The sequence below is a fragment of the Ptychodera flava genome (genome assembly GCF_041260155.1).
Source record: "Ptychodera flava strain L36383 chromosome 23 unlocalized genomic scaffold, AS_Pfla_20210202 Scaffold_24__1_contigs__length_23054250_pilon, whole genome shotgun sequence".
NCBI lineage: Eukaryota > Metazoa > Hemichordata > Enteropneusta > Ptychoderidae > Ptychodera > Ptychodera flava.
The window spans coordinates 12445530-12516960 of record NW_027248278.1 but is presented as its reverse complement, the minus strand read 5'-3'; the positions used below and the strand labels follow the sequence as shown (position 1 = coordinate 12516960).

The 71431-nt window shown below is 37.7% G+C and overlaps 5 protein-coding genes across 6 annotated transcripts in view; 4 read left to right on the top strand and 1 right to left on the bottom strand.

The window, feature by feature from the left end:
- Nucleotides 1-10198: 10198 nt before the first annotated feature.
- On the top strand, nucleotides 10199-10693 carry LOC139124435 (uncharacterized). The gene has a single exon (XM_070690566.1). It carries the CDS (start codon nucleotides 10199-10201, stop codon nucleotides 10691-10693), a length of 495 nt encoding a protein of 164 aa, XP_070546667.1.
- Nucleotides 10694-12320: 1627 nt separating this feature from the next.
- On the top strand, nucleotides 12321-12710 carry LOC139124434 (indolethylamine N-methyltransferase-like). The gene has a single exon (XM_070690565.1). It carries the CDS (start codon nucleotides 12321-12323, stop codon nucleotides 12708-12710), a length of 390 nt encoding a protein of 129 aa, XP_070546666.1.
- Nucleotides 12711-21608: 8898 nt separating this feature from the next.
- Nucleotides 21609-51866, top strand: LOC139124573 (myc box-dependent-interacting protein 1-like). 2 transcript variants are annotated; one of them, XM_070690706.1, is made up of 11 exons: nucleotides 21609-21734; nucleotides 33846-33981; nucleotides 34789-34883; nucleotides 35620-35715; nucleotides 36815-36925; nucleotides 37458-37543; nucleotides 38422-38580; nucleotides 45638-45920; nucleotides 48568-48714; nucleotides 50985-51086; nucleotides 51605-51866. In XM_070690706.1, the coding sequence occupies exons 1-11, from the start codon at nucleotides 21615-21617 to the stop codon at nucleotides 51683-51685; spliced, it is 1416 nt and encodes a 471-aa protein (XP_070546807.1). In that variant the 5' UTR covers nucleotides 21609-21614; the 3' UTR covers nucleotides 51686-51866. The 2 variants fall into 2 exon arrangements, with proteins under 2 accessions (XP_070546807.1, XP_070546806.1); XM_070690705.1 differs by having other exon boundaries at nucleotides 45620-45920.
- Nucleotides 51867-61040: 9174 nt separating this feature from the next.
- Nucleotides 61041-68668, bottom strand: LOC139124892 (bridging integrator 2-like). Its single transcript, XM_070690995.1, has 11 exons — nucleotides 68103-68668; nucleotides 67714-67846; nucleotides 66875-66969; nucleotides 66180-66272; nucleotides 65763-65825; nucleotides 65153-65197; nucleotides 63827-63912; nucleotides 62840-62915; nucleotides 62212-62482; nucleotides 61639-61717; nucleotides 61041-61139 (listed from the first exon to the last, which is right to left on the bottom strand). Exons 1-10 carry the CDS (start codon nucleotides 68172-68174, stop codon nucleotides 61662-61664), a joined length of 990 nt encoding a protein of 329 aa, XP_070547096.1. The 5' UTR covers nucleotides 68175-68668; the 3' UTR covers nucleotides 61041-61139; nucleotides 61639-61661.
- Nucleotides 68669-71431, top strand: part of LOC139124891 (xylosyl- and glucuronyltransferase LARGE2s-like) — a 16119-nt gene continuing 13356 nt past the window's right edge. Inside the window, exons 1-3 of the mRNA XM_070690994.1 lie at nucleotides 68669-68826; nucleotides 70167-70350; nucleotides 71233-71289. Of these exons, the coding sequence (XP_070547095.1) occupies nucleotides 68669-68826; nucleotides 70167-70350; nucleotides 71233-71289 (399 nt within the window). The remainder of the gene's footprint in view (nucleotides 68827-70166; nucleotides 70351-71232; nucleotides 71290-71431) is intronic.

Genomic DNA, 71431 nt, shown 5'->3' with positions numbered 1-71431 from the left:
TACTGTCATATCTTTATAGATATCAGGACTTTGTTATCAGATGGAATGGGTGCCTTTCTGAACCATTCCATTCAATGAACGGGGTTAAACAGGGAGCATTACATCGCCGATACTCTTCACTGTTTATTTAGATAATCTTAGAAAATCACTTGCTTCTCTACCGTATGGTTGCCTTATTGGTGATGACTTTAAGGTCAATCATCTGATATTCGCAGATGACCTTGTTATTTTTTCCACCGGTTCTTACGGGCAGCAAATGTTAGTAAACGCTTGTGGTCATTATGGCAACGAATGCTCAATACTCTTTAATAAGAAAAAAAACTGTATGTGTGTTACTACAACCGAATGTAAGGAAGCTGCGACAATCTCCGATATATTTGAAAAATAGAGTGTCTATGTGTATAAGTACCTTGGACACGTTATAACTTCTGACCTAAAAGATGACGATGACATTAAAGCTCAGACTCGCCTGTTTTATGCGAGAGGCAATGCTCTTATTCGAGATTTTAAATTTGCATCGCTTTCAGTTAAAAACCGCCTGTTAACTGTTTTCTGAGATGTCCCTTATTGTACGTATCTTTGGTCTAATTTTTCTGTGAATGTTTTTAAGACGACGAGAAAAGCTTTTTATCAGGTTTATCGTAAATTGACTCATACAATCACATACAATCATGTGCAAAGTAACAGCCTTTTGTGTGTAAACATCGACTTTGAGATTTGACGAACTGTTTAGAAAAGTCAGTGGGTTTTCTCTGTAGACTGCATATCTCTGATACCCCCTTATTTCAACAGTTCTGAATTTTTGCATTTTCACATATAGTAAATTAAAGAAAAACTTGTGTAATTGGACTTTTTAACTCCTTTTCTGTCATTTACTTTTTATTTGTTTGTTTTTTGTATATGGATAATTATATCTGAAATAAACAATTATAATAATGATAATTACAATGTGGGGAGGCAAGGTTGATATTGATGACGATCGATGTTATGTGATACAACCTTGTTTATCTGCCCATTTGACCAGTCTCTTGTTAGGATAAAAGTAAAAATTTTGCTTAAAAAGTTTAATAATGTGATACCTCTAAGGTTGTTAGTAGTAGATCTTGTAAACTAACCCTTTTTATGGAGTGGTACAATTATCCTTTGTATGTCAAAATTATCCGCCTCATAATTATCTGTACTTAGTGGTATACGTGCTGTTGAATGGTTCTAAATAAAGTCATAGTCTTGTGCATTTCTGGCATTAAAATCACGCATAAGTAACAAATTACAATCCGGGTATTAAGCTTTGAAATCTACAATCTGTCAATCTAGCAGCTCAATCCCGTTTTTTCTCGGATACATATCGTTTTGAACCCTCTGGTGGACTGTAAACACCCCCTACAGTCACACTGGTCTGAAAACCAAATGTATAACTATATAACCTAAGAAACACAGAATCAGGTATATCAAAATACAATCTTGTTATGCCTGCAAAGCACCAATTTTCGACAGACATAGGAATGTCGCCAATCGCGGCGGCACCCTTCCAAATAAAAATTGAACTAAAACATATTTTGTAGTTCATATTAAATACTTGTAGTGCTATCTACCGTCACAAATAGAGACGTAAAACAAAACTCACTGAGTAATCGTAACATTAACCCTTTGAAGGCTGTAATTTTTCCAACCTTAATTTTAGCGCAACATTTCACCAATTTTTATGAATTTTTCTGTATTTTTTTTAAAAATAATTTTGGAGCAAATGGACATCACATTTAATTAGCTACAGTTTTTATCAAAATTTTAGCAAAAATCTGAAAAAAAAAATCAGACTGGGGTATGTTTTGTAAAGGCATAAATTGTCTTTGGCCCTTACAGGATTCTTATTCCAGTCTTTGGCGACAATTTGGCCGTCATGTAATCTGATACATTTGCAAGAACCGAAGTATATAATATGTTGTTTTTTGAAATTGTGCGTTAAGAGTTTCAGTGTTCCTGGGGAAAGATATGCTATCGTTAGATGTTTGGGTTTTTGGGGTATAAAATCATGATATTTATTTTATATCGTTTATTTTATTCCAGATCTCAAACTCCCATCATCTTTGTCCCAGTTAAGACATCAAATATGAACGTATCACCGACGTCTTTTATATACTCGAGGGATGCTTGTTGTATGCAGGTGCATGAAAACTAACACCAGTCGTTGAAAAATCACTCTTTGGAAGTCGTTTTTTAAAAAGAGTTGATCTATTGAGGTTTTCCCTATGAATAAAGCATTGTTTCTGTATTTAATATTAACAAAATCATTGCTTGTAGAATATTTGTCTTCCTTCAATTAAAAAAAACAACTAGATTTATTTTCAAAGGTTGCAAATTCATTTGGGCCTCTTTGAAGTTTTTCGTCAACAGCATTTGTTCCATAAGAAATAGACACTATCTTTACGTAAAATTTAGTCTAAAGTTATGACGTCATTTTCTCTTCATTATCAGATGATTAATACTAAATCTAACATCGGACTTTCTGTACTTTGAAAACCATAGACAACACAAATAAAAACATTCTGTTTTTTTGCAAAGTTGGAGCGCGTTAATATTTGTCTGTTGGGACCCGTCACCTGTAAGATATTTGGAGGTATGATATTAAGAGCACGAATGCTGCGTGACAAGCATGATGATCTTGTCTTAGCATTGTCAACTTAAAACAACGTTAATAAAAGCAATTGGGCTACGAAGGCCATGTTATCGCAGTTAACGATCTGTAAAGGCTTTAGTATTTGGAAGCGTCTCCTTTCGTTTCAATAGAGGTCAGAATGTGGGGCAACAATTGTCATTCATATCACTCTGTTTATTCTGTGCCCCTCAGATCGCAGCCTGGCACAACAGCTTTCCAGTAGATACACTGTTTCGTACACACCTGGCGTTCAAACTCTTCTCGCAATTTCTAATGACGTCACCGTTTGTGGCGAGTTTGGTTTCTCATTATTCAATAAATAACATGGTGAGATTATCTGTACTAAGGGACATGTTGCCATTAGAAGTGAATGCAGTTTTTTTCTGCAAGAATGTCCCTCGTGTCGACCCTTTGCCTTCGGCAAGGATTCAATATATGTTTTCCAATCTCATTCAAAGTCAATTTATAATACTTCCCTACTACGATGAAAATTCCACTTTCCATGTTACTGAACCAGTAATCGCCTCGCTTATCAGTCTGCCCTGCCCTGTCAGTCTGTGCCTGTCTATTAGCATAAAGGTGTGAATATTCACTGAGGCGCGCACCTTTTGATGACACCGGAGGCATGGGTCGTTGGCGATTGATGCCGACTGATCACCCTGGATCAAGGCTCGACATCGCGATGTCTACCGAGACAATGTATCACTTCTCTGCTATCTTTCCGAGTTCGAAATCTATGCAACTGCCAAAATCTTTTTTCATTTCAGGGTTGTTTCGATGAACTAACCGGGAAATGACGGTCTATAAGAAGACTAATTAGGCTAAACGATTCGTTTTTGCGCATGGTACATAAGTAGGTCGTGCCACAAAGATGGGATAGCTCCTCTGGCAGACTAGTACTAATTAGACAAGGTAGATTTCTAGCTACAACCCAAAAGTCCCGTGTGCATACTAAAGCAGTGCCTCTTAATATAGATATTCACAATAAAAGTGATCTGCTAAGGGAGCGTTCAGTTACGGCCGGGGTTGGGCCGGCAAAATCCTGGGGGGGGGGGTTCACCTTCAATTTGAAAACTGCAAAGGGGTGGGGGTCATGTATTTTTCAAACAGCTCAGAGGGAGGCTCACTTAATTTTCATAAGTATCCGTCCCGTCAAAAATTAGTTTCAGTGTTCATGAACATCTTGACTTGGCAACTCTGAGGCTTGTCTTATTGTAAGTCGAGCTCACTGAGGGCAATGAATAATTCATATTACTTTCATATTAGAGATATAGCAAATTTTGTCAGGGAAATTATTTAACAGTTACCTGTAGACTACTAATACCACGAAAAGTTAAATAACACTAATGTCTTTTAGGTGAAATTCCAATATCATAATTGTTGTCAACATCTGAACTTTCAAATACCCTATTTGAATCAAGTAAATTTGTATGAATTATCAAACACCTGTAAAAGCACAAATTAATTTAGTTTAACATTGTGAAAAAATTATTCATAGTTTACTCATAGACTCCAATGTATAGTGAATCAACATTTCGGTGAAATTCAAAAATCCAATTTCTTGCACACATATCAACCTTTAACCATCCTGGTCTAACTAAGTTCTTTGTGATGAATTATCAAACGCCTATAAATAAACAGATTTAGATAGTTTTTTATTGGAAAAAAATATTCATAGTTTCCTCATAGACTACGATGTATAGTGAACTTACATTTCGGTGAAATTCTAAAATCCAATTTCTTGCACACATTGCCATTTGTAACCACCCTAGTCTGATCAAGTACATTAATCTTAATAATGGAGAGTACATATTGGAAGAAAAATATTCATAGTTTCCTCAAAGACTCCCATGTACAGTGAATCTATATTTCAGTGAAATTCAAAAATCCAACTTCTGGAGGACACATCCATTTGTTACCACCCTAGTCTAATCAAGTGCATTAATATTAATAATCGAGAGTACATAAATACACAGGTTTACCTATTTTTGTATAAGAAAAAAATTATTCATAGTTTCCTTATAGACTCCCATGTATAGTGGATGGACATTTTCAGTGCAATTCCAAAATCAGATTTCTTGTACACATACTATGCACCTTTGACCATCATATTATAACTCAAGTACGATTATGTTATTCAACGTCTGTTTATGCACACAAGTGTAGCAAGTTTTTCATTGGACAAAAACAATATTTTTACAATTTTATCATAGACTGCCATGTATAGTGGATGAAAATTTTTTTGTGAAATTCTAAAGTCAAATTTTTGTCCACATACCAGTTGTAACAACCCTATTCCAATTAAGTACATTTATGTCAATTATCAAATATCTTAATGCATAGATACAGTTTTTTATAGTGAATCAACATTATAAACAGCTGACTATCAATTAAATCCAAATATCAAAATTTTGTACACACACGCTTGCGCAAAAATATTGTGATCCACCTGTAATTTCTGTCCAATCCCTTTGAGGGGTAATTTCAAAAATATAGTAAGTCATAATTTGAACATTAATACCTTGTGAGTTTGTAAGGAGGGTCATATGAAGAAATCTGAGAATCTTTTTTTTTTTTGGATTCTATCGCTCCCCAGAGGTGTGTGCAGCTTTACTCAATCAATGTAGGGGGGGTGATGAAATTTTTGTCATCTTAAAAGGGAGGTCATCAATTTTTTGGTGCAAAGGGTTAGGGGTTCACTTATTTTGACTGATGCGCAGGACGAATTTGCCGGCCCACCTTCGGTCATTGATAATAACTGAACACTCCCTAAAACAGAATTAACACAAAGTGAAAGACTAGCTAAGAAAATAATCCTGGCCTGTCATGTCCCAGTATGTCGTCCACAGAAGATTGTGTTCAATCGTAACAATAAAGTTGTCCCACACTCGTCTGAATTTACGCTGCAAGCCCTTGGAGGATATTCTAAGTTAGTCAAATTAACCAATCGGCCAACTGTTGTCTAAATTTTAAGACCAAAGGCCCCTACCACTACACTGTGTCAGAAATTACGCTCACTTTTTTCTCTACCTTTCTGTTTCACCAATCTAATTCTGTCTATTTCTGTCTATTATATACTCGAGATATGCTTGTGGTGCAGGTGCATGAAGACTAACTCCAGTCGTTGAAAACCACTCGTTGGGAGACGTTTTTTAAAAAGAGTTGATCTATTGAGGTTTTCCCTACCAATTAAGCATTCTTTCTGTATATATTAACGAAATTATTGCTTCTTGAACATTTGTCTTCCTTCAAAAAAAACCAAATAGATTTATTTTCAAAGGTGGCAAATTCATTCGGGCCTTTTCGAAGTTTTTGTCTACTTTATTTGTTCCACAACAAATAGAAATTTGCTTTAAGTTGTGAAGTCATTTTCTCTTCATTATCAGATGATTCCTACTAAATCTAACATCAGACTTTCTGTACTTTGAAAACCATAGACAACACAAATAAGAACATTCCGTTTGTTTCAAAAGTTGGAGCGCGTTAATATTTGTCTGTTGGGACCCGTCACCTGTAAGATATTTGGAGGTATGATATAAAAGCACGAATGCTGTGTGACAAGCATGATGATCTTGTCTTAGCATTGTCAACTTAAAACAACGTTAATAAATGCAATGCGGCTGCGAAGGCCATGTTACCGCAGTTCATGATCTGTAAAGGCTTTAGCTATTTGGGAACGTCTCCTTTCGTTTCAATGGGGGTCAAAATGTGGGGGCAACAAGTGTCATTCATTTCACTCTGCTTATTTTGTGCCCCTTAGGGCTAAACAATTCGTTTTTGCGCACGGTACACAAGTAGGTCGTGTCATAAGGACATGATAGCTCCTCGTGCAGATTAGTACTAATTATAAGTCCCGTGTGCATACTATTGCAATGCCTCTTAATATAGAAATTCACGATAAAAGTGATCTGCTAAAATAGAACTAACAGAAAGTAAAAGATTAGCTAAGAAAATAGTCCTGGCCTGTCATGTCCCAGTATGTCGTCCACAGAAGATTGTGTTCAATCGTAACAATAAAGTTGTCCCACACTCGTCTGAATGTTCGCTGCAAGCCCTTGGAGGATCTCCTAAAGTTAGTCAAACTAACAAAGCGGCCAACTGTTGTCTAAATTTTAAGGCCAAAGACCCCTACCACTATACTGAGTCAGAAATTACGCTCACTTTTTTCTCTATCTTTCTGTTTCACTAACCTAACTCTATTTCAGTGGCTGTCTGTGTGTCACTCCGTCTGATCGTCTGCGTCTGTCTGTTTGTCCGAACCACCAGTCGGACTCTCTTTCTCTCCCATCCTGCTGAAGTTCCTTGGACTGACATCGTGAAATCGTACGGTACACACAGGTGTAATAAGCAAGGGAAATATCATTGCATATAGGGAGATGGGACCATGTGTGATGTTTTCATCTAATTAATATATTTATAGTTAAAGGAAAAAAATGTTTGAATAAAAATCGTACGAACAGACACATTTATGGGAAACGTTAATCTGTAATAAAATATGTCAAGTTGCCTTACCGATGCGATACTTCACCTCATGCGATATATCGGTCTGTTTTGGGCACACTAAAATTTCCTCTCGATGAATTTTTGTTATCAGGCGTTCACCAATGAAAATCACATTGGATGTTAGATGACTTTACGTAGTGACGTAGGTTTTTTTTCCAGGAAAATTTGTGATATTTACCCGAATGCAGTGGCTGGTTACAGCAGTACGTCGAACTTTTAACCCAGTCAGGTCGCAAAAAATATTCATTGATCGAAAACAAAATCATTTGCTAGCTTACATTAGGTAGTGACCTATTTTGCCTGGTAAATTTGAGATATTTACCAACGTGCACTGTGACAGGTTTCAGCAGTACCTTAGACGTTTAACCCTGTCTTCACCAAGGTAACCGACTATTTGGTGTAAACAAGACAACTCAAAAAGTTTCTCACGACTTCAAAACACTAAAATGTGTCATCACTTTGATTCATGCGCATCTGTTTCATATATATGCCCATACCATGGCCATTGTAAAAGTTAAAGAATTTAATGCTTTGTGAACACTGGTCACGCAGGCATGACTGCATTGTGAATGTTTCAATAGGGGGTCTAATGTCATTTTATTCTCTCTTTCTTTCGTTTGGAGTCAACAGGTCATAGCAGTGCCTTGAACTTTAATCAAGTGGTCGTCAAGGTAACCGATTATTTGGTGTAAATAAGACAACTCCAAAAGTTTCTCTCGACTTCAAAACACTAAAATGCGTGACCTTTCGACAGTACCTCTGTTGATGAGTGTCTTCTTCACAATGTATATACCATGCCCATTGTTATTTAACCTGAAGAATACAATGCTTTCTGGACAGAGGTAAGGCCAGAATCGGAGTGCTACTGCTCAACGTTGAAATTACAACAAAATATGGTATTGACAGGTAATAAACACAGTGCCCGTCAGTAATGTTTTTCACATGCACTGAAAGCCATGCCTAAATTTACATGCTAATATCTCGATCGCCAATGCAAGCTTTGCAAATTTTTCACTGTTATTAACACCTGGATTAGGATTAGGGTCCAGCATACAATACCTCCAGCATACAATGGACAAAATTTTCCGGCAGTTTCTCTGATTTGCAGCATCGAAGAAGGGACGCTTTTGAGAAATTTTTGACAAACGACACCAAAGAAATCGAGTAGTGTTATCGACAATTGCAGACTTTCGGATGACATCAGAGCAAAAAAATTCAAAACAGCAAAAGATCATTGCTAATTTACGTTGATGTATTTTGATGATGGAAGTGTAAATTGATGTGTTAATACTTTGGGTAGAGGAATTCTCACTGAAGGTGGTGTCGGAATTTGACCACTGAATTTCTTGTATAGGTTCAAATTGGACCTAACCGAAAAAAATCTGCATATCAACTAATTGATGTATTTAACGCTTTGCTGCCTTGCGAAAAAATAATAGGCTGACAGTGAAACATAAACACTGGAATTCTTTAAAACACAGAACAAAAAAATTAAATTAAGCCCACTCTGAAAAAATGTCAATTCCCTGAACGCTGCAAACATACCCACCGCCACTCTAATTTCATCCTGTCTGGTCACATGTACGGGCGGGGTGTTCGGTTAGTTACGTATTCATTTTGGAATTGTCTGTATACTTACGCTTGATGACATCCTATTTAAATATTATAAAGAACAAATCGTCAATATTAGTAGCGTATGTATTCAGCATGAGTCAGTCAAAGCGACAACATTGGATGATGAACATACTAGGGTTGTGCTAAGCGTGGTGGAGGGTAAAAGTCGTAAAACACCAAAGCTATTGACCCATAGCTACACTCCCTCCGCCAGTTCTCGGCCAACACGCGAGAAAGCGTTCCGTAATCTTCAATCGCCGTAGTTTGACGTCAGTTCTGAGTTGCGAGGGATTGTGGGTATAAAAAGCAACCTGCCCGCCAAATTCAAAAACTGTCACTTGAATCATCACGACGCTGATTGAAAAAAATCAGGAGGTGCGTATTCTGTTTATACTTTTGCTTTTTATGGTCGCTACGATCTTGGCCACTTTTTTCGAGTAGCACATTCAAAGTCAAAGGGACTAAAAATAACCAAATTACCAGTAAAATGTTTTCTGATTTTCTCTCTTCGTTACCATATATGTCATGGCACTTTAGCATGAAGATTTTGGCGCACATTCGCGCGAATCCCCAAAATTGTAATTTCCCAGAAATCGGCCATATTTAGGCGCTAAAATTTCGCCGTACAATATCACTCATTGCATTCACTTTACTGCTCGTAGTTTGATGCTTATGATTGGATATTGTTTTTCAAAGTACGAATATGTTTTAAACTTTGACCATGATGGTTATGACAACAACAACAACAACAACAACAACAACAACAAAATGATAATGGATGTTGACGTCGATGACGACAACAATGATGATTGTGAGTAACAACATGGACAATGATAGTATAATAATAATATATAGGCACAATATTGGTTTTTGCTGTTGTACATAAATTTGTCGGTCTTGTGTGATCAGGTCACTTTAAAATACATGTAGGTGTTTAGGTCTTCCTCCATAAAGTAAGGGTACATATATTACCTGACTTTTATAAAATATTTCTGCCGATAAAGAATAATTGTGTTTCTGGTAACCAAGCCTACCCTAGTTAAAATTCACATCCCCAACTATAAACCTTGGAGGTAAATTCATCAAACTTGGGAAAACCAGTTCAATCCCATGAAAAATTTTGACCTGCCCTATTTCTAAATGACAAGTTACAGGAAACACAAACATTGTTTGAGGCTATATATGTTACACAGCATGTTATGATGAAAGTGATAGCTATGTTTGTGTGTGTGTTGTTTGATTTTTATGAAGGACAGTTTTCATGTGTCAATCCTAAAGTAGGTTATGAGACAACAATAGACTTATAGTTTATTTTGTTTTCTTGTAACAGAAAATAGTGTTGTTTAACATGGAAAAACAGAAAGCACTTGAAGGTGCTGTTCACGATGTTGTTGTGGCCAAAATGTCATGGCGTAAGGCTGTGGCAAAATGGAACGTAAAAAATCAACCTTAGGAGACAGAGTAACCAGAAGAGTCGAAATGTGTCGACGAAGTGGGCCATCACACATATTAATAGCAGCCGAAGAGGAAAGCATTGCCAACTGGTTGATTAACATTGCAACTAGAGGTTTTGGTGTCACAAAACCTAAGCTCCTTCACACAGTGAAAAGAATACTTGATAAGAATGGAAGAGAAACTCCTCTAAAACGAAAAGATCCTCCAAACTTACCAGGGGACAAGTGGTGTCAGAGGTTTCTACAGCGAAATCCTAAAGTCAAACTTGTTAGCACTCGGAAGCTTGATGTTAAGAGGGCAAAGGTGAGCAAAGCAGAAGTGGACAAGTGGTTTCAGCATTTTGAAGTATTCTTGTCGGATCACCAACTCTTAGACAAACCAACAAACATCTGGAATTGTGATGAATCAGGATTTTCAACGCAAGTAAAGACAGGCAAGGTACTTGGCCCATGGCAGTTCCACAGATAACGGCAAACAGCAAAGTCTCAAAACTTGTACTGGCTTGTATAAATGCAGCTGGAGGTGCCATTCTCCCGTATATTTTATTTCCTTTGAAAACAGCACCCAGTGCATGGAATCCACTTGCAGGATATGTACCAGGTTCAAGCTGCTACTTTACGGAATCTGGGTGGATTGAGTCAGCTGCTTTCTATTCATGGTTAGGGGATCACTTCATTCCAAATATTCCTCCAGCAAGACAAGTGGTCCTTCTGTATGACAGTCATGAGTCACACCTTGACCTTGAACCATTCAAGTTGGCTGAAGACAATAACTATTATATTTATCTTCTTTACATGTCAGGTAACAATGCCAAAGATAAAAATCCTAAATGCAGTAATCAAGGGGTAAGGAACACTTCGACATTATTTTGTGATGGCTTTCTTTTCACATCCCATTGCAGAGTATTTCAACAGTTTATTATATCATGTTTGTATTGTTTTACTTAGCACAGACCAAAAGTCACTCTCCACCTGGATAGGCCTGGATAACCCGCATAAGACCATTTAGCATTACAATTGTCAAGTGTTACTCTACGTACATGTAACTATACTGTAACAATAGAAATTAGTCTAGGGTAATGAGACAATTCTGACAATATTAGTGTATGTAGAACTTGTATGGGCTTAAATTAGCGTTGATTTTGCTCATTTTTGATCAATACTGTGTATGAGGGCACAGATAAAGGTAATATAAGTGATGTAGGATACTGGTGAAACGCTATGCCACATTATTGTTCTTTCCTGTTGGCCATTTGTTTATGCCGTTGTGATCTGTTATTTAAAACAAAGCAATGTCGAATGACAGTATCGTAATAGACATAATTACTGAAAGGTAACAAACACATTAAAACCAGTTTAAATTGTCCAAGTTCATGCAGTATCTTTTCATGTCTTGGATCTCTAATAGGTATACCAAAGTAAAGCAGAAGATTAAATGTTTTCAACTTTCAGATGTGCTGATATCATTTTTAGTTATACACACTTGCACAATATTTTCTGAAATCATTTTCTCCAATTATTCTGACAACTGCAGACAAGCCGTTTAGAAATGGGTCAAAAATACCCCAGACGCAATTGACTGGAGTCATTTCATCAAGTACGTGTGTGAGAAGGAAGGCAACGGGTAGGTTTCCAAAGAAACAACCAATCGCTAGCAATACCATGGGTAGAAAATATGTATTAATTCGAGTTTGGCGTGTTAAAAACAACATGGTGCTCCTTTAGCATGATGGATATTGAATTATCTGGCACATTATAAAAGAAATTCATGGCGCTTAGGGGTTCTTAGTACTTCGGTCATGATGCACAAATCTAGATCTTTGGCTCGATTGTTGCATAATTCAGAAGATGAATATGGCAATTTTCATAAAATAATTTACACCAAAATTTACCTGTGGTTATAATAATAGTATGAATAGTTAGCCTCGATGGTTTGGCTAAAACGGTGTCGTAGTTAGTGTTAACAGGTTGCGTATAATTTCAAAATAGTTCATTCACCCCGTCCCAAATCCATGTGTTCGCTACCCTGAGGCAGTAGATAATACAACCCGAGATTTTATTGACCAGCGGAAAATACATGGGAGGACAGACAGGCCATGGTACGCCAATCCATCCGAGAGATAATTCACTGCGATGTCCTTAAGTCAAATCCACTGGAACCAAAGGTGTACGAGCCATTCGATGCCATCATGACCTCATTTTGTGTGGAAGCTGCCTGTTCCTACAAGAACTCATTCGAAGAGGCCATGAAGAACATCGTCAACCTTCTCAAACCTGATGGCGTCCTCATGATTTCCACTGGGCTCAACCAGACTTTCTACCCCGTAGGAGAAAGACAGTTCTGCTGTCTGAATGTCGACCAAACGTTCGTGAAAACAGCCATCGTCGAGGCGGGTTGTCATATCTTGTCAGCAGAAGTAAAGATCTGCGACACAGTGTTGGCAGATTATGGTAGCCTATTATTTTTGTCTGCCATAAAACAGTAAACAACTCATACAATTAAGTGGAACATGTAAAAATAACTTGTCATTCAAGTCATATAATTTCCTTATTGAAGAAAGCTGTGCATCTAGGGTTTAGATTTGAAAGTTACTCTATTCTCTGAACGTGTCAGCATTCCAGCCAATATTGCATGTAATTTAAAGTGTTCTGATTCAGTATAAATACCATTTATGAACTTTAAAAAAAATAAAAATGAAGAAAAAATAAAAAAGAATCACCAACGAGGGCGCTACAGCGTGAACAACAGTGATTCCCTGCTCTGTATATAAACACGAAATGTTCCATTTACCTGATTTGATTTTGTCCAAAAATCACTTATTCGTCAACATGAACACCTGCGTAACACAATACGATCGACTTTATGATCAAGCTCCACTTCCTGACAGGAAAAATTGAAGTAGAAGATTCGTCTGTGTTGAAGACCTCGTAAATATTCAAATTTGAATATGGCGGCAAGTTCAGCCCATAAGGAAGACTGTGACGTCGACTAGTATGATTCATCGGGACTCGAAAGGGAGTTGAAAGTAAAGTTCACGATGAAATCGCCAACCTTAACTTAAAAAGTTATTAAGTGGTCATATTTGAAGAGAATTAATGGGTGATATGCAAACTCTGTTGCCTCTTTTTCGTTCCGACTAAATCAAGACTACTTTCCACTATTGGTAATGCGCTGATCAACTACGCCAAGGAAAGACTGACTGATCTTGAGAAACTTTCTACATCTCGACTTCGTTTGCGATCTTCATATATCAAATATTAAGTTGGTTTGATTATAGCTTCTAATCTAAGTTTAACAGGATGCTCCATAGTTAAAAACATGTATCCGATTCTTAGTCGATCTAATTATTGTTTCTACACTTTATAAAGTAGTTCATAATTTAGCTTCGCTGACATGTTCAAAACCTTCAACATTTGGGAATAAATTTTACTGTAATTGTATGTCACTGAATGTGCAAATTTTTTATTGTGAATACTGAACTCTGTAAAATATCTGAGGTTTATGTTTCAATCTTGACTTGGGTGTCACTCTATGTATAGGAAGGAATACATCACATTTGGACAGATAATTGGCCAGCCAACACGCTCTTGCTTAGATCTTGGGTGTATGTGTCAAGGGGATAACAGGAAGATAATTGGCAAATGTTTTGAATTGTCGTTTAATCTTGTTGTTTAAGCCTATGTAAACACCATGTAAAGGAATAAAATGCTCTTCGTCAGCTGACTAGCCCTGTAAAAGCAAGCACTGGTCTGGGAGTGCCAAGAACGGTCATGACTGACCAAAGTGTAAGATTGTGTTTGAGCTTTGCTTTCCCTACCTCTCATGTTTGACAAAACGAAAGAAAATGAAGTAATACAATTTAATGACTATTATACCACGTTTGTGCATTTGAATAACAAGTTATATAAAATCAAGAAATTAGTAACAAATTATACGATGTTCAAAAATAGTATGGGCATAAATCCATATTTATGTAAATTGATTTTGAAATAACTAAGAGCAATTTCTAAATCAAGAAATTAATATCATATTACACAAGATCAGCTTTATGTTAAATGAATTGTAAAAAGTAATGTATAGAACATACGGCATATAGCCAAAAATAATGTAAAAAACATGATCGTGTTCTCCACATGGTTAAATTTTAAATGGTGCCATTGATGTACTAATGGTAATTTACATGATAATCTCAGAGTCTATCATTGACAATTATGGGGATATTTACTAGTAAGAGTTTTTTCCAAGAAAATGTTATCGTTTTTAGCGTTAAAACTTCAAGATTTTTTATACAGTAAGTATCATTGTGCTATTTTGTATGTAGGCCTACGTTTGAATGTAGATGAACGAGAGCGTGGGATTGGGTTAAATTCCCCGAACAGTTTTGCATGTTAGGCCTTATGATCAAGAACGCCCTGCAAAACTTGTCAATGCGCTAATTTGTAAAGCGTAGAAACTATAATTAGGATGTCAAAATATTTGTACTTACTTTATTTCCAGTGGTACATTTTTGCAGAGACAAAAAACAATATTACAAAGGACATTATTGTATGCATAATAATATCGGAATTATATGTCAAAATATTGCACATATTCAACATTTCTACTCAAGAACACGCATCCATTGGCAGAACATGGGACAGGCTGTTCTTACACTCGGACGCTTCATACCCTCTCCACCACCGCCATGGGCGAGCTAGGACTATAGTTTGCAAACATTCTGAGTGTGTCGCACGTTTGCAGCTACAGCAGCTACAAATCCAAAGATGCTTAAAACTGGTGCATCGATGATTACAAATAAGAATAAAATAAAAAACTCTGAACAGTACATTCTGATAGTCTACACAGAACAGTTGACAGCTGCTTATGGTAAAAAACATTCGATTTGGCAATTTTGAATCTTCCAATTTTGCCTTGAGGCAGCCCTATTGTCAATAATATTCTGGTAAAATAAAATCATAAAACAATAAAAACTGCAAATAGTAATTGTAATAGGCATTTATGATGGTAATGCATTCACTATTCACCACAGAATCATCCGTAGAGCAGCATCTATGGGATTTTACAGTAATTGATGGTCGCTATGTTTAAAAGTGGCCAACACACCAGAACGAGGCTTTACATGTGAGGGCTCTGTATCCAAATTGAATTAAAACAATAAGCAGCAACTGTTGGATTTTACAGTGACTGATGGTCGCCATTTTTAAAATGTCCGCCACATCAGAAGGCGAGTCGCAAAACCCGGACCGAGACGAGACGAGACCAAAAGACCTCCTATCTTACTGATAGAAAATTTACGGTTTTTTGCACATAGGCAGCATCTGTATCAATGCCACGGGAAAAAATAAACCTTCATTTTATTCAATAAATAAGGTTCTCGTTCATTTTCATTTTCAGAAATTCTAATATTCTAAAGAGTTGAGGTCAAAGAAATATGCGCATCGTATATTGTTTGCTACCCTTTTTTGTTCAAAGTGGTGGTATAAGTGCACGCAGGGTTGTGTAAAGCGGACACTTTGACCTTTCAGCGCTCATGATTTTTAGAGCTCAGGTTCACTATCAAAGTTCTACGCTGACTTTCTTCATTACGTTCATTATGTTACAGTGGACGTTGTTCCACTTCTGTCTCAGTTAGTCAAAGAAGTGATATCCCACTCCTACCATCGACTTATGCTTGTTCATTTTCGTACATTCTCTTTGCATGTAGTTACAAGTCAGTGGTTACATAGCTCTCCGAATCTGAATCTTAATCTTAGGCTGCCTCAGATTCCACACACATAAATGAATGTACTATCGGCAATTTAGAAAAATGGTGCAGAGCTACTGTAATAAAAGTAATTATATGAGCTCTCAGTTTACTTGCCTATAATGTGTTTATAAATGTTGAATTTAATTTCTAAAAAATGATTACTTAAATCTCCTGTATGTATGTTTCTAATGCAAGGTTACCTATTTTGAATTCACAGTACATATCAGAGTAGAATCTTAATCTGGCGCTTATCGCTTTGGCCAATTGCAAAATGCCGATGTCGTAGTTCGCATGTTTCGAGCTCGCCTTGAACTCAAGTTGAAAAACCTCAACAAATCTTTTTTCAGTTGTTCCAATCGTTGATTGTGCTATCTCTTGATTTGTGCATCGATCTTTGACACTCTCAACAAACTGCAAGCTTTCTGTAGTGTTGTATATATGATGTATTTACAACGCCTGGCCTGAGGGGTCATTTTGGTCTCGTCTCGTCTCGTCTCGGTCCGGGTTTTGCGACTCGCCACATCAGAACGAGGCTCAGCCTGAGGTGGCTTGGTATTCAAATTGATTTATATTATGATAATCTACATTCATACCAAATTTCATGCTTTTGTCATAAAAATGCACAATTCTTATGAAAATTTTCGTTATGCCGCGCCACTACTACGTGTGAAACGGCTGTGGTGTTGACTCAATCAATTAATCCGCTGATGTGGACAGCTGATTAGCCAGTCGGCAATGTTTGCGGGAATTTCAGTAGTGTATACACAAGTTGGATTGGAGATACTTAGGACTTGTAGGTAATATAGAAAACAGTCAGACGGTTTGAAGTTGAAATCTTTATTTGAAATATCACAGTCAAAATAAATAAAATCAAATAAAGTAAACCGTTGCACAAAAACCCATCCCTCCCCACCCGTCCCCCACCCCAGGGGACTTACTGCTGTACCCTGTGTTTATACGGTATCGGATATTTTTCGTCTAGTATTGATATCAGAAAGTATCGATATTAGATTCTAGTATAGTTTAATATGATCGTTTAGAACTCTTTACATTGTATCATATCAATCATTAATATCGAATACTATCGATGTTACCATCTCGTATCGGTTTCAAAGTAGACGATATTTTACGATGACTTTGCAAAGCCTAACACCTCAAAAATATCCGACAGTATCAGGTACTATCAATGCTATCGCCTAGTATCGTCTAAGGCTTCAAACTTGAGATATTTTATGATGACTTTTCCAAGGTTCAGACCATATCGCACCTCAAAAATATCCGATAGTATTGGATAATATCGATACTATCGCCTAGTATTGTCCAAGCCTTAAAATTAGACGATATTGTATGCCGATTTTGCCTTTGTTCTGACCGTGTCGCACCTCAAAAATATCCGATAGTCTCGTCTAGTATCGTCGTAGACTTCAAACTAGACGATATTTTTGACGACTTTGCAGGGATTCCGATCATGTCGTTGGCGACATGGGCCTCAAATCAAATCAAATAAATGATACTAGACGATGCTATCGATTGTATCGGATATTTTTCTTTTTGAAATTTCTCCGGGTTCCGACCATGTCGCACCTCAGAGATATCCGATTCGATATACTACCGATACTATCGATACGATTGTCTTGTATCGTCTAAGACTTCAAACTAGACGATATTATACGATGACTTAGCCTGGGTTCCGACCTTGTCGCACCTCAAAAATATCCGATAATATAGGATACTATCGATAGTATCGTCCAGTATCGTCTAAGGCTTCAAACTAGAACGTATTTTCACGGTTACTCTGTGGGGTAGAGTAAACGTGGTGTGGCGACTTTGCCTTGGTTCCGACTATATCGTTGGCGACATGGTCCTCTTGGCCTCGAGACTTAGACGATACTATACTATAGTATCTAGGTTTCGGTTTATACATGGCAGTACTGTTTCCAAACCCAACTCCCAAGATCTGTAAAACCTTGTTTTGAAAAATCGATCCCTTCCACTGAATCAGTGAGGTTTTTAAAACTCCCCGCAAATCACTATTTTGATTTCTTCTTGTTCAGCTTTGCACCTGTTGCTTTTTCATATTTGGTAAACATTTTCAACGACTGTGTAATGCTTTCTACATTTCTCTGCATAACTCTTATTGTTTTCCTCTTGTTTGTCTGGCAGTATGAAACATGTTATGCTGTCATCTTTACGAATATTTTCGGGCAGGACTTCTGCTGCCATAATATACAGTAATAGTGATAAGGGGCACCCTTGCCTCACACCCTTATGAAGTTGATACTGCGGAAAAGAAAGCATTAACACGATTGGAACTAATTTGGGATAATTGGATTTTCATATTTTTTTAAATTTCTCAAAAAAATGGTAGGTGCTAGATAGTTGAATGTTGCAATAATACAAATTACCCATGAAAACAAGTGTGTAATGTAAAAAAGAAAAGCAGATAAGATTACATTTGTAGATTAAATCGGCATTATTTCACCATCCGATTATCCAAAATTAGTTCCAATAATGTTGTTATAAAGAATTTTTATCCATTTGATGAAGTCAGTGCCAACATTGAATCAACGACTTGAAAAGGGAAATCTCTGTTTGTCCTGTCAAAAGCTTTTGTTTGGTTAAGACTTATGACTATAAGAGGTTTATCAGTAGTGTGGGCTGTTAGAGTGCCATCTACGACGAATTCGAAATCTCTGATTAAGATGATCTCCCCTTAGTGGAGGCAAGTTGGAAATTGACAAAATACTCTTCCCTCGGATCTGTCTCCGAACGTTTACAAACCTTCTGAGAAGCAAACGAACGTTCAGAAACAAAGGTTTGGGTAATATTTTCATTTAATCTGAATAAAATTCAAACAAAATAATCAAACAAGGTAAACATATACACAACTGACGTTTATCGGAAAGGTGCCTGCACAGCATACAGATACATTTGGTATTGAACACGAACTTGAAGTACGAGTCTCATGCAACCGAGTGGGTTTTTAACTTGAAATTGTTTTGCCACCTTCTGCCGATAGAATGTCCGCTCGGTGTTTCGTGCTCAACATTTACTTCGAGTTTCTGATAACAACATATTGGGTGATGGGGCAGCGCCGTTGTGTATCCTTCCGCATGCCAAAATCTCTCTGTCACAATAAAAAAGGATGAATGAAATTTGCGAGCTATGCCCCTGGCCTGTCGAAGGTGAAAATAACTCGGCAAACTTAGGAATCTGTGCAAAGAACATGTACTTTTTAACATATACTTTCTGCAAAGAAGAAATAGCTTGTATCCGTTCAGTTGAATCATATGCGAGCAATCCGTGACATCATTCGGCCATCCTCACCCTGAAATCACAGAATGGCAGTCGAGATACGGACAAATATTAAAATTCATTATTTCATCGGTTCACATAACCATTGGACCACATTTCGATTTTGAGTGTGCTTTCTTAGCACTGTGTTTCTGAATTAAGTCACACGTTCAGTACAATAACTTTATCGGCCAAATATTTTTAACCGATAAATAAAAGTAGAAATTCTGAATCGGGTAAAATGCCGACCCACATACCCGTAAGGTGTTGTAGTCCCCAGTACGCAAAACGACTTTATTGTGGACAAGTCATCAACTCTAGTCGCGCTATGTTAAAAGCAATGGGAACTAAAAATTGGCACCATGTGATTCCAAATTTGGGAGCCTTCCCAGTTGAAAGTAAATCAGAGAGATTAGTTTTACAGCACGGCTCGGGGTCAACGTCATACATCACGATAGACTGTTCTGGGGAGTTTTATTTTACATAAGCTTTTTGTGTCACTATGGCAATAACTATACAATTGACCGAAAGGAATACACAACCGTAATTCAGTGTAGTTTGAAAATACAGTCTATTAGTACGACCCTAGCAGTATACAATATCTGTATAGTAACAACTTTCGCGGGTTTCCGTATGAATATATACTGCATCGGTTGTCTATATCAATGCAGTTGTGGAAATTTACTAACTTTCTCTAAATAGAACAAGTTTTGAAACCAACAGTAGAATGTCATATACGTTTTGAGGTTATGACACTTTTTGCCTAATCGTTTCATTTTTACGGGTTACTTTGCATTGAGTGTCAAGTTCGTTGGTGTGAGCGCCCTCTACGGGGATTGGCGAACTTGACACTAAAAGTGACCCTAATCAGAATCAAAACACAGCTGAGTCCTATTACTAGAAATGTACATAAAAGCAACGTTTTCGGTAGAATCCAGTTTGTATTATACTTCGACTTTTCCCGGAGGCACTGAGTACTCCCATAGAAAAGGTGTACGGGTATGGACCGGCCGAATTGGTCACTTTTTCACGGAAAAACTCACTATAAGCCCTAAAACATGGGTTGATTTTTCATCCGAAAAAAACTACACATGTTTCGATAGCAAAGCAAATGTCTCACGCTTTAGACAAACCTTCATATACAACAGAATAAAGGTGAAAATTCCCCAAATTTGTCAAGCAAATCCCTAACAATGGTTCATATTTTGGGAATACACATGCATTGGGTAGATGTTTTCAATGTTGGCGGCACACACCCATATGAAAATGATCAAGAGCCTGCCTCCCCCGCGACTTTTATGCTGTCAGAATAAAGTCATGTTCTGATGTTCTACTTCTGTGATGTCATATACATTTTGTTCAATATTATTGAAATACAAATCTCACTCCGCCTCAAACCGTCTTGTGTAAAATTTTATAACCCCTCCAAACCAGTGTAGAACTGAGAACTCAACTCCCCCTTATTTCAGCCCCGTGAAAAACTGGAGGCTTCGCAAGTTGTTCCGTCTGACTGCAATGTCTTCGCTCGGCGCCCGTGAGTTCAAATCTGATCGAAAATTTAAATCAGGAGGGGCCAAATTTTTAATGTCTGATTTCACTTTGCTGTTGAATTGCGCAACTAGAGTTTTTGTTATAAACGTCACTGTTCGTACCGTCAGGAAAACCAACACCAATAGCATTGATCGCGATTTCGGGTTTGTTACTAAATATAGCTGCACGCGTGCGACTTTCGGACAAATATGCTGAAATTCCGACAAATTTTGTTGTTGCATGCGCGGCTGCTGTTGCACCTTGTAGTCTCAGTCATCAATTCATACGAATAAGTGTGACGCTAAATAATCCATTCTAACACTCGCAGGTTTTATTTTCGTCGTTTATGCGGAAAATGCGGAGAAATGTTTACTTATGCATATTAATGAGATAGAACAGTGACGTCATTTGCGATCAGCGCTATTTAGCAATCTACCCATTTCGTAACTCATATTCGCATCTCCTGCCTAGAAATAAGGTTTGCCGATAAATATACAGCGTTTAATATCTTGTTATTGATGTATGGTGCTAAGAAAGCACATTCAATATCGAAATTGGGTCAAGTTTTCAATGTGAAATGGTCATTTGTTTCGCTGAAATAATAAAATTTACCCATATTTCGACTGCCATTCTTTGAATTCATGGTAAAAAAATGCTTTGCTGAAAAATATCACGGATTGCAAGCGATTAAAGTTTTGATAGTCACAAAATGGCAGTAAGAGGTATGTTCTTAGTACCTATTTTATTTTGTTTCATGAGCACTCATCCGCCTGTACGTTGTTCTGTCCCATGTGTCCGGTGCAAGTTCTGTTACCCACAATGCCCAATCAATATGCGCATGCGCCGTCAGTGAAATCGTTCAAGATGGCGGAGGGAGGCAAGCGACAAAGTTTCTTGAGCAAGAATTTTACAAAACAAGCGTCAAGGGCGAAGGAACGGGTGAGTAGGAATCTTGCAACTTTACAGTTGTGTGAAATTTACCTTATCTGTTCATTTTGGCCTGGTTATTTTGTCTGCATTTAAATACAGACGCTACTCCGCCCCGCTAGTGTAGGAAGGTAGCAACATATTATTGGGACCATGTTCGCTGGCAACTCGCAATCTGGCTCAGGTGGGTTTACCCCCGAAAAATCCGTGCACAGATGAGAAAGGCAGTGTTTGACGAAAGCCAGGTGTTTTCAGATAGGCCCATTGTGCGTCAGAAGTGCAACAATCCAGGCTTCCAAGGTTTTAGAAATCGCTATCAACACATCTTCAGAGCTAATCTAATCGTAGTTGCTGATTGTGTCCAAAGTGTAACTCAATGGCATCTGTTAGACTTCGCGTAATACGGTGTCGTTCACATGCACACGACGAAAACAGCGTGTCCCTGAAGCGATGAACTTCGATAGACTGTTTTTAAAACCAAATTTACAAATATATCTGTCGGGGTTGCACCAAGTAGAAATTGAACGCGTTGTCCATCCCCGGTGCTGACTCGAAACAGTTTGACAGACGTCCGCTTCAAATGACACTGACAGTTTTTGTAAACATACGTGTAGGCTGCCACGTTACTCAGTTCCTGAAGGTAGCCACAGTTGCTTGTAGTTAGGTGAACGGCGAAGGTCCTCGTTACCTAGAAAGAGGGGATGGGTCACAGGGGCCTTCGTCATGTAACTAACAGCAATCGACAGTAAAGCTAGCACACAGATTGTGTGCTACTGTCATTGTTTATGAAATCAAATCGGCTTACCTTGTAGTGCCACCGTGTGGGAGGAGGGGATATGCGTAAACTTAACCCCTAGCCGTTTTCTAGCTATGCCATATCGCCCATGGATTGTCTTGAATGTTGTGGCTCAAACCCTATTTTGACGATTGGTAAAATGATTCGAGATTAAGCTAAATTACCCCATCCCTACTCTTGGTAATAATTTAAAGTGGTACTGATGTTTGCTATGCAGGAATGAATGCCTACAGTTTTAGTTTTATCAGAATATTGTATGGAAAATTGGCATGTTGTACACAAGCAAATATGTCCTTCACTTGTATGGTTGTGTTCTACCTCATAAAACAGTTCTGCAGTGACAGTTCTAAATAATATCTAATAAAGGAAAACAGCTTTTAGTCCTGCCAGTGCCACATCTACTTGCATACAAGTAACTATAACTTTCAGCCACTACAGTATGTTGAAAACAATGGGTTTGTTCCAACATTCGGTTGTGATGGGAGTGAAATGTCAGTAATTAAAGTGTGGTTTTTTCCCGCTTTCATACCATAACAACACCTTTTCATAACCCACCGTTCTCCATTGTTAAAGCCATAGACAGAGAAACAAGGGAATGATTATAACAGCTGAATCTCAGCTCAGTGGGTGTAACACCAATTTCTTACAAAGGGTTGATTCTTTGATTCTATATTCGGATGGACAGTGAGAATCACTGACAATCTCTGTTTAATTTATTTGTTATTTTATTTTCTGTAGATCCTATAATCAATGCATCTTTTTGATAAAAATTCAGATTTTCCTACTTTTTGCAATAACAGCACACCTGAAGAACCCTGGGCACATTCTTGGTATTAACTTAGGGAGTCCCCTCCCCACATTTGATAAAAGGTGGCCCCCTTAAAATTATGTTTCTTGGTAAATTGTTCAGCATGGACCAAGTGTCCTCCAGACTCATCCACAATATTGCAACTTTTGACTAATTATTTAACCCTTTCGCCACCATGGTTTGGCCCAAACCCATTGTTATCAATGGTGATTGTGAACCTGTTTACAGGGCATTAGGGGTGGTCAGGTTCAATTGCCATGATTTGCCATCCAGTAGAGCAAAAGACAGTTGTCTATAGTTGCACAAAACTGAAAAGTAAAATATAAATTACCCAGGGAGGCCAAGTGTTATGTTGAATGAACCTAGATAAAAATTGCAATACAAATGCGTCAGTCGTACCATACAGAGGTACAAACAAATGAGTCAGTCGCACATGTAGGGTACAATGGTAGTGATAAGTATGAAAGAAAATATTTATAGTGACCGTTTGACCGGCATTTAGACCAACTTTACCATAGGAAATATTAGAGTTTGACCAAACCATTGTAATATTGTGATGAAAAGGTCAGTGCATAGTCCACATTGTAATTACTCACCAATCTGCCTTAGTAAATGTATTTTTCTTGTGAAAAAGTGACAATGACATTATTGAAATGGAGAACAAGACTTTCCTGGAAAAAAAAAACAGTGATGAATAACAAAAATTGTGAGTGTGAAGACTAAACCTGTTCCCCCCATTTTCTGAGAACAGGTCTGCACAAACCACTGATAACAATTGATTTGGGTCAAACCATGGTGGCAAAAGGGCTAAAATTTACTGATAAATGAAGATGCAGTGAACTGTGGCTGAACCTTCTGAAAGTGAAATACTACTAATGAATGGTAACAATACTATCAGCGATTGAGGCGGCATTCAAGTATTGGTACAGCACCATAAGTGCCGCCGTTATTTGGCCTACTGTGTTTTGTCTATGGCAGGCACGACGAGATTGTGACCCCATCACTTCTTGAATGTATTGCCACAATGAGGGTTTTACATGACGCGCATTTCTGCGTCCTTTACGCATAAAACCGGACGCAGGACCCCTCAAAAACTAAACCACGCGTCCCTTGGGACGCAGCAATATCTGTTGCTGGTGTACACCTTGCGAAGCTGCTGAACACGTAAAACACATCCCAGTAAACCTTACCGACCCCGTACTTTAACCCTTAAAGTGCCGCGTCGGTTTTAAACCGACACGGCATTCTCGCTCTCAGCGCCACGTCGGTATATAAACCGACAGTGATTGCGTTCTATGCTTATGCCTAACTTAGCTATGCATTGCCGAACTCAGCCAGATGAAGGAGGGTATTCCTGACCCTTTGAACCCAGTTTAGTACCATATAAGGACTAAAATAATGACATCATGCAGCCTAACAATCGAAAATTCCAGTAATTTATGCGAACTTTCTTCAAAAGAGGTCAGCGGTTTTCATGAATATTTAATCAGGTCTGCAGTTTCACCCGTACGCGGATACGGCTACAGTGCATTGAACGAAACACGTACGTACGTTTTGAAAGCTTTACCATGCCGTAGACACGGAAGACAACTATATTATGCCAAGCTACTGCCCTCTGGGTGATAGAAATGATAGATTTTACAGTTTTTTTGAGAATATTTTATGGAAATATGACGCGATTTGGTGACCAAATCGATCGCGATAGTGAACTTCGAACGTATCGGCGGCCAAGATGGCGGCACTGTGTGATGCCTAACTCTCGACATGGAACCCGAGGTTAAGGTTTTCGAAGTCCAAAACATGCAAGATTGAGAAATTTGTAAGGATTCGGTTAAATTGAAGTGTATTTTGTGAATTTTCAAGCGTTTGACTGCCAAAAAGCCCTTTAAACTGTTGATATTTGACCTCCGGCCGTCCTGAAGCGAGACGGCCATAACAGTCGACCCGGTTTGTAAATGAAATGTAGTTGTTCTGAACTGTTGACATTGCGAGACATTTCCTACGTGTTACGCATTTTTTTTAACTGAAATAAACCGGACATGAAACTTTTTTCTCGATACTTAGTGGTTTCTTTCCATTTTGTGGCGGATTTTGTGGCGTGCTTGTCAAAAAATGTGATCAAACTTGGCGAACGGATTGACTAGTATGTATGGTAGTACGAGTCCGTGACTCGATAAGCCATAGATAGTTACACACGCGTACGTGAATTAAACTAATGTAAGTTGGGTCAAACACCAAAATTAATCGATAAAAAGGTTAGTGAAATGTGTTTTTGTCTTCAACTCTTCATTATAGTTATACAGGCGGATCAAACTATACAGAGTCAGTTGAATATGCCCTATAGTTGTGTGCATGTGTTGCACAATAGTTACCCCTCCACGTACAATATGGAACCTTGTTGTCTCTGTGTATGCAAATTAATACTAATTGAACACAGTGAAGACCATGGCATTGATAAACTATAAAACATTTTTGTGAAATAAATTGGGACCCCCATATTTTGATGTAGGACTCCCATTTTCTAACACCAGGAGTCCCAGGGACTCTCAAAAGTTAAAAGTGATGTAAAACCCTGCACAATGGAATAATGTTTACATGGTGTATTGGTTTGATGTGCAATACCAGTGTATATATACAAACTAGGTACACGCACAGTACAAGCAATGAGTTTGTGACAGGACATTCCAATGTTTCCTGGTAATGAAAATAGCATAAGTACTTTGTTCATGATGTCAAGCACAGTTATAAAACCCAAGAAAGCGGCACGACATTGCCCAATTAAGTGACAAGAATAAAAAAAATATGTGCATGGTCATATTGCTTCCACTTAAAGGCACTTTTGGCGATCCCTGGGATCGCCTTTGTCTAGTATGTAAGAGGATTATGGAGGTGTGATAGCCTTTTGTTTTCCATTGAAATTGTAATCTAGTGAGTAAATTTTCTGATGGGACAATCTCGTGCCAACACATGCCTTTAAGAATTCACATTCTGTTTCAAGAGACAGTACTCAGATGTACCACAATGATTTGCCAATTGGTTTAGGAGTAAACAATTTGACAGGTGTAGAAAAAAGCAAAATAATCATGTGGCTAACACACACATATTATAATAGAATAGCGACAGATATCTTCAAGTGTTGTTATTCCTATAATATTGCCATTTCCTCATTGTTGACTCACACATTATTGGTAAACCCTGCATTCTTGAACCTCCTCACCCCCAATTCCCTATAGACTGATCCACACTAACCATTATTAATATCAATAGGTTTGGCTCAAACCATTGTGGTAAAAGGGCTAAGAATAAGTTTACTAACCAGCTTGATTTCAATTGACGTGGATCAACTTTTTTTTCCCAATCCATTTGTTGAGACCACTTATACGAAAATATTTTCTCTTATTTATGACTATTACAAGTCAAATACTACAGTCAAATACTAATGTCAGTAAGAAATTTTGTGACTTTATATAATATCGGTATCTACATGTAAATTCATTTTCAATTATATGAAATAACTTTCATTTTGAAAGCTCAAATTTTGAATTGAAAAATTTGTTTCTTTTTCATCAATTGTGCAATGTTTAAGAGGTGAAACATGTACAAAAAAACTCTCAGTAAGTTAGAAGTATATTATTTTTGTCAGAAATCAGTATAAAAATGTCTTGCTCTTATAGCAGACTGTATTATTAAGTTTCTTTTGCCAAGCATTACCAAAATAATACAGAGTTTAATCTTCCAAATCACAAATCTCACTTCGTCCCTTTTCAGTGAATTCCTGTAGTATAACATAAGAACAAGTCATTTACATGCAAAGAACGTACACCCTAATCCTTCAAAGTCAGTGGAAATTGCCTTGATTTTCATGTTGCCAAGAAGCTGGAATCCTGGTGCCATTAACCCACCAGTGAAGTCAGCGAAATTAATGTGTCCATAAATAACCAAGCAAGTTCAGTGACACACCATGGTGAGATGGTTTTCTTCAGAGAGCTGAAACTGCAACACTCATTATCTCTTTGAAAAGTTGTCATATTTAGTAAAATAGACCAAAACTACTGTCTATGAATATCAAGACATTTCATTACTGTTTTTTTCATACTGAGTGGAATGGTGGGGACACCCCAAGTTAATGAGTATTGTTAGATACACATGCAAATTGAATGGTTATGCCCCTTATCTCATTTCATAATTTACCTAAAGTATTATGTCAAAATATACATTATGTAATTATTTATGTTTGCTCAGGGAGTTATCAATTCAAACAATAATTGGTTTGTACAATAATCAGCTGGCAGCTACCCTTGAGAATTACTGGTAGGGTAGATTAATTTTGTCATAAGATTATTTCTGCAAACTTTTTCCCATGGCAGGATAATGGCTTTAGAAAAGTTTCAAAAGAATTAAAGATGATCATCATCTATCTATTGTGATCTGTAAATCAGAATGTCCAATGAATTGCAGTTATCAGTGAATAGCATCTGTTGTGAAAATTCTATTGCAATCACCTCTGTGTTACATGTACATGTATATTAATGATTAGGGGACTGCATTCATGCATGTGGCTATGAAAACTTCTCTGTGATTTTTGCCACTTGAAGTTGTTGCACATTCAAAAGCCAGCTGCCAGTACATGTATGTCCACTCTATACATCATACTTGTACATGTATGCACAATCAGTAAACAAAATATTGAATGACTGTGATGTATGTATCATGCATGCATTCATCTAGAATATTATTATTACATGCTATAATTGAGATTGTACTGCAGGGTAATACAAAACTCACAGAATATTGAATTTTAATTACATGACGATCCCAATTCACAAGATAGAGGGACTAATTAGATGTGATAGTGGTGGGTTGGGGTGTATATACCACTCTGCATCACGGTCACCCTACCCCACAGCCATGAACTATAACTGTGATGACCTTTGTTGAACTATTTTTGTATTCTTTTTTAAATTGCAAGTTCTTGTTCTACTCCCCGAAACATGTCCAAATATCATCAATTTAGCTTGTGAACACAGCATCTAAACACGGTCCCTCCACAAGGGCCGTGATCTAAAATACATTGTTCTTGTTTACAATAAAAATTTTTAGTCCAGACCAGAATTCACTTGTCAACAATAACAATCCAGTCTACCATACACATTCACATGTTCTTTTTTACATTTAATTTTGAGTCCAGACCAGAATTCACTTGTCAACAATAACAATCCAGTCTACCGTACTATACTGTACACATGCACATATACAGACTGAGTTGACAAGTTGAATACTGGGTATCATGCTGTGGAGAGTAGAACAAGAGAGTATACAGCATAGTAAATATGTAAGGGGAAAAAACCCAGAAATTATGCATGGTAGAATAGTGGTTTCTGTTCATCACACAGGGATACTCAGAGCTAATGCTGCCTGAGAAACGTATTCGATAAGATCATTTTCATTATAGCAAATGACTTAGTATAAATACAAAAATGAGCTGAAATGGTTTAATCATGATGCGATCTAAGAAAGGGTGAACATTTTCCCATTGTGCAAGGCATTCATAATGTGGATTACGGGTATTGTTCCCTTTATTGCTTGGTGTGATTGGCGGAACCCTGGTATGTAACAAGTATTTGAGCCAAAAATTTATCAGGTAACTTCCTGCTTTCGGTAATAAATGCTACCAGGGCGGGCAAATATTGATCCAATAAATATTTTCATGTGATTGTCCTGACGCTCATATATATCAAGCAAGCAGGCATTTGGCATACCAGAATCGTTAAATGAAATAAAATGTGTGTGTGTGTGTGTACATGTACAGCTGTCTTTTGCTGTCATTCAGTGACCGGGTTTTTCATCAATTTACAGACTTGATCACTTCAGCGTTCATTAGCAGACTCATTCATATGCTAATTTCAAGACAAAAGGTTTATATGACCCAAATATAATTTGATGGAGATATGTGGTGGCCTTATAATTATTGCTAAGCCACTTAAATCTAATCCTGCGAAGTTGATGGAAATTGCATTGATTTTTATGTTGCCAAGATTCTAGCGTATGGGGCCATTATCCTGCCAAACCAGTGAAATTCTGTAATATACCGTATATGCAGTAATCAGCCAAGTCCAGTGACACACAATATCTTTAGGTTCAGGGGGATTAAACTGCCCAGCTAAACAAAATCACATGAACATTCTTGAACATGAGACTCGCCAAGTTGATGAAAATAGTTTTTGCATCAATACCACTTTTCTCTGACTTGGCAGGATTCCTTGTTACAACCCAAGTGGAAAAGGGTGAGAGTACATGTAGTATTTGCCGTGACAGTGATAGACTTAAACAATTGCCCAAACTTCCCTCAATGAAACTCTCAACCATCTTCTCACCAAATCAAGATTAAAAATCATGGGTCACCCTGCAAAGCTTGGTACTAGAGAAACAGATTACCTGACAATGGCTGCCATCCCTGTGTTAACTCTATGGAGAAAAAAATAATTTTTGATTTTTGAAAAAACTAAGTCATGGAAAATTTTTCTTGCAACAATTCAAATGAATCCCACAAGTGGTAGATCAGAAAAGAATTGTTAAAGTTGGAGAGGCTGAATATCTGTCCCCGAGTCACATTGTATGTGCGTGTGTGACTTTCTTTTTTACAAACAATGTATTTCATGCGTGATATCTAGATGCATCAAGTCAACATAGCTGCAACATTTAAATTTTACAAATTTCATTGTTAACAAATAATGTTGTAACTTGTATCTTTTGCCAATGTTCCTTAGATACACAGTGTTTACATCGGTAGCAGGGGTCCCTGGCAACCTCTGAGCAGAGTTCGGATGACCCTTTAATGTAATTTTATCATTGAATTACAGACATCCCTGGTCGTCCATTCTGCTGAGTGTAAGACAGACTGTTTATCCTTGGTTTACTGTCCATGGTACAGGACAGTCTACACAAATACTGTTGATGATTACTATCAAAGATAAACACCCTTGATTGTTTAACCTGAAGGCTGCTGCTACTCAAACTCAACACACCCAAGATGTGTATTTTTCTTATCTTGTCAAGTGATGCAATAATTCTAGAGTCAGGGATGTAGAAAATGGGCACAAGGCGGAAAAAATACACACCTGTGTGAGCGACAAAGTTCTGGCTGTATGGGAGGGAAAATATCACCAAAATACATAATGCTAAGGTCTTTATAAATTAAAATTCACTCAGCAGCCAAACAAATTTCAGTCTGTATTAAACACCAAATTTTCTTTGTGGTGAGAAAATTATCTACATTCCTGTGAGTTGCAACCCAAAGCAAAGATGTTCATTGTCTTCTCCACTGCTGTACCATCTTTGCAACTAGTACCTTTTCTCATTCTTATTTGCTAAAATTTGTTTTCTCTGACAAGAGTATTTTTGGCAAATTACTACATGTAGTTATGTTACCTGGATTCCTCCAGTTACAACATACGTTGATGCAATCCTATTTATAGGGCCAACAAAAATGATATCAGGGTTCCCATACCATATACAGTGTCTCTGCTGGTATACACATACATGTACTGCCAAAGCTTAGTAACAACATTGGAAAAGTTTGACCTAGTTTGAGATTGAAGCAATACATTTTATCAACAATTTTTTCTTTTTCTTGGAATGCAGATTTCTTTAGATACACTGTACAGACCACTGGCATGTCCTTTGCTCTCCAGTCTCTCACTACCTAACTGTGGAACGATCCCATTGTGTTTGATGGCAAATTAGACTTGTACACTTTAAAATGGGGATGACAGGGTTGAATAGAGAGTCAGTCTTGGTAGAATGGTGAGAATTATCAGTGCCTGTAGGCAAGGCTATGCTAAATAATGGATGAATGGGGCTTTTTTAGAGATTTTTTGTTACATCAGACAACCTTCAGTACTTGAACTGAATTGCCATTTTGTAATTTGATAAAGCATTTTGGCTTGGCCCACTTCTTAGTGATTTAGTGTATTTGCATATTTTTAGTGATTTATTAGTGTGTCCGCATATAGCTTTAGCATCTTGTGTATATGTATAATCTCGGGGAATGATAGAGGGAATGGAAAAAACATCCATTGGTTGCTACGGTTGCTAAGAATGATGTACCCATTACCCACTACACAAATGAAGCTATGAGGAGTAAAGTGCCTTGCTTTTAGCCCACTACGTCATGATATAACCCTTGTGCAAAAGTCAATTTTTGTTACCTAGAGATGTAACCCAGACAACTTTTCACATCCAGGCAATATTTCTTCAGATTTTTTTCCCCGAAATTTTGATCAAAAAATGTAGCAAATGGAAAGTGGTGTCCAGTAGATCCAAAATCATCAACAAACTCACAGAAAAATTCATACAAATTAGTAAAGTGTTGCACCACCGTCCGTTGCACTAAAATTTTGGCGGGAAAAATGGCAGCGCTCAAGGGGTTAATTTCAAACTCACTGTCGTCTGAAACTACCGGTATATGGCTAGTCTGCTGCATGTACTCTGACCAAACCTTGCTCTCAAACATGCCATCCTTTGCTCATGAGTCCCAGCATTCGGGCTTTCATGATGCACCATTCAATTAATATAAATATTTGAGATTTACATGTATTTGTTGGATTTGTCAGCATATTTAAAATAATAGAAGTATTTCATGTGTAACAGAAATCAAATTTATTGAAAGAGGGACTCAAGTATTTAACACAGCCACATTGTAAAGTGTAGTGGTAAGTAAAGAAATATGTATGTAGGGTTTAGAATCACCAAAGTAATAAATTCACCCCTAATTCCAAGTTACTGGTCCAATCTCACCATTATAACAATAAACTTAGGCCAAACCATTGTGGCAAATGGGTACATTATCAGGACGTAAAAGATAAGTTGTTCACCCTCTAAATCCCAGCAAAGGCTAATCATCTAATCCTGAATTGATGATGGGTGTTTCAAAGGTGCTGGTCACGTCATAACCTTGCCATGGGGGACACACAGACCAAAGTACAGCCATTGCTGTACATCATTAGTGTGGAGGAACCACCTTGAAGTTAGCTTCCAAGCTCAATAACTTCATGCATGTATACAATGTGCTACTCACAGTCAAATTACTACATAGAGGGTGTATCATTCACTGTAGTGTACGGTAGCATTTACAAGTTGTTTCCAATAGCATTGGAAATCACACTCATATTTGCATCATGTTGACAAGTTGGAAACAGGGCATTTTAACATGCTTCCAGGCATAAAACAAGAAAATGTGTTACACAAACAGGTACCGTACAGCTAATGGACGTTTAGGAAAGAATTGGAGACCTTTAAGATTAACCCTGATAGATGCAATCAATAGAATACTTGATCAGAGTCGATACCATGAGCTGCAAATATAACCTCATTGAATTACACACCAAGGTAACGGCACAGTAGAACCGCCATTCACTCATTAGCATATTTCTGGTAGATAACAACAGAGCATGTATCCCTTCTGTCTCGTTATCTGTATTCTCTGTAAATAGAGATGATGATATTTTGGTATCAGACATTCCTTCAACACGTTGGAGTTGCTCAACAATTGAACCACTTTTTCGAATGATACAACTTTGACAAAGATAATGTTGACAGACAGTGATTCTGTCCTAGTTAATACAATTCGTCCAAACTGAATCTTTGTTTTGGCTGCACTGTGCCCCCTCGTTGCATTGCCAGACCTGGCCTGATCTAGTCAAAAGTTTCGTCTTTGTCTTTACTGTGTAGCTGTTAGCATTCGGACGGACTACATTTATATTTTGGTAGGCTTTGATAAGCTTGCATTACCTCAGGACTGGCCCAGTCACAGTATCAACTCTGCTGACATTTTTAAGGAGAATATCAAAACTTTTCTGTTTAGTAGAACATACTGCACAACTCTGAAAGCACCATTGGACACTGTACTGCATTTTGAAGTTTGGTGCTATAGAAATCTATTTGATTGATTGATTGATTGATGAGTTTCAGTGTTTTTGTTCAGCTGGTAAGCAGGTAAATGTTACCCACTGGGTACCCAGCGTTTGCCACAGTTTGAAAAATCAGAGGGGTGACCAATTTACATAACACTACATAATTTGCATATTTTTTGTAGTGATAATTATTGTTTGTATGGTTATCAACATATGAATAGAATGCTTTGTGGAGAACCCATCTACCACTGTTCCTGTTTCATTTTAATGGGGTTCCCCTTAGTATAGCAATTCATTCAGCTTAGGAGACAGTAGAAGTTGAATGTAACCAGGCTTATTACCATATTTACCAATATTCCCAAATCCGTGCAAAAGAGTTGAGTGAACTGCAAAAGCATGCATTCTACATATTGCTGACACTATAAACACCTAGCAAAGTCTATCGGCTTTACGTGTGCATGTACCGGTACAACAACACGTACTTTGGTGCGCCATACTTCAAGTAAAATGTGTGTACATGTAAGAATATATATCAAACTCATATTACAAATCTGAAGAAAAATACTCTGAATTTTGAAATCATTAACCCGGTTTTCCTCTCATTTCAGATGCTTCGCACCTTGGGTAAAGCTGACGAAACTAAAGACAAGAATTTTGATAACTATGTACAGAATTTTAACAGGCAGCAAGCGGCCGCATCGAAACTTCAAAAAGAAATCACCAGATATATTCAGTGTGTCAAAGGTACGTCGGTAGTCGACCCATGGCATCTTCAAACCTGACCGCCCCTTGCATGACGCTTGTCAATTTAGTCTAACTGACAGTGGCGACTGAATTTATATTGATGATGCTCCTAGGGCCACAAAAAAATTGAACAGATTCCCAGTGTCACTACTCTGCTGTACATGAATAAGTACATGCTCCTGTAGTATACGGTAACAAACTGCAGAACCTTTGGGACAGATATTCAAACTCAGACTTGACAATATTTATTTGGTCTTCTCCGCCACTTGGTGGCGCTCATTTTGAAGCTCTTGGATTAAATTTTGCGCAGTCTCATTTTTGTTCAAATGTTTCCCATTGGGTAAACAGAGGGGCAGTGGCCATTTTGGATTTCAAATATTGGTAAATTTGCGGTCATTTGTTTGTAGCATCAAACTTTATTCTTGAAGGTACATGTAGTATATGACTTGAAAATGAGGGCCAAACTTTCCTCAATGAAACTTTCAACCATTCTCTTTCAAAATGAAGAAAGTGATTTTACCTTCAGAAAATATTACGTATACTGACCAGTACTTATTGACTGGTCTCGAGTCAACTAGGAGGTCCATATGTTGACTGAGCTCCCACTGGTATAATGCTCTTTTGTCCAAAGAGCAACAAATAGAAAGAGTTCCTTTATCAAGTTATTTTGCAAGCCATAGGTAGTGTACACAGGTGACTTAAAGAAATTCCTAGAAATTTTAATATTGATACAAAAAGTGTTAGAGGACTCACCATACTGTACATATAAACTAGATTTTGAAGTCAATATATCTGTTTGTTTCACAGCTATGAGTGCGGCCAGTAAAAGTTTGTATGGTTTTCTCAGGGAGGTCTATGAAGAAGACTGGGAAGGTTACAATGAGCTTAACGACGCGGCAGAGGTAAATAACCCTTAACATGTGGTAAATAATAGATTTATGGCACCGCTGAGTCTCATATAATGAAATTATCAAAGATAGAAGTTTATTTTGAGCTGAAAGATCCAACAGAGGTAAATTTATCAAACCTCCAACTTCCAAATAATGAATATATCCAGGACTAGGAAGGTTACAATAAAATTATGTACTTACCAGGCAGACGTGAATACACAAAACTTGAAGACAGTAATGAATTTATCGCACATCTTCTGATCTAGCTATCACATAATAAGTTATCCAAAACTTTGAAGGTAACAATTAGCTTGCTTTGCAAAGTCAATAATAAATTTCTCAAACCCTGTGACTGTCAAATAATGAATTTATTCAAGGCTGGGAAGGTTACATACAATGAAATGAATGACAAGGCAGGTGTAGAGATAATAAGTCTTTCTGAGGTCAATGATAAATCTGTCAAAACCTCTAGGTGTCAAATAACAAATTTATCCAAAACTGGCAAGGTTTAATGAGGTTATTGACCTGCCAGAGGTTAATAACTCTATGTGAAGTCAGTAATAAATCTGTCTAAGTTTCAAACCTTCAACAATCAAATAAGGAATTCAACCAACTGCCAGTTGACAAATACTGATAATGAATTTATCTGACCTTAGATTATCAGGCATGTCAAGTGAAGGAGTAGTAAGTAGTTCCTTTATTTGATATTGTTCACTCTAATAAGATGAGTTCACATAATTTATTGCAGAATGGAGAATTTCTATGGGATGACTACCAAAACAGGCTTTCAGAACAAGTTTACAATCCAGTCGCCACCTATACAAATTCATTCTCAGACGTCAAGGTACGGTAAATGCAACAGTGATTTCTATTGGTTCTTTATGACAGGCAAGCTGATTTGATGAACGTCCACTGATCTTCCAGGGAGGTCACACTATACAAAATGCTTTCTGATTGTTTGTTTGTTTGTTTTTTGTTGTGTGTGTATCAAGAAAGCTTGTGCGGTAGCAGATCTTTGTCTCAAGTGTGACAGATTATATCTTGGTTATGTCAAGACAAATTTTATCCTGTAAACTTAATCAATACACCACGCAAAGTGACAGTATACCAGAAGATTTTGACCAGTTCATGAGGTATATGCACGAACAATACCAGTATATTGGTGGTGCAAATACTGCAATGTAATTGGCCGAGACGTGAATGTAAGCATGCTATATTTGTAATATAGCCAGGCTGCGACACGTACAAGCTCTGTTATCTAGAGAAAATTTCCTTTTTTTAACACATCACTCCAGAATTTCAATTTTATGTTGTAATATATAATGGAATGAATCACTTTAGCAATGTATTCCACTTGGTTTAAGTTCACTCCATATATGCTAATCTGACATTACAGACACACAGAGTGCTGTTGGTCAGATATTTTGGACATGACTATGCAATAGAACAAGAAGCTATTTGGAGACAACAAAATACTGGAAAATACATTAAAACTAACATACTCTGAAATATATTAAACCTCTGAGTGCTGTTACTTTTCACACCAAAATTTTAGGGCAACATTTTACCAATGTTTATGAAATTTTTCAGTAGTTGTTTAATAATTTTTGACCAAATGGACGTCAGTTTTCATTTGGTACAATTATTGATTGAAATTTTGGTATACTCTGAAAAAAAATAATCGTCCAGAAGTGAAAAAGTGTTCTCTTGGGTTATATTGTACTAGTATAAGGGTGACCACAGTCACCTGTGGTCGGTGAACGTCGAAGATGACATGGTGGCATAATCCCTAAACGAAATAGCCATTTCGTTTCCTGACTTTCTAATTCTGAGGCATATGTACACACGTCTATGGGAGCATAGACGCCGAGCGGAATAGACCGACCACAGGTGACTGTGGAGTGACAAAAATTTACAATGGCATTCAATGGTTGTTATTGCAGGGAAGGATATCAAAGCGCGGTAGGAAACTAGTAGATTACGACAGTGCAAGGCATAATTTAGAAGCAATGCAAAATAATCCCAAGAAAAAAGATGAAGGTAAAAGCCAAAAGGTGAGTATGTACCAAGGAGTAACCTGTTCACCCCTGATTTCCCGTGGACTGGTCCACAATCACCATTGTTAACAATGGCTTTGGGTCAGACCATGGTGGTGAAAGGGTAAAGTGTCGTGAATTTTTCGTAGGTGCATGGTATTGTATGAATACATCACGTCCTGTTAATCAGAAAAGCATTTGAAATAGCTGCTGATCTTTCTCTTGCACTTGGGAATCATTTACACACAAAACGCTCTTTCATAGCTTGATTGCTTTGAATAAAAAAGTTGATCTAAATCTTATGAACGTTCCATTTGATCCAAGTTTGTTTGCGATTAAAAGCTTACGAAGCTTGGCAATTAGCAAAAATTAATTTTAATAATTATTTTAATTGGTAACATTTCCTAATTGATCAGACTCTCACTGTAATCATCGCTTTTTAATATCAATCTCACAGGGTCATCAAACTTTAGAATTTCTCTAACCTAGATAATCTGAACCTAAATGATTTTTTCTTCACCATTTCAATGTGTTTTATTTTCACACATAGGTGCAAGAGGCATTCTATGATGCCAAGAGAATGTATGAAGATTTGCATAATGAACTTCTAGAAGAACTACCATCACTTTATGATAGGTGAGTGCTCACATACCAAAAAAAAGAAGTTGTTGAGTTAAAGGTACTATGGGCCTCGAAAGTGAAAGACTTCAACTTTTGCTCAAACTTTCCTGAATGAAACTTTCAACCATTCTTTTACCAAATCAACTATAAAAATCAGGGGTCACTGTTCAAAGATAACTCAGCATTTTGCGATATTTGAAATTCAAAATGGCCGCCATTCCTTTGTTAACTCTATTGTTGGAAAATTAAAGTTTAGATTTTCCAAAAACTAAGCTGCTGAAAGTTTTTCATTTTCCAAAAACTAAGCTGCTGAAAGTTTTTCTTTCTCCAAAGCTTTAAAATGATCCCCAACAAGTGGTAGATCAGAAAAGAATTGTAGGAATTTGAGAGTCCGACAATATATCCCCAAGGTGCGTTCTACCTTAAATGCACTGTACCTCAAACTCTTGGGTACACGATCCATAATTTACTTTTGAAGAAACTGTTTTCTTTTATCTTTACAGCGTTGTATTGGCTGGCAAAAATTGCCAAAATACAAAATGAAAATTGCTGTTGGCCAAATGAAAATTGCTTCGGACTATACTGAATTTGCCTTGAAACAAATTGTAAATTGCCTGGAACATGATAAAAATTACCATGGACCTAATGGAAACTGCTGTGAACCAAAACAAAAATTGTCATGGATGTAATGAATATTGCGATGGACGTACTTTTACTAAAAATTTGTTCAAGAACAGTCTTGGAGAAAGAGAATTCATTTTCACAAACAGAACCACTTTTTACCCCTATTTTCCTTAATGTAATGGTCCATCTTTGTCTTTAAAACACCTTGATTTGGACATACCATTGTACTTGAAAGGGGTTTAATATTGCATTTTTTTGTCATCCTTCAGCCGGATACCGCTCTATGCAAACACATTCCAGATCACCTTTTCCGCGGAATCCACATTCCACGGGGAGCTCTCCAAAGTGAAAAACCAGCTGAACGACATCATGGACAAGCTGGCGCAAGCAGCGGCCAACGGAACATACAATGTTGGTAGACCCTCTAGGTGGGTGGACAATGACCTCCAAACCAGGCCACCTAGTGCTGTAGATGTATGCGTCTGTAAACATTGTACTGTTACCGTGGTTTGCACGGACTGGATGTCATCACACTCACACACACTTTGTATGGCCTGAGTATTGTCTCTGTGCATGTTTTATGTCATAGGATGTCACGGCTGTGTTAACTCTAGCCCTCCCTGTTGGTGTGCTGTGTATATAGACCTTGTGCACCGTGATAGCATGCAAACTTGTGCCCCTGCTTGCCTGTAAACAATGTAAACAATATTTCTTTATATTTCCAATCAACCCACTGCATTTTTAGGTGTTGACAGCTTTATGTAACAATATCACATAATATTAACTTCTGTGATACAACTAATACCCACTATTCAATAAAGAAAACAGAAACAAACCTTCGTAGAATCTTCTCTTTACTAGGGTAGCCATATTTCTTAGACATGACATCATAGAGCCCCCTATCTCAGTTACTATTCAATGTTATCAAAGATTGAATGTTTGCAATGAATGTAGCTCTAACATTTTGGTTATTGTCTTGTATTTTGTGGCTCTCTGTTTTACATTGCTAATGCGGGAATTCTGTTCTTAAATTGCATGTTTGTTTTGTAAAATTTGTCCATGTCAAAGTTTGTTTTGCTCAGGCAGATTCTGTTTTGTGTGTTTGGGTGAGTTGCCGTTGTGCACGCAGTGTATTTGGTAGACACAAATGTCCTGTGTACATATACATGTGTCACAATGTTGTGCCATATGTGTAATAAGACTCATTATGACTATCTGTGATGTGTGTGTGTTTGTCCCGGTACAAGCATTTGTCTGTTCTAAGCGTGATCTATCTGTCTGTAGTTGTTAAATGTGTGTATATGAATGACAATGCCATGTACTCATAATTGTGATTGCATTGGTTATGGGCAGTTTTCTCCCCAGAGCAATTATAGAGTAGTGGCCGCCACTCTTTAATTTTTGGTAAACAATAGAAACTCATTAACATAACAATTATGATTATTGTTATGTAAATTGGACATCACTCTACCAGAAGATCCTGGGGAAAACACTGGTTATGTGGTTGTGTAAGTTGTGCGTTTGTTGGGATAATCTTTAACATTTCTACTTTGGTATATATATAGATCAAGTGTCATGTAGATATTTTTTATACATACACTTTGATATGCATAGACGTGTGTGCCTGCATATGTGTGTTTGTGCAGTTGAATCAAGATTTTCACCTAATAATTAATTGAGTAAAGTGAATATGTCAAAAGAATATGAATAATATCAGCTGTGTAAGCCAATCAGAATATTCAAATGTTAAAAAAAGACTTTATGAAGTGCTGCTGCTTATGCAAATTAGCAAAAATTTATTTGTCATGAAATCACACCTTTACCCCAGATTTTGGTATTTGTAACACAGGAATCTTTGCACCGTGTACATCAAAACCCACCCTTTGATTATGACCAACCAAATTTGAAGCATTGGTTTAATTTTTTTCTCCAAAATATTCATTGACACTGAATTTGTTCTGGGGGTAGAGCAGGATGATGACTGACAAATAAGTCTTTTCTGAAAAGTACTTGTGAGTACCCTGTCACCCCTATTTCATCCAGTACACCGGTCCAACTTAGCAATGCTGAACCATGGGAACGACTCAGTACTTAGGTGTAGATTTTTGCTCCTCTTGTACACAAACTGGTATAAATACTCATTGCCTGTTAGGGAAATTAAGTCAAATTTTCACACTGTGATTATCCTGTATGCAAAGTTAGTCAGGTGGCTTAACAAAAATATCGTTACACGGATGACAAAAGTGCCAAATTTGGTACAGAGGTTCGCATATATGTGTAGATCAAAATTAGCTATTGCTCCAAAAATTTGGGCCAGCGGAAAGGCTCGATGACGTCATAAATTCAAAATGGCCGCCGTTATATTGCTTAAAAATGATAAAATACGGCTAATTCAGGCAGTTTTCAATATTTTTTGAATAAACTAAGAAAAACATCCCAAATTACAAATACAACATAACATTGATGCAAATCAATTATTGTGATGACGTCATAAAGCCAAATGGCCGACCAAATTCAAAATATCCCCCATAATATCGTGTGATAATGTTCAAATACTCTTAGTTAAGTCTGTGTCCAGCATTTTAGTGCCTGAGCTGAAATTAACACCTCAAATTACGGACAACACTATAAGTGATGAAAATTAATTATTGTGATGACGTCATAAAACCGAAATGGCAACTGAAAATTACAAAATGGCCTATTATGACGTTCACTATGCTTAGTACAATGACCCATGTATGTGACAAAATGATAGTTCAAAGGTAATGTACAATTTGTCTTGATTATCCATGAACTCAAATAAATGATAAATGTACCAAAACTCAGTCAATAACCTCAACACGTTACAAAACTATTATGAAATTATTGATTATTTAACAATGGCCTCTGTCTGAAAAACTGAATCAATGTAAAGGAAATGAGGGCAACTTTACGCATCGGTTCTACCTTTGAAAGTGTTACGATATAGTGAGTAGATCAATAGTAGTGTGATTTCATGATAACGAACAACATGGCGAGAAACCGGTGAATAAATCATGCCTTGACCTTGGTCATGTGACCTTGGTCCCCGAAAAAAGGTTTTATGTTTGTGATTTGGGTCTTTTGCTTCCTTTGTTTGAGAAGCCTTTTTCGTTTGTTGAATTTTCTGTTATTTATATCTCGATGTGTGGTGACAGGCACATAATTTTGTACTACAGTATTTCTCTTTTCGGAGGATGTGCTGGCCCAAAAAGACCGTTTCGTCAGAGTTATATGAACAAAGAGAATACTTTTTTGCCTTTTGAAGGTAGCTTGCCTTGCTTTTTTGCAGCTTTCGTGAATTTTATGAAAAGCGTCTTTGCCTTTCGTGTTTGGCATCGTTTTGCTGTTTGGAAACCAAAAACATAAAAAACGCCAGGAAGAACATAAACAGAAATTCGAAGATTAAACAAAAACAAGAACTCAGAAAGATTCACAGATTCATCAAAAATCTTGCAAATCAAACCTTACCAAATGTTGAAATCAAAGCATTAAGCAAAGGCTTGAAATTTATTTCCATTCCAAAGTGCCTATACAGAAAAATTGTCCAATCAGATATCAACAAATTTATTCGCATCATAAGATTGTGCAATATCATGAGAAACAAACGATCAATCTGAAATCAATCAGACATCTGTTCTAAGATAAGTTCAATGTCGACACTACTAACAGCGGAAAACCCAAAATCGTAACAATGTCTCGAAGCAACTTAGATCGATAGAGGAAATTGTATTCGCAACCCACATCAGAAAGAACATAAGTCTAGCAGAAAAGACTGCTCTGAACAATCTGTCTAAAAAAACAAATCACAATAAAACCCATCAATAAAGGAAGAGGCATAGCAATTGTGAATACGATAAATGACATTAAAGAAAGTTAGGCATACACTTTGCAACATTAACTATACGTAAGATATTGTATATGAAATCATTTATCTGCGACACGAAGATCCTTGACAAGGTGATTTACAGTTTCCCCATTCCCATAAGTAAAATAATTTGTACACCACGATGGTATCTCCTGCCAAACATACACAGAACCCAGGCAGAAGGAACAATCATCATCCAAAGTCTCAATAGAAATGGCTGCTCGAGCCCAATAAACCAAATCTCGGAATTTCTAGACTTTGTCATAAAACCAATCACGCAAAGACGACTTACATATGTCAGGGACACAAAAACTTCATTAACTAGTTAGAATCAATAAAATACAAGCAAACTCTATTCTGGTAACATTAGACGTTGTATCGATGTAGAAAAACATGCCAAAAATGAAGCCATAAATGCAGCGATCATAGCGTTGGACTCTGAAACAGTACCAGCCAACTGATACCGTAATGATACAAAAACCAACTAACAACGTACATGAAAGCCTTACTGCCGATTATTCTGAAACGCAACATATTTTAATTCAACTGAGAAAATTACAAACATATCTATGGATGCAGCATGGGCTCACCAGAAACAGCTGATATCACATACCATGAAACGGAGAAAGTTATATTAAATCCCAATCCGGTCAAATAATCGTATGGAAACGTTTAACGATTTACTCAGGAACAGAACATAAACCTATAACATTCAGAACATTTGTCGAGGAATGCAACACCATGTACCCTACGTTCAACTTGGGAATTCATAATTGAACATTCTATCGACAAAATCTCATACCCTGACCTTGTGGTCTTCAAATGCCAGAGACGCAATTGAGAGAGATTGCTCGACTGCAAAACCCACACCAAACCATCTGACGATATTATCTGCCACCAATCTTCAAATGATTCATTAAAGAAAGGTGAATTACTCAGATATGTTCACACATGCAACAACAATATGGACTCCATAAAAAAGGTCAATTTCTCAACGCAAAAACTTCTACAACAAGATTAGAATAAAAAGACATAGCTTGTATCGAAAAGAAGTTAATGTAACAAAAGTCAGCCATCCTTCATCAACAAAATAAGAGTAATGATGCAACAAAAAAACTTGTAAGCACAACCTCATCAAAACCAGCCTAATCAAACAATGTGATAAGAAACTGGAAAATAATGAAGGGCGATTAAACGCTGGCCATGGTTTTCCAGAAAACCTGTAATAACGTATAAAAGGAAGAAAAATATACAGGATATCCTGCTTTAAGCAAAATTCAAACACAAGGAGAGTACAAATGAACGGTCTGAGCAACAATTCACGCAACAATCAGACTACAACATAATGATCTTAGCATCTCTCTTTGATGGCTACCATCAAACTAAGCATGTTGGAATACAAGACCATTCAAGCGACCGAAGAAGGGATCCCACTTTGGCCCGAAACGCCGCTAGGAGGAATCACCATCATAAAACCTTTTCTCTGGGACTAAGGTCACATTACCAGGGTCAAAGCACTATCGATTCACTGGTTTCTCACCATGTTTCCCTATCGCGAAACCACATTGATCTACTCACTATAGGCCTACCTTATCACAAACAAGGTTGAACCAGTGTGTGAAGTTGCCTTCATTTCCTTTTATATCGATTCGATTTTTCAAACACAGATCATTGTTTAATAATAAATAATCTCATAAGAGTTTGTTACTTGTGTTGAACTTATCGGCTAAGTTTTGGTACATTTATCTTTTATTTTGAGTTTATGGAATATTAATACAAATTGTACATTACCTTGAAACTATCATTTTGTCACGTAAATGGGCTATTGTACCAAGCATAGTTAACTTCATAATCGGCCATTTTATAACTTTCGGTTGCCATTTTGGTTTTATGACGTCATCACAATAATTAATTTGCATCAATTACATGTAATTTGGGGTGTTAATTTCAGTTCAGGCGATAAAATGCTGAAACAGGCTTAATTAACAGTGCTTTAACATTTTAGACAATGTTACGGCAGACATTTTGAATTTGGTCGGCCATTTTGGATTATGACGTCATAATAATTGATTTGCGTCAATTTAATGTTTTATAATTTAGAATGTTTGTGTAGTTTATTCAAAAAAATATTGAAAATTGGCCGAATAAACCGTATTTTACCATTTTTAAGCAATATAATGGCGGCCATTTTGAATTTATGACGTCATCAAGCCTTTCCGGTGGCCCAAATTTTTGGAGCAATAGCTAATTTTGATCTACACATATATGTGAACCTCTGTACCAAATTTGGCACTTTTGTCATCCGTGTAACGATCTTGCTGTTTTTTGTTGCTAAGCCACCTGACTATATGCAAAGTTAATCAGTATGGTCAATCGTTGTTAAGCATTAAATGTACCCCCTCCCAGCCCTTAATGAATGAAATCAAACTGTACACGACATAATGTACAAGGTAAAGCTGCATACATTATGGAGTGCAAAGTTTGCATGAGTCTAACATGGACCAGGAAGGGGTACATTATTGCCATTATTTTATAGTTTTGGCGATGCCAGTGAATTTGTTGATGTAAAAAACATCTTTGGCCACAATGCGGGATAATCGGATGTTTGGCATTCGTCAGCTTCACCTCAGTGACAGACTTTCATTCTTGGTAGTTGGACCTCTGTAAAGAATAAGGGGTGTGTCAGCACTAACAGTGTAAGAGGTCACGGGGCATAAGGTCATGGTGCATTAAAGGTCAAAGGTCATGTCATCAGGTGATGTAAGCCTATAACTCTAAACTTCCACAGTGTACAATCTCATGCCATAGCAAAGTTCAGGTCAGTAGTTTATGTCATGCCAGGTCATAGTTCATAGCAGGTCATAGGTCATAATCGGACATAGTTCATGTCACCTTTAGCCAATCACTGATTAGAATTTTAACCCCAGCTACGTCATTCACAATTCATCTCATCAATGTAACCATTCAGTAATGAGAATTTTGATCCATCTTTGATGATCAACTGACGTCAACATATTTACATTTGGTTTCTAGAATTATGACAGTTCAGTGTTTTACTCATGGTAGACCATTTTCCAGTCTGTGTCTAGAACAATCGGCAGCAATTCAACTCCTATGAGATTGCATTACTGAAAATTCCAAAGAGACAAAATATTCTTTTAATTTGTTTATACTCATCCCTTTCAACAGTAATGAAAGTTTTTTTCGTTCAACTTTCCATTGTTCTTGTACCAGTAGCAACATGTATATTTACTATATACCCTGTACAGTGCGCACACAGTCTGTGTTCTGAGGAAAAATACAGGCACGTAGTTGTTATTTCTTTGGGTTACATCTAATCTAAGTCTTGGATAGTTTAAAATTTCCTTGAGAGAAGTAAGAGCAAAAATTGAAATTTCTTTTGAGGTGTGTATTGCCATGAGCTTGACACAGAGAAAATTCCAGAAACTATCTTGTAACATAGAGGGCGCACTAATGTGTAGATTCTGTATATCACACTTCGGTTGAATTTTCTAGTATTTTTCTCACACACTACTCGTTCATTGACACGGATAATAAAAAGTTGATCGCAAATTTTACAGGCATTCTTCTGTTTACAGTCAAGATTCAGACAGCTACAACTCGCAGCCGTCGCCTCAGTTACCCTCAACGCCCGAGCAACGCAGCAGTCTTGCAAAAGTTTACAACGTCGCGCTGCCGAACGACGAGAGCACGAGTCAACAAGAGCAAAGGGCTGCCAGCAATCAGGTCTTATCAGCGCCCTCAGCGACGCCAGAGGACGATACTGAATACACCACGCCCCCACAGACAGTGCAAAATGGAGATGAATTCAAAGGCAGGGATCGTAGCGGGACGTACGAAACAGTTGAGATCGGTGCACAGGTGAGTATACAAATTGTGGCCTTGCCATTTGTATACTTGTTTGCATATCTATAGCTTTAACATTTGACTGTGTTTTCAGCATATTTCATTTACATTTTTGTGTTCTCTTCCCGAAAGAGTCTTGTGAGTGCGAGCAAGGTGCAATGTTATTGTTCACAAATGAATCGCAGTCAAGACTTAAATTTACTTGTCGGTTATAATAATGGACAACCAGACAACATTGACAATTTTGACACATTATGTTTCAAATTGATTTTGTGAGTAGCACAAATTGCTGTGTTTTGCAAAACAATACTATAATAACAGAAATAACACCAAGAGTTTCAGCCAGTGGATTGTATGAAACGGACACACTACAGCCTACTCTCTTGTGACGCAAATTTTGGCCAATTTTTAGCTCACATTTGGTATACCAATGTTTATGCAAGTAATGGTTTGTTTTATGCTGCTGGCTAACCCTCATAATGTTCAATAACCACCATTCTTCCGTAACTGTTATAGATTTATGAAATAAAGTTTTCTAAATACATGTAATTTCTGTTGTAAAGCCATCATTAATCCTCTGCCTGTCTCATTTTGTAAAGTTGCTGTAATAAACATACTGTGATAATGTGTTTTCTAAGACATCATTTCTGATACTAACCACTTCTTTCCATTTCTTTGTCTTATTCTCTATCGCTACCGGCCATATTTTGGACTGGTGAAGCCTCTTCAGGTATTTAGATGTTGCTTTAACCCTTTCACCTCCATGGTTTGGCCCAAACCCATTGTTATCAATGGTGAGGGTGGACCTGTTTACAGGGAAATTGGGGTGAACAGGTTAAATAGATTGCAGTGTTTTCCATAAAGGTGTTACTTAAAGCCTCTGTGTTTTTTTTCCTCTGCTATTCAGGAGAACGCAAAACTTTCAATGCAATGGCCAGCAGCTGATATTTTGACACATTTTTTCACTACTTTTGTTTATAATGTAGCCCACAGTATCTTGTTCTATTTGCCAAAGCATGTAGAGATACACAGTATTCAGCTCATCAACTAAGCCTATACATGTATAGACTGCATTGTTATTGTTTACAAGTAAATTCTTGTCTGGACCAGAATTCAGATTTAAATATATTGCATGGATGTGACATACGCTATGTTGACAAGCTAAACAGTAGGTCTTTCAACATGCTTTGGGCAGTAGAGCAACAAAACTGTAGTCTACGTTATAGGCGAAAAATTGCAAAAACCTCATCAAAAGTTCAGCTACTAGCCAATTAATGCTACCAAAGCTCTATAAAACAAATTCTTTTTCTTTACATCAGACTCTTGCAGATCACTGAAAGAAATAATTTCATACATCAGGGCTCGAACTTAACGGTTGCCCGCTTGCCCGGGGCAGGTAAAACCTGACATCGGGCTGGTAAAAATAAATTATACTTGCCCGGTCGGGCAAGTGATAAACTTTGATCAAATTTACATGTTCTGGGAATAAAAAACTCAAGAAATTTTGTTGAACAATGTTCGCTGTTATCGAGTTTCAAGTCACTGAAGCGGGTATCACAACCGACAAGCCGGACGTCAACATTCAGCGAGTGATATCCAGCTGTTGTCTGTCCTCCCTCTGGAAGTCTAATCTCATTAACGTAAAACTTGCACTTGTGTCGCTAGTGACTCCCAGGGGGTGTTGGTCAGTAATTTCAACAGCCACATTGCACGTGGAGACCTGACAACGCAGACTGTACGTCATGGCGAAGCAAACCACCCTGTTTTCATGTAAATTTTTGAAATCCAAGCCTGATAAAGTCACAGATTCCGGAACAGGATCTGTGTCAGGGGATACAGTACACGTTCAACCGGCTGGCCACTCAGAAATCAACAGTGATAAAGCGCTAGCTAATGGCGCGGTCGCAGCATCGAGTTCAGTGGAAAGTAAAGTGAAGAAGCAGAAGTGCGATATATATCATGAAAAGAAACGACAATTGAAGTTTCAAAACTGCTGGAAAAGAGATTTGCTGACGCGAATATCGATTGATGGGCCACCCCTTCAGCTATATGACCCCAATCCTGCACTAGCATATTGGTGGACGAGTGGGCAGAGATCACGAAGACTAACACTAGTGGATCGTAACAATTAATATGATTATCAATACAGACAAAACAGAACCTGCATTGATATGATGCTGTCGGCCACATTTTGAGATTGCTTGGTCTTCGTGATCTCTGCCCAAACAATGTAAACAGACAAAAATCGGGCAAGTAAGATTGTTCATTGGGCAAGTAAAATTTCTGGAAACTTGCCCGCTGGGCAAGTAGGTAAAAAAGTTTAAGTTCGAGCCCTGCACATAGTCATCATTGCTGTTTCATGTCTGTGTTAACACTTTCATGACCATGGTTTGACCCCCAAACCCATCGCTGAGTTTTAGACCTGCTTTTCAGTGATTTGGTAACAGGTTAAACAGTCTTTCCCATTGACTTTCTTCTGTACAGTTGACAGTGTTTCCCGGTACAACCAAAAGCTGGTCTTTCTTCCCTATAATTCCATTTCTTGTGGAACATCCCTTTCTGCATGGACAGGTACTTTTTGATGTTATGTTTGGGACGGAGGATGAGGGGATAATTTGAATTTCAAATGCAGCAGTTCTAAATTCCTCTTTTATTGTTACAGTTACAAAGTGATGATCTCTATTCAGTCCCGACTTCCAACCTACCTGCCAAACCAGCGGCTGCAGAACAGCCAGCAGTCGCCGTGCCCCTGTCAACGACAGCGCCCTCACAGCCAGAAGAGCAACTTCCGCCTGGCACACTTTACAAGGTAAGCTCTGTCAGTGTTAGCATAAACCATTATAACATTATAATGACAAAGATAATATTTAAAGCATGGGGGCAGTTATAAGAAATGAAAAAATAACCTGATTGTGTTGTTTTGGTCAATATACTCATAATGACCTCCAAATGTCAGACCTTTTAAATCACATATAGGACTGGTGTCAGCAGTCCAATAATAATGTTAGTGAAGCCCTATGTGGTAAATTCTGCATGATTCATAGTTCATTATAGGGTCAGGATGCAATGAGTTGATTGGTGCTGCTTTGACCATTCACATTAAAGTCAGGGTTCAACGAATCAATTTTTGCTGTTTGACCTTTAACCGTAGGGTCAGGGTTCAAGGAATCAATTTTTGCTGATTGACCCTACATCCAACAAAAAATTAATTTTTCTGTTGATGAAAAGGTCACCGACCTTTAACCTTCCTAGAAATATTGACCTGAACCCAAATCATCTAACTTTCAGTTAGGATGTAGCATAGACTTTAAAAACGGAAGGACAGGCAACTAGCTATTTTCTTTCATGTAATCCTGGTTATAATCCGTGAAAAACTTGAACACTCATTAACATAAACAAACGTAACTGTTTATCTCTCGTATCGCAAGCTCACGGAAATTCCCGTGATTTGAGAGACTTGTCAGACGCGAGATTATGTTAATCACTACAACATTGCGATCAGCGCATGCTCAAGCTTTCGCGTCTAATTTCAAAGGTGTGTTGTTTAACTTGTAAACAACAATGGCCGATTGAGTCGGCAACGCGTGAATTTAGTCCTAGTTTTACAAATGTACGTATGACTTCCTCCCAAAAATACTAGTTCAATCCACGAAATAAGACACGTAGAAACGTACATTTCCACTGTCATGCATTATTATTACAACAGAAAACATGAGACGGTAAGAAAAATTACGGTACTCAGAGGAAACGCACAAAATGTCGTGTTGTAAACAACAATGGCCGATTGAGCTAGACGCGTGAATTTAGTCCTAGTTTTACAAATGTACGTATACTTCCTCCCAAAAATACTAGTTCAATTCACGAAATAAGACACGTAGAAAAGTACATTAGCACTGTCATGCATTATTATTACAACAGAGAAACATGAGACGGTAAGAAAAATTACTCAGAGGAAACGCACAAAATGTCGTGTTGTAAACAACAATGACCGATTGAGTCGGAGACGCGTCAATTTAGTCCTAGTTTTACAAATGTACGTATGACTTCCTCCCAAAAATACTAGTTCAATCCACGAAATAAGACACGTATAATCGTACATTACCACTGTCATGCATTATTAAGAGGGTAAAAAAATTAGTTAGTTGAAACGCACAAAAAGATCATCCATCAACAGGAATGGCCGATCGAGCTGGAGATGCCTGCACGTGAATTTGGTACAAATTTGGTGAATTTGGTACAAGTTTTACAATGTAAACATGATTTGCCCCGCAAAATACTAGTCAGTTGACGAAATACCTAACGTTGAAACGTTTACTATCATTGACATGCATTATCATTACAGCAGAGAAATATGACAGGGTAGGAAATTTTCAGTTGAAACAGGAAGTCGCTTCGTAAACAACAATGGCCGATCGGGCTGAAGACGCATGAGTTTTTAAAAATACTACAGTGCCGAAGTGCAAGAAGTACATAAATGAAGTAAAAGAAAGTTTACAGCATTACACATGAATCAGAAATAAACGGAAGAGTTATCAGGGGTGTAAAATGATTAGATTGCAAAATTAACTTTGCCGACTCGATCATGAATTGACAGGAATTACAAAAAACAACAACAATAAATAAACCTAATAGTGACTCATCTGTCGAAAATGGTAGCAAAATTGTCTGTAAAAATCAATGGGTAATACAATCCTTGAAAACAACGTGAACTAGACCCCGGAACAGAACGCGACTTGACTGGACAGCACAGGTATAGCGTGTTCTGTGTAGCTCCAGTGCTGCCAAGACATCACTGTGTCATCACGTGACGTGTTTTGCGTTTACATAACTGCGCAGAGGATTATAACCCAGATCGTACGGGTAAACACGCAAGTTTCTTTGTCTTTTCCGGCAGTTGCCTGTCCTTCCGTTTTTAAGGTCTATGGATGTAGAAAGCAAGGGCAAATATGAAATGCTTTACATTTTTATACAAAGCTCCATCAGTATTGGTAAGTGTCTTGTTGTTTGTTTATTGATGTTATTTTGTTGATCTCATGTTGTTACTGTTGTTGACGCTGTCATTTTGTTTTGGCCTGCCAGGTGCAAGCAACCCACAAGTATGACTGTATGGACACGGATGAGCTAAGCTTTGATAAAGGAGAAATTATATACGTTATACCATTTGAAGATTTGGACGATCAGGTAATTATGGTTACCATCCCCCCACCACCCCACCCCCAATCTATGAATGGAATATTCCAAACACAACAAAGGTCTATACCATATTTAAGAGAAGATGTTGGGAAATGTTTTGAGGGATATGTTGTTATGGTGTGCAACAGTGTGCCATTTAACAAACATGTATTTCCTGAAACTTTGCGTCAGTCTGAGGAATGGGCAAAATTCTTTGCGTCAGCCCTACTCGTGAATAAGAAAATTTGCTTTTATCACAGTGTGCATCGTTGCACATCATACTGGCTTTGAGGGTGCACTACTGTGCACATCCCTATCATTTATAAATTGAGCAAACCAATCACAAAAAGAATAAGCTGCAGTATGTGATATGATAACGTGTTTATTAATCATTTAAATAAAAATGTCGAAATTCTGTATTTGGCAAAACTTACTACAATACAAGGCTGCTTTTGTAGTTATGACATGTATGTAAGACTGCCACCACTGATCAAGACTTCAACTTCTTTTGTTTAATTCCCCTCCAGGAGGATGGATGGCTCTATGGAATCTGTGCGTCGAACTCGGCGAAAGGAATGTTTCCAGAAAATTTCACCCGCAAAGTCTAGAACACAATGCATCAAAGAGACAGTATGTGCGCAGTATGGTGCGAACATTTTTGAGACTGAAGAAATATCTTCCCTTTTAAAAGTTGTGAAGTGTATAATTTTTAGATGTAGCAGAAAGTATTAGGTGAAATTTGTGATAAAGTGGAGAAAATCTAGAAAATAATGTCGACATCAACCAACATTATTATCATCCCTGATCATAATGATCTAGTGTACATACTTTTATTGCCAGCCAAGTTTTGTCTTTTCATATGAAAGAGAAAGCATCAATGTTCAATGTATTTTGGGGGGAACAATATGCCAGTGATTAATTTAGGGTTAGGGACTTTGAAGATTACATCCAACGACTTCTGTTGCAACATCTAATACTCCTTAAATTATAAATTTTCCAAACTCTTTGAGTCAGTTATCAAATTTGCTGAAATTTTTGTGAGTTGGTATTATACAAAATATGTAATATGCGAAGTTTCATTTTTTGTTCGCTATTGAAAAGCACTCACCATGTCTATCTGAGCCCTTTAGCTCAGGTTGTATAACTTAAAAGGAGAAAGGCTGGTGAAATTTTTCACAATTACATTAACTTTTCACTCTCTTGCACTGTGTTATGTATAATTTTGCCACCGTTCTGCATTGACAGTGCATACTTTAAGTTCCTGCAAAACTATGGGTCTCTCTCAAACGCGCGCATTCTCACAACCAAAAGTACCTAGAAATATTCTGTAGTCATGTATGATTCGTAGCCAACGTCTTACGCGTATCATCTATACATGTGTATACATATCCTCACATGTGTTTGTATGTATAACTGTGCGTTGTTCTGCCCGGAGCCATTAAAACACTGTGGCCACCATCTTTAATGTTGGTAAAACGATAGAAATTCATTAACATAACAATTGAATATATTGTTACGCAAATTAGCCGCTATGCCATCAGAAAGTCTTGGGGAGAACACTGTATATGATATGTATGGCATGTTTTTTCTTCAAAATTACTGTTTCTATCTTATGATGTACATGCGTGCGTACAACAGAAGTTTCCAAAGTGTTGGTTATTACATATCACGTTTTTTCAGACTCTTAATTGATTTCTTCCACTTTTGTTCACAAAGTTGTGCATATCCAGATTCGTGTCAGCTAATATGTGGTCCAATGCAAACGATACGTTGTAAATTATTCACCACAGCCAGACCAATTATCACTTTTGAAGATTGTTACAGTATGTTTGCGCTGTGTATCATCTTCATCTGGACTTTGTTGGTCTACTTCAACATCGTTACTGAAGTACACAGTGTTTGGATTGAAAATACTGTGTATTTTTAGTCCCCACGGACACCGTCCGGGGGGACTTATAGGTTTGGTCATGTCCGTGCGTCCGTGCGTGCGTCCGTGCGTGCGTCCGTGCGTCCGTCCGTTCACGCAGATATCTCTGAGATGCCTGGAGCAATTTCATTCAAACTTGATACAAGGATTACTTTATATGGCATACAGATGCACGTCAATTTGTTTTGTGATACGATCCAATATGGCCGCCAGGCGGCCATTTTATTACGATTTTTTCATGTATAGAGCCATAACTCAGGCATGTTCCAACCGATTTTATTCAAAGTTGGTACAAGGACATTGACCAATGTCATACAGATGCACGTCAATTTGTTTTGTGATACGATCCAATATGGCCGCCAGACGGCCATTTTATTACGATTTTTTCATGTACAGAGCCATTACTCAGGCATGTTTTGACCGATTTTATTCAGAGTTGGTACAAGGACATTGACCAATGTCATAGATATGCACATCAATTTGTTTGTGATCTGATCCAATATGGCCGCCAGGCGGCCATTTTATTACGATTTTTTCATGTACAGAGCCATTACTCAGGCATGTTTTGACCAATTTTATTCAGAGTTGGTACAAGGACATTGACCAATGTCATAGATATGCATGTCAATTTGTTTTGTGATAAGATCCGATATGGTCGCCAGGCGGCCATTTTATTACGATTTTTTCATGTACAGAGCCATAACTCAGGCACGTTTCAACCGATTTTATTCAAAGTTGGTACAAGCTTATTGACAAATGTCATAGCTGTGCACGGCAATTTGTTTTGTGATACGATCCAAAATGGCCGCTCTGCGGCCATTTTATTACGATTTTTCATGTACAGAGCCATAACTCAGGCATATCTCAACTGATTTTATTCAAAGTTGGTACAAGGACATTGACCTATGTCATACATATGCACGTCAATCTGTTTTGTGATACGATCCAATATGGCCGCCAGGCGGCCATTTTATTACGATTTTTTTCATGTACAGAGCCATTTCTCAGGCATATCCGCATGTTTTGACCAATTTTATTCAAAGTTGGTACAAGGACATCGACCAATGTCATAGCTATGCACATCAATTTGTTTTGTGATGCGATCCAATATGGCCGCTGTGCGACCATTTTGTTACGATTTTTTTCATGTCCTGAACCATAACTCAGACATGTATCAAGCGAATTCATTCAAAAGTATTTTTATCACAGACCTAATGAAGAGGACTCTATCCTCTTTGAGGACCTGTAATCAAAATACCGATTAACAAGTGGGGACTGTGTCATCAACGATGACTTGTTTCCAAGCTGTCTTTGTCTGTAAAAAACATGTATGTCTCAATGCACACACGGAACAAATTATCAAAAGCTACAGTTACTAAAGCTATAACATCATTGCAGAGTAGAGATGCCACTGGCTGTCTTCTGCTGCCCTAAAACTGAATTTACATATAGTCAGCCTACAGCTGTCTTTTTTGTTAACCAATCAGAGATACCATAGCAACCGATTGTTGGAACACCATTGTAGAAGAAAGGATCTGATTGGTGAATTGTTCACATGATGTCACGCTTTCAATACAATTCTTCTGATGACTTTCCTCCAGTATATGTCTCCTGGCAATGTGCAGCAGCTTGGAAGGTTGTATCTGATTGGCTAATTGTCATTATGTTCAGCAAATTAAGGAGCCGTTCTGTACCTGATTGGTTGATTGTCAATATGTAAAGCAACTTAGGGAGCCATTGTCTACCTGATTGGTGCATTGTCATCACGTACAGAAACTTAGGGAGCCATTCTGTACCTGATTGGTGGATTGTCATCATGTACAGCAAGTTAGGGAGCCTTTCTCTTCCTTATAATCTTTTAGGAATTATTGACTGAGAACAATGTATTTCAACCAACTAGTTTTTGAACAGCGTAGGATATACCCCATACTGCACATTAGCCTTTTGTATATGTTCTGGCTTGCCTGTGCCTAATTCAACACTGGCAATGATGGTGGTGTGTGGTGCTAAGTTTAAGTAAAATATGTTTTCCATGTGAAGTTTTAAGTGGCATCTCCAAGGAAATGGAGTACTTGCATTTGCATATATTGTGGCAGATTCACCTGGTGTGCTCAGGCTCTGATGTACACCAATCAAATTCCAAGCCTCACTTTCAGAACCACCTTCACAAAACAAATTGATTGTCAAGCCACTCACCATGTAGAAGATGATATTTAGCATGTGCAAGGCCGTTACCCTTTCACCACCATGGTTTAGCCCAATGCCATTGTTTTCTAGGCAAAATTGGACCTCTACATAATCAAATAGGGATGAAAGGGTGAAAGACGTTTGGATTGAAGTAATTTCAGTCATTTAATCAGCGTGACGTCCTTATGTAATCGATTGTTCTATAATATCTAAATTATTTCTGAAGGCAAAACAATTCATATTATTGTACACAATAAATACAAAACGGAAAAAAGGACAGAATTATTTACATTTGTGATGTGGACAAGCAAAATTAGTTTAAATATCAAATATTTTTTATTCAATATGGAAAATCAATGAAAAAAAAATCGGTAAAATGTTAACTTTTTCTATGAATAGTTTACTGAAATCATCGGGACATATTCAAAGACTTCCATGATGTTTTTTAAAATGTACGAAAAAAATGTTTTAGTTAAGTATTTGCAGGAAAACATACTGATGTATGAATGTATGAACATTTGTAAGGGTTTTGATGCAACGAAGGAACTATAAACGATAAAGTAAGCTTTGGAAATATTCTGATGGCTATTTATTTAAGTTATGTAGTGATGGAGAGCTTATGTTATAATTTAGAAATGTGGAATAAGATTTTAAATATGTGATGAGGTTTTAAATGTTTTGTGATGTAGCGTATTTGCTATCCCAAACAGATTCAGGTTAATGGCCAGATTGCTTTGGTCTGATGTATTCCATGGTATTTTGCTAGATCCTAGGTTACAGAAGGATTTAGATTCGTTGAAAATGCAAATTTGATGTTACTCTGCAAAAGCAGTGAAAGAGCAAACCTTGTTGCTTCCCAATCCTACAGTGTATGTTCTGCTGAGATTTTTGCATCAAATTCATATAAAGTACAAAATTTCAGAGTATCATTGCATTAACATAATTCTTATAAGATTGCCTATATGTTCGTCTTAGCATAATAATCAAAAAAGTATGTATTAGTAAAGAAGAAACTACAGCGCCCCATGCTCAAGTTATTTATTCTCTTTCTACTCCTGGTTCCATATCAGTTGTTCATAATTGGTATACAAAACAAGATATTCTCTACTCTAAGAAATTAGGCTGTAAAAGTATACCTCATAGCTTATTCACATATGTGCGGATGGCGATATTTGTTCATTTTGAAATTAAAAAAAGTATAATATTGTGCTCTTAAAAACTGCCAGTAGTTCTTATCTTGCACCACGGTAAATATTGTTTGTAACAACAAAAAGGCTGTAAGATTAGTTTTCAGATCGTATTGCCGGTACTCTAATACAAGTGCTGAGCCATAATTTAGCAGTTTGGCTGCTGCTGTTTGCCAATTCAATAAAAATCCTGTCAAAATGATTCGGTCACTGGAGGTATTGTGAAAGATGATATATTCTTATTGAGTTACAAAAACTCTTACAATGATGCTACTTTTTCCAAAGCAGAAAAAAAATTAAAGTGAGATGATGTAACATTTTATATGTTGTCTGGATGTTTAGAAATTGTTTCTTGCTATCTTGGTTGCAAATGTTTAATGATGTCTCTGATTTTTGCTTGATCATGAACACGTAAAATGATGACATCACCACTTATTGTGTAATCGTAATCACAAAGTGATGATGTCACTCTTCCCTGACCATTAGAGTTGATGATGTGACAGTGTTTTGCATTTGATGGCAAGTAACTTTCTCATCCTGTCCAGACAACTCACATTGAAAATTTTGTAATTTTAAGCTACCACAATATGGGATTAACAAATAGCATATTCATCTATCATGCAATATCACAAAAAAGGTAATTTTGGCAGTTGCAAGTCTATTGTAGCTATGATTTACATAAATTTGCCCAGAAACTTCCTTTCAAAAGTTACTGAAGTGGGATAAATGGACTGGTGTTTCTTTTTCCTTTCCATAAGACTGTCAGTTATATATATTTTTTACATTGCACACTTCACTTTGCATAACCAGTTCACAAGGATTCTGTTCATAGAGTTTTGTGGTCATATATTGATGGTTTTGTGTATAATTTCATGCATACTAATTTGCTGCATATTAATGAAGATTGTGAATATATAATGAGATTGTCTTATGCATATAGTTAGCAGAACACTTAGCAAAAAATTGTAATTTTCAAATGAAGCAAAGCTGACTTATAGACAATTTTCATGCCCAATTAACTTACCAATTTTGCTAATTAGTATTATTAACTAGAATTGCATTAATAACGCATTCCAGCTGGGAAAAAAAAGTTAAATAATTTGAGTAGAGCTTTTAATAACTTGGTTGTAAATGTCATCAGAGGTCGGATATTTGTGGCATAGTTAAATAGATATGCATAACATAAGTTATTTGTTAACTAAAAAAGCAAGATCAATTGGTTGATAAATGAAATGCTGTACTGCAATATATATATATATATATATATATATATATATATATATATATATATACACGAGAATGTATTATATATATATATATATATATATATATATATATATTTTTTTTTTTTTTTTTTGTTTTGTTTTGCAGTACAGCATTTCATGTATCAACCAATTGATCTTGCTTTTTATATATGAGAATGTATTACATATATATATATATATATATATATATATATATATATATATATATAATATATATATATATATATATATATATGAGAATGTATTGCCCTGCTCATCTATGTAACCTTTCATGACTTGTTCCAACAACATTGTTATTTTTATACGCTTGATTGGACCACTGTATGTTTAAGGGGAGTGAGATTTGATGGTTTGGAGGGACAGAGTATTGATGATAAAAGTATCTTTTGAGTTAAAAGGGACACCATTGCTGGAACTGTGCTCACAGGTCGTATGGGACCCTATACGGCCAATGTTAACACTGTACCCAAGGTACGATGGTGATTGATGAAAGTTAAAGCATGTCTGTTTATTCTAAATGTTGCAGCTATGATGATGAAGTGCGTCTAGATATCATGCATGAAATAAATTGTTTATAAACAAAGGGAAATCATTAAAAGGGAAACTGTTGTTGGAACTGCGCCTGTACGAGTTTCTTCTTTCATCAATCACCATTGTATCTTGATAAAGTGTTTAAATTGGTTGTATGAGTCCCTTACGACCTTTGAACGCAATTCTGATGACTGTATCCCTTTTAAATTAATGAATTATGTTGCTACATTGTAGATCAACTTGTGACTATCCTAATCCGGAGTATGACAATGTCATGATAATGTTTTAAAGAGAGAAATGTCACAACTCCCTGGCGAGTAAATGTTTTTAAGAACCTTTAGAAAAGCAGTCTAACACTGCATTGTGTAAATGCAACTGCAAAGGCCGCTGTGTATATACACTTATATGTACCATATTCTATACAACATATTGCTTTTGGAAGTGGACATGACAATTGTTGGTTAATTTGCATATGGTAATGATCTAGAGATTGATTTGATTGAAATTTTGCCGTGTGTCAGACAAAGCTGAAGTCATGAAATGAAGAAAAAATTTTGTTTCGCGAGGGCCATGGATGAGTGAGGTTTAGTAATATAGGTGGCACCCACTCGCTGTACAGCAAAGCCTATTCATTGCTTTTCATGTACAAGGTGCAACCGCTTTTCTTGAACGTAAGACTTACCTGTAGCCGTTGATCAAAAAAGTTGAGATTGTAGATGCAGTATTCTTCAGACATGCTCCAATTCACCCCTCTGTACTAGTGCATTGGTCCAATGATATTGGAGGAAACAAAGGAACGCACCAAGATAGATATTTAAAGGGGATTACAGGCTTTTTGGTAAAAGGGTGTTTTATAGATGCAAATGTAATGTAATTTTTGCAGTGTTATTACTAAAAAATCGAACTAAAATCACACATTTTTCTCTGAAATCTGGATGTACACTATCTTATCTTTTTTCTGTATTTGTGAAATATGCATATTTTATACTAAATACTGGACAGCGTGGAATAGAAAATGATGAAAATAAACTTTGAATCCTTTAAATGTTTGAGTCCTGTTCTTTCTCACTTGCATTTCATGAGCCGCCGATAATTAAATATGAGAAACACTACTGATAGATGTGGACTGGTCTACTACACTGGAGGTAGATATGGACTGGTCTACTACACTGGAGGTAGATGTGGACTGGTCTACTACACTGGAGGTATCAGAAATTAAGATAGAATACACCTCGGCGACAGATATTTTGACCCTCAAACTTTTAAATTTCTTTTCTGATCTACAACTTGTTGGAGATCATCTTAAAGCTTTTGGTTTAAGAAAACTTATTACCGTCTTAGTTTTTCCAAAACCGAAAATTATATTTTTCTCCATAGAGTTAATGGCGGCCATTTTGAATTTCAAATATCGGTAAATGTCTTGGGTAATTTGTTTCTCTGGAACCAAAATTTGCATGGTGACCCCCGATTTTTATTCCTGATTGTGAAAGAGAATTGTTGAAAGATTTGAGTAAAAGTTTAAATCTTTCACTTTCGAGGCACATACTACCTTAACACAACAATGCCAGGTATTTGTTGTGTAGCGATCATCTCAGGGGGCGCAAGACAGCTAGTTGGAGAAGATCCTAGTCAAGGTTTAACCCTTTCAAATCCGTAGTTTGGCCTAAACCCAGTGTTGTCATGGTGAGCTAGGACCTGTTAACTAGGGAATTAGGGGTGAACAGGTCCATGATATTAGCATGCAAGGCATGACATGCAACATAGACAGCAGAGGGGGGTAGGTCCCTTTACTGTCTATGCATGTACGTAATAAACAAAAGGTCATTGCATGTGGCGGGGGTAGGGGTTTTATAGACCCATTTTGATTACTGTAAGCAAACTTGCACAAAGCCTATCTGCAATGATTGAACATAGAATCAGTGAATTGCCATCGGGGTTTTATTTTGAAGTGTCTGTCGTTCAGAAAAACAGACATTTATACTTGCAACAAATTATGCAAAGCAGCATGTTATTGGGTAGCTGTGGAAACGCAGCTATCTGTTTGCGGGGTCGCTGTGCGTCGCTATGCGGGTCATCAAAAGGTCAACCCAGGCCGTTGCGGGGGTTGACCTTTTGATGACCCGCATAGCGACGCACGTACCCTGCAAACAGATAGCTGCGTTTCCACAGCTAGTTATTGGCCGGGGTTATTGGGGATTTCAAATCATAATTTCACCACCAGATTTTTGCATTTTTTGTTTTTTGTTTTTAAGGGCTACGACGCAGGGATTATAGGTCGATGTGATCAGTTTCATTTGTGACACATTTCGTCTACACATCTGCAAGAACCCTTGTTTATTTCGCCATCCAATATAAAAGAAGTAGGGCTACTCTCATTTGTTTATCATTGAATTATTTTACCTGTTCACCCCCAGTTCCCTGTAAACAGGTCCATGATCACCTTTGACAACAATGGATTTGGGCCAAACCATGGTAGTGAAAGGGTTATGTCGATGTCTATGCTAAAGGGAGGGGGTCGTTAGCCCGGGTCGTTAGAACTGCGCGCGCTCAAATGTCATATGGGACCCATAATCCATACGATCAACGTAAACACTTTACCCAAAGTACATTGGCAATTTATGAAAGTTAAAACATTGTCATGATGCATATCATAAAATTTAAATGTTTCAGCTACGATGATGCAATGCATCTAGATATCGTGAAAGAAATAAATTGTTTGTAAGCTAGAAAGTCGCACAGGCGCAGTTCCGACCACCCGCGCTTCCTTGAAATTGTGCATGCACATTGTGTCAAAATAGTCAATTGACATACAGAATTGAAGTATACATTTTCCTCGGTAACTTTATTTCGAACCACAGTACAATGCCTACAGTGTGACCCTGGCGTTCATATTTTCCTTGTGGTTGTACCTTCAAGAAAACTAAGATCACGTGAATCCAGAGATGAGTGTCTTGGGAGAGTGAATCTGAAGAAAGACAAAGATGGCACAAAATTTGGCAAAGGTGGCAAATACTTGGTTCAAACATGGAACTATCTCTACTACCTCCATGGTTCAAACTAAAATGATATTTCAGATCAACATCATTTTAGGGGGCTCGGTCTCTTAAAAAAAACTATGGAGCCCCTGAGGGCTGTATTGTTTACAGTAGGACAGTCGAGCGAACTGATCTTCAGGTTCACCAGAATTTATATTTTGTCATCGTACTAGGCGTCAATGTTGTGTAGTTGTCATTTCTCAGCTTGACGTAAATATTTTTGAAGATGGCAATGTAAGACGCAAATATTCAGTGCATAACGTTGCAACGTCTACAAGACGAGAGTGTAAATCCAATGTGACCAAGGGTGTGTCACAAAATGTATCATATTTAGTCAAACAATGTGTACGATATCAATAACTACTGTTTTCTTGGCGCAAATAATTACATTTACTTTGCTCTGAAGTAACAAGTCGTGTAGGTCATTACCTGTCAAAAAACAGGTCCAGGTGTTAAAAGACGAAGTGTTGATCGGTAGCCATGCCACGTGCTGGAGAACCACCACCGGCTATTGGAAGCAAAATAGCATGCATTACAATTGCAATAAGACGAGTTGTCTCACAGATTTGCGATTTGAAGTTCTGGTTCTTTCAAACAAAAGACGGCACTCCTCTATTGAACAGAAAATCTGTAGGCAGGTGATTATCAACAATAATGTAGTTGGCCCATTTTACCATATATGGATATATGCAAATTTGTGGCGAATAAATATCTTTGAAAGCGAGGCCAAAGTTCAGTCAAACCAAAAAAATTTTTTTCATTAAATGCAAGATGGATTATCAGATATGCAGTAAAGTCGTTCGGGTTTTGCCATATCAAACTTTCTCTAAGCGTCTATTTTATGATTTCAAAGGAATTGCAAAATGGCGGGACGTTAAAACGTCCACTGACCTATTTCCGAACCGTGTAAAAACAAACAAACAAAACAACACAAAAACTGGCTGTACGACAAAGTACGAATTCTGTCGTAAACGGTGACCATTTTTAGTGATTTTCACTTACGTCCAGGCCTGCTATCGTAGGAGCCTTGCATACCCTGGGGCCTACTCTTCGTTCCCATGCCGGGTGTCGACTGCCCTCCTGGCCGTGTATCTCTTCCCCCACCACCTCCTCCGGCACGCCTCCCTCCTCCCCCGCCACCACCGCCCTTACCGATCTGGCCGCTGCGAGTTGGTCCACCGCCCCGTCCACGACCGCGTCGTTCTTTGCCGACCATCACTTCTAGCCGTTGACCATGTAGGGCTCCGACAATCTCCCTTAGCATTCCTTGGACCTGTAAGAAAAGTGGCAAAATTTTATGCCGTTCAAAAAAGGTTCAAGTTCAAGTATCAAATTCTACTGAGACCAGGTTACTAGCGCGTCACGTTCGGGGTAGACTTTTTAAAGCAGTCTTTCACCCGTGTAGGACACCTATGTTTATCAATTTACTACCGTCAACCGGCAAAACATTTTAAAAGTTCAACTTTAATGTTTTAGTCCCGAACGAACACAGAAAAGACAAATTATAACACCCGAAAACAAAACAAACAAACAACAACAATGCGCTCGCTCTCTCTCCTCTCTCTCTCTCTCTCTCTCTCTCTCTCTCTCTCTCTCTCTCTCTCTCTCTCTCTCTCTGAGGCTGTCTCACCTTGAACGTTTCCGAACTGAATACTTCATGAGTTGTGAAGAAATTGCTGAAGGCTTCAACAACGAACGGCCCACGACTGTAATTGACAGAGAAAAATATAAACATTTTCAGATATCCTGACACCAGCAAACAGTTTATTAAGATGTATCAAAAACCCATCCTGACAGGAACCGTGTGTTTTTAGGCCAAAAATTAAATATGCTGTTCCGATAACATGGTTTTAAAAAATAGGGTAGGTAGGTCGGCAGGAATGTTTTCCAAAATGTTTTAATCATTTTCAAGGGTTCTTGGCGATCAAATACTGGCTAAAACATTTCCAGAAAAATGTATCATACATATAAAAGGGGAAAAATATAAAAGACGTTCTCTTTCAAGCAAAAATCAAATGCCAAGTAACGAACGCGTGATTTTAGGGTTTTTTCTTTCTTTCTTTTCTTTCTTTTTACTTCCGTGTTTAAGTTGCCCAGACTAAAAAATTTAGGATCGGCAGGTAAAAATAGGGTAGGTCGAGCTATCGGAACAGCACAATTTTTTTTCTGTTCGGCCTTATATTTTGAATCAGTGATGAAGTAGTCTATATTGGTTTTATGTCCGAGTCCATTTATCTTGAAGGTACGAATGACATTGCTGTTGAAAGGGAAATAAACGTAGCTTCTTATAATATTCCCATGATATCGTTCTATCAGAAGACAAAAACATATTCTTATTTTGCCGTCTAAATTTTGTTAAAAGACGTTAAAATGTTCTTGTTGACTAGTGAATTAAAAAACGTTCTGTGGTCACACATCGGGGGCCATTTTTACACGTTGCATTTGATTTCAACCCATCTTATAAGAACCTGAGAAAGGTATATCTAATAGGGCTTTACTTAGACATGTTACGACAAACATCAGTAAATATAGAATTCGAACAAGATTCAAATTGTCCGATAGATCATTCAGGGACGTCGAGTTGCAGAATCGAAAGCAGACAACACGAAAAACATACCTTTCCAAAACTGGCGGTAAAGCGTGCAGAAGTTCGTCATTTAACATCAGATACTCGCTTTCGGCATCATCAAAGTCATCTTCAAGCTGACAAAGAGATAATGTGACTATCTGAAATACATTGTCCTAGAGGGCGCTATTTTGTATGTACGTACATATTAAGGTGAAGTACTACGAATTACGTCAAAATTAAGTTGTGGTGTCATTTTCTTGAAACTTTGCACAAATATTCTTGGAAGTTGTGCAAGTTCAAAATTGAAATAAAAAACGGGGGTCACCACGCTTGTTTCCATGGAAACGGACGTTAAATGGCGTCGTTAGAAATAAATAAAAATGATATAATTCACTTAAACTAAAGAAAGCAATTATAAAACGCTTAGCAAATGAGTTAATTTAAATAAATACCTAGACTTAAGATCAATATCTATCGAATGTATAGTTTTCATGATGTTTGTGAAGAAATTTTAACATAAGTATCGATTACAAAATGACGATATCAAAATTATATCACTTCATAATTTTCGAACTTTCTTCCTGTCGCTTTGAATGGTGTCATTTTGACAAAACTTGGTGAATAAACTCCTGATATAATACCATTTAGTTTACACTTTTAATAAAAGGGTGTCACCACGCTACTTTTTGCAATATCTCCAGGTGAATGGTTAATTTGCGCCATATAAATAGGAGAGAAATGTTAATTTTTCGCTCATATTGAATAAAAACCAGCTTCCTAGGGGGTCAAAATATGACAAGGTTATAGGTCACATGTATTTCTAAGACACTGGGTCAAAAAATTGGGTAAAAGCGCAATTTCAACAATGACAGGTGATGTTAAATACATGCGCTACAAAATAACCCATTTGCGGCAGCCTGGAGTTAAATCTGCGCAGAAACGTTCTAAAGCGTGTGCGCGTCCGAATTCGTCGCCCTTTACCTTAAGTTCAAGGGGTGTTATATATGTGCGTAAATTCAGCACATGTATTCATTTTGATAGTGTTCTTTGAAGTGATACTCATCGTGTGCACTGAGAGCTGTTGTATGGTGTATTGCATTGTCGTTAAAATAAAAAAAAATCTGCTACTGTATTCAAGAAGATGTTTTTATACTAATAAAAACGTGAACATGCACAGAACTTTTTGCTAACTTTCTTTAAACTAGTTTTTATTTTTCGTTCGAATACATTCATGAAAGGCCTCAGATGACGTCAGGAAATGACGTCATCATACAATTCATGCGCAGAAGGTTTAACACATTCGGTTCCGCAAAATATATTCACATGTGAACACAATTGATCCACTGATATTTCATAGAAAAACATTTGACTCACCTTTTTAATTTTATTGTCAGAAACTTTGTCAGAATTGTATGCTTTCTGCAAAGACCGAAAAGAAGAAGGTGATAACTCAAAAACTATACAAACAAAAACATGTCACAAGAGATACACTTTAAAGGGATACAGTCGTCTTAACTGCGCTCCGGGTCATATGTGACCCATACGGCCAATGTAAACACTGTATCCAAGATATGATGGTGATTGATGAAAGTTAAAAAATGTCTGTCATAATCTACATCGTATAATTTCAATGTTGCAGCTATGATGGTGAGGTGCATCTAGATATCGTGCACGCAATACATTGTTTGTAAACAAGGAACTCGCACAGGCGCAGTTCCGACGACTGTTTCCCTTTAAGGTAGAATGCGCCCAGGGACAGATATTCGGACTTTCCAACTTGTACAATACTTTTTTGGTCTACCACTTGCCTGCGTTCATTTTGAAGCTTATGCTGAAGTCTTTGCATTTCGTAGTGCGTACTATCATAAGTCTCAAAAAACCAAACAGTTGTAATCGTATTATAATACATGGAAAAATAACTTGATAAATAAATGTATGAATGAACGATAGATTTGTTGTGTAGATATTAGTTTGGATTTCTCACCTCCAGTGATCTCCTGGCGATGTCGTAGTCCATTAACTTGTTCTCTCGCTTTTGGATACGTTCCTGTGAATATTGAACATGCACAGTTGAATGGATGTGTAACATACAAATTGCACCGCGTTTTACGTCCAACAATGAACATAGAAAATATTGTGTGTTAAAACAAACAACGGGCATGCCTTTAACTTGATTTATATAGTCTGCAACCTCCATTTCTAGGGACTTATAGTTCCTTATGTGATCATGTTTTCCTTCGCTTAGCCGCCGGGACCATGCATAAGGTAGAATGCACCAATTCAAGGCAACAGATTTTTGGGCTCTCAAATTTATACAAATCTTTTCCGATCTACAACTTGTAGGGCTCATTTTAAGCTCTTGGAGCAGGAAGCACTTTCACACATCATAACACTTTTTTACCTTGATGTCTTCAAATTGCACCTGATAGCGTCTTATTGGGTCGTTCATTCTATGGACACTGCGCAAAAACTCGTTCCACAGAGTTTCTTGATCCTGTAAGAGCACAGAAAAAAGTGAGCACGTCACGGAGAGGACAAGCGCCCTCTATCAGAGAGAAAGTTATGACGAAAAAGACACTTGCATAGTTGACATGTCGTGTTTGTATGTTTACAGTATGTAAGTTTACCATTCACATACATTACTGACCAAACGATGATTAAATTCATGCAACCCGTGAACTATGATGAACACAAGTGAGCCCACATTGGCTTTGGGTTTTTCTGTCGTCACATTGTTGATGTATAATTGCGACAGTTACCTGACTACGTCGGTAGTCCCTTGTGCCTTTTCTGTCTCTTATTGGTGTAGTCTCTCGCATTAAAATTTACAACGGTGTGGGGAATCGCTTGCGTAGCGCCGAAGGCCAAGATGGGTATTCTGAGAGCAACTTTTGTGTCAATGATTGTATCCTTTCGCTTGTGATTCCTCCCCCGCCCCCCACGGTGATCGTCGTATGTATGCGAGAGACTTTAACAACCTTTCAACTAGAATTGGTTAAAGGGGGTATGAACAAGTTAAATTGTGAGTAGCATTTGGTATTAGACCGAGATTCAACCTTTTCAGCCCAAAGTTGCAAGCTGGACACTGATACTCACTTGCAAACACAGTTGAAATTCTTTAGACCCTGGCCAAAACTCCTCAAAGAAATCTGCCAAGATGTCGTTCAGGCCTTTGGTTGCTTTCCTGATTTCTGAAAGATAATATCGGGAATTAATACACATCATTCAATTCGTACAAATTTAAAGCTTTTATGGATAGGTTTACACTGATGATTCAAATAGATGATGATGATGATGATGATGATGATGATGATGATGATGATGATGATGATGATGACGATGATGACGAGGGAGCGGAGGAGGAGGACGATGACGTTGCTATGGTGGCGGTAATTACGATGGTCATGAAGGTGGCGATCATGATGTTGACAATTACAATGACAACATGTACCGGCAATGATGACAATATCGTTGACGCCGCCGATTGTGAAGACGACAGTATATAGTACTGTTTATTCGTACTGTCAATTCCCTGATCGACGTAATCGTGGCTATAGTCCGGGATTACGCCATGATGAAATATATTTACCCAAATTTTTAATTTAACTAACATTTCCTTTTCAGCTTAGGTAACTAACAATATGGTTTGGTTGTTAATAATGGCTTGTTTTCTTTGTTAGATTTTTTCGGCTAGTTCTTCTGTTCTTATTTGCATTTCCACTGCCCTGTTTAATTTGCTGCCCTCGTATTGTTTTTAGTGAGATGAGTTAACAGTCCGTGCGAATCTGCATTCGACCATGGACCATAGAGAAAACTACGATTCGACAAACTCTCTTCCATCACCAAGCCCAATTTTGCTCTTCATGATCCTACTTTAATTATCCACTGCCCTTAAAAGTGATAAAGAATTGAAAAGAAAAGCTGTACGCGCTAACCTTTTATCAGATGTTCATAGCGACCAACATCCTTCTTCAGTTTCTCGGATTGTGCAACTTGCTGTTGAAAGGAATAGTTCAAGTCATCGAACGCCCTGTCCCTGGTCTGGTCACCTCCTATCTTGCGAATAAGCTGTTGAAAAAGCAATGGTACAAAGTACAGAGCCGACAGACAAACATCGTACAAATAAACACAGTTGTTGCTTTAAACAATGCAGTTCCTCCGGAATCTCGACGACTTTTGAAAATGAATCGTGATTCGTTGTTTTATATTTTATATATTCGTATTTAGCCTCTCTCTCTCTCTCTCTCTCTCTCTCTCTCTCTCTCTCTCTCTCTCTCTCTCTCATACAACAACATGAACAGTAGTAACTTAAAACTCTGTATACCTTTTCTCCTGCTCGTTTCCCGGCTTTCTTAGCAGTGCTTTTAGCCTTCTCGGCGATGTAATCCATCGCCATGGCGACTCCTCTTCATTCGCAGCCCGCGAACAACGTTCACGTGACGAGTATTACCGTAATCTAGGTTTTTTGCGAGTGTTCTTCTTTCAGCGCAGCGTTAATCGTCACAAACTTGACGGATGTTTTGCGTCCACATGTGTGCCGCTTGGTGTTGAAAGTTACGATTTTTATTTTCCGTCAACAATAGGGTCATAGAAACACACCCGTGTATTGTTCAGAAAAGAACGCGCTCGTTGCCCCGGTGATAGCCAGTGGTGCGCGCTCGGTCTGCGCTTGGATAGCGTTTACGATGTTGATCTTCACAATCCCTCCGATGCCTTTTAAAACTGCTTTCTATTCCACAAGTAGTGCTTTTCAGACGACAAATACCATCCGATTTTTTGAGAACAAGTTTTCCAATTGGTTAGAGAGTCATACCACCACGCCCTCTTTGTGTGCTTCGTGCCTTGTTTACGAACAAACCATTGACCAATCACATTCCGTCGAATTTCAAAATGGCGGCGCCCAAGCACTTAGTGTCTTGGCTCTGCCGTCGCTTTTGTAAATTAGATTTCACAAGCTTTTTATGGATACTGTTTGTCGTATCACTGGTGTCTGTCATCGTTATGTATTTTAGAGTGATGGAAAATCCATGGTTGTCAGATAAAGAACAGTAAGTCAACTTAGTTTTGTCGGCTAAACTATCTTTTCTTCAACGCTGTTCGATTGCATAGTCGTGTCCCGTGGAGAATTTGTAGAATTTGACGTGGCAAGCACTCTGTATAGTAGGGTTTAATATATGCACAAATTGATAAATACTATGCACATGGAGGTAACTACCTCCAAGGTATGCATAACCACTTCAAGATATACCGATCCGTTGCCGAGGCACAGAATTGTTCAAATCGCTGGACTGTAATTGATACTGGCAGAGATCCAATGCCGTGTCCAGCTGTGTTTATACTTTACCGGAGCCCTCTTTTTGCAGCTCGTGGCATGGTACAGGGACGGAGTCAGAGGCACTGTAGCTCTGCATGGCAGGGCTGTGTGTCACCGGCGTTATACGGCCTCCCACCACATAACGCCGGTAACACACAGCCCTGCTATGCAGAGCTAGAGGCACTGCAGCGCGCAGAGAGCTTGGAGATAATGTTTGTTTAATGTTAGATAATGTTTTTGTTTATAATGACCATGGAGCTTGCTCTATGATATAACATAGTAATTTTAGTAAAGTTGTTATTTGGTGTAGCATTTTGTCACCTTTCCCAGCGTTACGGATTGATGAAGTTTCCCCGGCGATTTTTTGGGGTGGGACCCATCTCTCCCCACCTCCAAAAACAGCTGGGGAAAAGTGTGTATACCATGGAGCTGAGGTAATCTCTTTGGTAACTGGTCGTTTCGGCCTCTTTATTTCCGGCCCCAAGCCATTTCGGCACCGCAACTGACCAGTACTTTTATGTGCATTTTGTGTGACTTTTGCCGTGCTGCTTCGGCACCGCTTTCAAACTTTTGCCGTGTCGGCGGCTATTGCTATCGATAAACTTGTGTCACAGATTTGAAAATGATATGAAGCTTTTTCTTACGGTCTCTTACCATGTTCCCACAAAGATAAAACATGTACGTGAATGTAGTTCACAGTATACTTTTTAGTACTTTGATTTGTAACATTACGCCCCAGCACTACGGTTCCCACAAGTAGCCTTGAGTGGTGCCAAAACGTCTTGGGTCGAGGTGCCAAAACGACTTTGGGCCTGGAATTGGGAGGCCGAAATGTCTTGGGCCGAAATGACTTGGTGCCAAACCTCTAGAAACCATCTCTTTCTACCTTGTTTATACCATGATCTCCCCTCCCTCCACCCCTCTCTCTCCCCCTTCTCTCTCTCAAAATCACGACCAAGTATTTTGAACCTTATATTTGTCTTGGAATTCGTTTGTGGTAGAGTGACAGATATCTAGTAGCTGTGTTGACATCCCTTATGTAGTGTTTTGTCGTTTATTTTATTTTCACTGAAGCTTCATCGTCCATGAAGACATTCGAGAAGGAGAATTCATCGATGATGAGGGCGAAGGTCTGAATTTGATGGTGAACTATCTGGCCGACACAAGTCGGATTGGTGTTGATGGTTGGTGGATGCCACACGTCAGGTGGATGCAGGACATAGATTGTGACATTGGAAACTTTGGTGTCTGCAGAGAGGTAAACTATGGATGGCCAAAGCTGGCCTAGACTCTGAATGTAGTGTTTTGGCCTCGGAGTTCTTTCTGCCTTCGCCACACTCTGAAGGCAAAAAGAACTCCAAGGCCAAAACACTCGGTTTAGAGTCTAGGCTAGGCCAAAGCACAGACTGTAGAGAAAACTCTCTCTAGGGTCTATGGCCAAAGTCACAATAAGTGGACAACAAGATTTCAGATAGCAACTAAAATAGCTCTCCTAAAGGCCTCTGACTAACAATCAGTGTACTCCCTAGCTTTGAAAAAGAGAGGGGCGACCAATTTACATAACCATGTATAATTTGCATATTCTTTTGTCGTGAAAATGTCTTATTTATTGCTCCAAAAACATAGGAGTGGCCAATCCCTCAAAATCCCCTTGAGAATACTGCTGTGTCCTCACAGGCAAAGATCAGTCTTTCGCTTCAGCTCTCACGCTCCATATATATGACTGTTGGATGTGTACTGGTAGAATATGTCAGACAAGGCATGTGCCTGTGTCTGTCATACCTTAACAGCTACCTAAGTCACTAGTTATTAATGCGAATTGCTTTCTGTGTCAACTTATCTTTACTGTTGGCAAAACAATTACTTCTTTTTTGGCTGATAATGGTAATTGACTTTGCAATCTAACAGCAGTGTGTTACCATTTTTGCATCTCATGCACCAGCGATGTTTTTTTTTGTGTGGATGACCTATGATATAGTGTTCACCACTGTGCTGTAGTTTAACTCCGTTAGTTTCAATGATGAGGTTGGACCAATGGGGTGAAATGCCTAATTTGTATTTCAAGTGAAAGACCAATATTTTATTTCTGCATAACTGTAAAGTAATATTGCTATCCATGTCTCCCGTCTTTTCCATAAAGGTTTTGAGTATATCCTGTAAACCAGACAGTGTACGCGCCATCTATCAGTATGTACCTGTAAGTATTACAAATATATATGAAAAGGAGATTTTCTAATTATCTGAACATTTTCTCCACTTTTGTCAAACACTTGAATGGTAGTTTTGTTTCATAAGAGAAACTTGTAGTGATTATTTTTCTAACTACCGTATGCAATGGT

What these genes read in the sequence shown, in the direction of transcription:
- LOC139124434 (XM_070690565.1), top strand. Translation starts at nt 12,321, where the DNA reads ATGGTACGCCAATCCATCCGAGAGATAATTCACTGCGATGTCCTTAAG.
- LOC139124573 (XM_070690705.1), top strand. Translation starts at nt 21,615, where the DNA reads ATGCCCAATCAATATGCGCATGCGCCGTCAGTGAAATCGTTCAAGATG. An exon ending in AGCTTAACGACGCGGCAGAG is followed by an intron (nt 34,884 to 35,619) that starts GTAAATAACCCT and finishes AATTTATTGCAG; the next exon opens with AATGGAGAATTTCTATGGGA. An exon ending in CTACCATCACTTTATGATAG is followed by an intron (nt 37,544 to 38,421) that starts GTGAGTGCTCAC and finishes GTCATCCTTCAG; the next exon opens with CCGGATACCGCTCTATGCAA.
- LOC139124892 (XM_070690995.1), bottom strand. Translation starts at nt 68,174, where the DNA reads ATGGCGATGGATTACATCGCCGAGAAGGCTAAAAGCACTGCTAAGAAA. An exon ending in AATTTCAACTGTGTTTGCAA is followed by an intron (nt 66,273 to 66,874) that starts GTGAGTATCAGT and finishes GTGCTCTTACAG; the next exon opens with GATCAAGAAACTCTGTGGAA. An exon ending in TTACCGCCAGTTTTGGAAAG is followed by an intron (nt 62,916 to 63,826) that starts GTATGTTTTTCG and finishes TGTCAATTACAG; the next exon opens with TCGTGGGCCGTTCGTTGTTG.
- LOC139124435 (XM_070690566.1), top strand. Translation starts at nt 10,199, where the DNA reads ATGGAACGTAAAAAATCAACCTTAGGAGACAGAGTAACCAGAAGAGTC.